At 40.6% G+C, this 72089-nt stretch overlaps 1 pseudogene; it reads right to left on the bottom strand.

Annotated features, from left to right (window-relative positions):
• Positions 1–59018: 59018 nt before the first annotated feature.
• On the bottom strand, positions 59019–59957 carry LOC122803193 (annotated as a pseudogene).
• Positions 59958–72089: the final 12132 nt, after the last annotated feature.

Below are 72089 nucleotides of genomic sequence, written 5' to 3'. Positions count from 1 at the left end.
TGCAATTTCTAGGAAGCGTATAACAAGAAGATGGAATACAAACACAATACCAACTTTGGAAGACTTCTACAGCCTACTGAAGACCATAGCATTATTGGAAATTAAAATTAAAGAACTAAGAATTTATCCAAAGTCATTTATTAACAGCCCTTGGGGAAAAGTTTTATCATTGATTTACACTATACAATAATTGATCAGACACTCTGATAATGGATTGGGCATACTTATAAAGTAACTGTATACATTAAGATCTGTTATAGTGTCAGGCAAATGTAAATAGTGTACACAGTTATTTTAGATGTTATGTATAAATACTATGGAATTCATTCAAATCTATTTGAAAAGTAAAATAAAATTTGAGAAAAAAAGCTAGGAATGTATCACTGCCTGATGTCAATTACTACCTGCAGCCAAAGATTCAGTTAAGTAGTAGGTGTATGCAGTGGCAGTGAAGTCTGCAATTTTTTTTTCAGTGTGTAAAATATACCTGCTACTCAACTTCCTCTGTAAGACCATCTGTTAATGCATTGATCCAACCTTGTTTTGGTTCAGATGGTACTGGGTTCAAATACGGGTGTATGTAACAGTTTCACATACTTTTAAGTGTAAATAAAAATTATAAATTGGGATACTTATGAATTTGTGTCATCATTTTTGTGGAACATGGTAATAATTTCAAATACATGTTCATATTATACCTATAATTGCTTTTACCGCAGGCGTGTCATTGGGCGATGTGCACCATCAAGCACCACTGCACACAGATTCTCTAAAGAAAAGAAATGGAAATTACATAAAAGTGGTGAAATGGAGAGCAGGCAGGGGGGAAAATGAAGTGAAACGAGGGCAAGGATGTGCAGGAATGGTGTAGGAAAGAACTATAGTTATCCATTTCCCTAACAGCAAAACATGACAATATATGAATAATATTAGATGAATATGGACTATCACCTTGAGAGAGAGAGATGTGACCACAACACAATCATGTTGTATGGAAAAAAATGAAGGCGGTTGTGAATATATATGTGTGTGAAATGGAGAGTTATGTATGGGACAATATTTTTTTGGGATGGGTGCACTTTTTTTCTTTTTGGCAGAGAGAGAGAGGAATGTTGGGGTAGGGACTTAAGTGTTTGTGGGTAAGGTAAGATGGGTAGGTGAGGAAGCAATGGCAGACAGACAGGACATACAAGATGAGACAGAGATGGTGAAGTATACAAGAGGGGGTGAACATCATGGCTTGGGAGAGGAGGGAATCAAGTCCCCATGTATGTCAAGTTTGGAGACAGTGAGAATCGAGTGCCTATCCAGTGGACTGTCATCACTGTCACCTCACTGTGCCGATGGCTGCAGTGTATGATGTCTGTGTCTTCTTGCATTATTCAGAGTAATGATGGAGAGCAGTGTCTCCAACAAGCATAGGAGTACACCAACTGTGTGGTGCAAAATCCTATGCATCAACTCTGACAGTTAATTGTGGATGATAAAATCACCATCTCTGCCACTGCTCCCAAAGGGAACTACTGGATTATCCTCCAGGGCAGAATCATCTGAGGACCCAGGTATTGGAAGGGCAGCAGAGGGGGTGCTATCAGGTTGTGTCCCTGACATGCTGGGAAATGGTGCCATAGCCAGTGGAGTGGGGGCAGATAGCTCCCATTGGACTGTCCTACCCTGCTGTCCTGTGCAAACAAGGAAAAAAAATGAGCATAAGGGGTGGTCAGACAGGAAAAAAGGAAGAACATTAGCAGCATCATAAGGGACATGCAAACCAGTGATGCAATTATTTCACTCTATTATGTCACCTTTACTTTAAACAGTACAAACTGCAAACACTTTTTATAACATTTCTGAATATCCAGTTAATAACAGATGAACACTATAGTACATATTTCAGCCAGCAATCCTTGATATGCTTGTATATGTCCATATGCAGGGTCCAATTATACTAATTACATTTTCCAGCAGGTCTTTTTTTCCACTCCTAAAGAGGTCTGCAGTTACAGTGCAATAATGATGAAAACATAACAGTACTTGTTCATTTGGTGATTGTGGTGTTTGAACCCACAACTGCTGACTACTCTCTACTACCATAGTGTCCTGTATTCCTACAGAGTACTGCATGCATACTTTTCTTTTACAGTTGTGAGATGTATGCTCTACTTTACAGTACTGTATTCATAGGCCTCAAACTCTTACAACAATAAATGTGGACAATGTCATATGTAATAGAGGGCCAAACTCTGAAAAATAGGGATGAATCTTACATACTTCATTTTACAAATGTATTAAGGTGATACAGTAACAGATTTTGTACTTACATGACTTTTCATAAGGGTCTGAAGTCTGAATCTCACATGTCTGACATTACTTGGTAATGTCAGTCCTCAAACCTTATGCAATTATTTGAATAAAAACCACAATTATATCTGTAACTATATGAAGACTGGACATTCTGTGGAGATCTGTACATTTGACAGGTATCACTGCATTACATAACAACTAAGCCCATATCTCACAACCTCTTACAACCAAAAATATGGACCAAACAATAAATATTGGGGGTACAAAGTGCCCAAATAGCAACACATTTTATATAAGCTTCTACAAACCTAGACAAATGATACAACAAGCTTTGTATTATAAGAGATATTATGAAAGATATGAAGTATGAGACACAGATGCCATTTTCTGACTGCAGTCCTCAGTGCTTTGCTTAAGATTTGCCAGACAAATACAATTTATGGGAAGGAAACCAAAGTTATGAGGTAGCAATCTGAGCATTCTGCAAAACACATACAGGTGAGAAATATTACAAAGCAGTCTTTAACTCTTAATGCTACAATAGCAGAACTGTTGTGATGCATACATACCACATGCTGCTTGCATCCATGCCAATCTTTTTTCATGGGCTCTTACATTCAGATCACAATCCAAATTAGTTGTGGAAAAAAATAGAACAGAACAGAATACCCTTAAGCCTGACTATATGTAGCTTTAAACTATTACAAGTAATGTCTAAAATTCATACTTACACATCTGTGTGGTGTCACCAGTCTCACATTTCTCGATTCAAAGAATGAGGGTATCCCTCCTCTTCATCCTGAGATCTCAGTAGTGGTTCCTACACTGTTCAACAGTGCAGGGGATACCAGTAGCACTGTTCACTGCCCAGGCCAGACTATTCCATTCCTCTATCCTTGATTGTGAGCCATGATAGTGCCTCTTCAGGAGCTGGTGCCCATGGTAATTCACTAGGAGTCCAACAAACAATTTGGACTCCTGGAAACCCCACCTTTGAGCCCTAAATCTCAAACCCTCTTCAAGAATATCTTCCATGTCTGTCACAGAGCAAGACCAATGTAGAATGATATTTTTTTGCCAGTTGCATGTATCACATTTACACAGAGGGTGCTCTTTGTGATGTAGAAACAAGTGCAAACAGGGTTCAAAGGGTGCAACATGTTTGTGAGATGGTAAGCAATGCAGAAGTTTGGTAACTAATGCAATTTCTATGTTACCTGGGATAGAGGAAATTCTGTAACTGTGTTGATCCAATGAAAAATACATGCCAATCCACATAGCAGGAATATACTTGCAAGAACATAGTACACATTATACAGACAGTCATACCTTTGTTATTAACTAGACAATACATAGATTAATAAATAATTACATAACTGACAACATTACTGTGTCAGTCATAAGTCACATAAATATTATACAGTATAAGCTACGCTAGGTCAACTGCTATAAGTAAGAGTCACTATAATGTGATTTGGAACAACATTAAAATTGTATGGCATATGCTGTATTCAAACCCTAGACTATATGGATGTTAGCCCTGCACTTACAGCTATTGCCACAGGAAGGTAAGGAAGTCCCTTATCTGTTGTTAAGTTCTCACTGTTAACCACAGTTAAACAGCACTTAGCGATTTTGAACAATGCAGAATTACATTAATAGAAAGCTTTCAGTTTCTATCTGAGGCTGTCTGAGTCCTGTCTGCAACCTTGGGGGTCCAGTCATCCAGTCTGCTACCTGGGTGGTCCAGTCATCCAGTTTGCACAGTGTTGGTCTACATGCAAAACTGATTAGCATAGTTAAACTTGTTTGTGCTAAATGGCGCTCACACAAACAATTCCCACCCAATCACCCACTAAAGTAATACTGAAGGAGAAAGGAAAAAAGGGGAAATGTAGTTTGTTACTACACAGGAAGTTTGTCTGCAGAAGTCTATAATTCAAGTCTCACTCCATTACTCCTTCAGAAAACAAGATGGGTGCCTTATCTCTCTTTGCCACACAAACAGACTGGCAGCAAACAGTTTTATGTTATCCGTCATACAACAATCTTCCATAATGTATTTTAACTGATATCAAGCCATCAACTGTAATCTTTACATGAATTATATTTATTTTATTTTTTTTTACATTTGTTTACCGGGAAAGTCCGACTGGACACAGGTCCATTTTCAGCGGGGGCCCAGGGAGAAAAGATCCAGTTAGATACTTAGTGTTTGCATAAGAATCACATTAATATTACATAAAAACATCTCATAAAATTGCAATAGTACATAGAATAAAAATAGATGGCCAGAGTACATAATATGATGTAAATTGTGCAATCAGTTTAAAAGAAATCAAAATACAAGTTCATAGGTTCATAGATTGATACTAGGCTATCTGACCTAGGGCATTTATAAGCCTAGCCAGAGTGTGTTTGGCTTTCACCACCCTTTTAGATTAGTTGACTGTGCCTCTGTATAGTAGGTTACAGAAGATAGCCCTTTTAAGGTTAGTTTACTGTGCCTCTGTCTAGTAGGGACACAGAAGACATCCCAGGGGTAAACCTATGATCTCCCATCCACTCATCAAGATTTCTCTTAAAGAGGGTCATTGAGGGGCTCTGCCTAACATGGATTGGGATTTTGTTCCAGAGAGAGGGGAGCCTCTGGGATATGAATCTGTCCCTCCAGCATGTCCTATTTATTTCTGTGCTGAGGTTTAAGTCCCTGGAGCGTGTGGCTCTAAGGGATTTGGATTTCCTGAGGTGGAGCATGTCCATTAATTCTGGTTTGGACATGGCTTTATACATCAGGCACAGATCGCCTCTGAGTAGGCGGTTAGCAACTGAGTAGAGCTGGAGTTTCTTTAGCCTAACTGCTTAGGGCATCTGTTTGAGTCCCTTGATCCTCTCGGTGAGGTACTTTTGGGATCTTTCCAGTTGCTGCAAGTGTCGGGTAAGGTACATCCCAAATGGGGCATTGTATTCAATTATGGGCCTGATGAGTAGAGGGGCACAATGACCTCTCTTGATCTAGATGTGAACCCTTTCGTGATAAGGTGGACTATATAGAAGGTAATTCTGACCACTTTGGCAATGTGATTGTCAAAGGAGAGATTGCTATCTACTTGGGTCCCCAAATCCCTAATTACTTCTTCTGTACTTAATGGATTAACACCTATGTGGTAATTTGTGGGCACTTTGTTTTTCCCAAAGGGGATGACTATGCACTTTTTGGCATTTAGCTTTAGGCCATGGCACTGGCACCAGTTATCCGTCTTTGTGAGATCCTTTTGGAGGATGCTTGTGTCAGTCAGTGAGTCGATTATGGCACCGAGTTTGCAGTCATCTGCGAACTTGGTCAGCCATAGTCCTCCCGTGTTAGCCTGTACCTCAGAGAAATATATACCGAACAAGAGAGATCCCAGGACTGAGCCCTGTGGGAAGCCACTTGTAACTGGTTTAGAGTCTGACATGGCACCTGCAATTCTGACCATGTGGGTTCTATCCCTGAGCCAGTTTGCAACCCATCTTGTGACATAGGGGTTGATATTTAAGCTGGTGAGCTTATTTATGATACCCGAGTGGGGTAGTGTGTCGAAGGCATTTGCGAGGTCCAGGTAGGCTGTGTGGACTACCTTCCCTTCATCTATGGCCTTGGTGACTGTTTCAAAGAAGTCGAACAGGTTCAAGAGGCAAGATCTTCCCTTAACAAAGCCAAATTGGGTAGGATCCAGTGTTTGGAGGTTCCCAATGTCTTTGTTTATGAGTTCCATGATGATACGCTCCATAGCTTTGCAGACCAGGCTAGTCAGGCTTATAGGGCGATAGTTTCCAGGGTCCGTTGTGGCACCACCTTTGTGGAGTGGGACCACTGTTGCTGTACACCATTCCTTGGGTACATATCCTGTATTAAGGCTGAGAATGAACAGTGACTTTATGTGAGGGTTCAGTTCTTCTTGGAGCTCGTGTAAGACGCAACCCAGGACACCGTCCGGTCCCATTGATGCTGTGTTTTTTGCTTTGGAGAGGGCAGCTCTCACCTGTGCATCTGTGATGTCAGGAAGGCTACACTCTGTTGGGATAGACATTTGCTCTTTTGGGGGGGAGAAGTTTGCACTGAACCTGTCTGCCAGGATGTTGGCAATGTCTGTGGGTTCAGTGTATTTTTTGTCATTTTGCACTAACTCAGAGCATATCTGGGAGTTGCCACCCAGGTTCCTGACATAACTAAAGAAGGCCTTGTGATTATCTTTAGCGTCTTGTGCAATATTTCTTTCGAAGCTGGCCTTAGATGATTTTATGAGGGATCGTAGTTTCTTGCTAGTACTGATCAGAGATGCCTTTCCCTTTTTGGGATTTTGCTCTATCATGTAGTAGCTTCCTCCTTCTGTTGTATAGCTTATTTATGGCTGGAGTCCACCAGACAGGTCTCCTGCCTTTGGAGGAGTGAGTCTTGGTTTTATTTGGGAAAGCACGATCCATGCATTCCTGTAGGTGTCCATAGAATGTGTTTGTAAAGGATTTTGCGGTTTGGGCCGTATTTTCCACTGGCCCGGGGGCTTTGAAGGAATCCACTTTGGTTTTGAGAAGTGTGAAGTTTGCTTTTGAGAAGTTCTTCACAGTGGTTTCCTTGGCTGGGGGTGGGAACAGGATATGGATGTCCAGTGAGATTAATTTATGAGCAGATATTACCAATGATGGGTATACCTCTGTTATGGAACATAGAGACCCCATGTTGGTGATGATCAGGTCCAATATGTTTTCCCCTCTTGTGGGAGTGGTGACTAGTTATTCCATAGCATTTGAGTTTATAAATTCTAGGAACCGTTGGGCGAGGGTGTTGGGGCTTGAGTAGTGCTCCCAGTCTATGTTTGAGTAGTTGAAGTCACCCAATATGATGGTGTTTGGAAAGACCTTCATAATCTCCAGTGTTCTCAGGAAAGATGAGTGGGTTTCCTGAGTTTGGGAGGGTGGTCTGTAGCAGGCTACAAACTGAAAGGCAGTTTTGCCCACTGTTAGTTGCACATGGATGGTCTCCGATGCTTTGTGCAGTGCCACTAACCTGGAGGTGTGGGTATCTTTGATGAATATGGATTCTCCCCCTCCTTTTGTGGTTCGGTCCGAGTTGTGGGACCGAAAAGCATGGTATGAGGTATAACCTGGTAGTGCTGAGGTGCTCTCGGGAGCCTTGAACCAGGTTTCTGTTACTGCACAGATATTGATATTCTCCATACTGAGGAGAGCCTCTAGTGCATGCATCTTGAGGTTTGGACTTCTGGCATTGAGCAGCATTACCCTTAGTTTCTTTTTCCTTGTGTTGTCTATGGAGGTGGATTTGTCTTTTGAGCCTTGCCTAAAAAAAGGCACTATGGGGGTGGCAAGAGCGTTAGCCAATATTCGAAAGCCCAGGGGTGACAGGTGCAAGCTGTCCCTAGCGAAGCAACGTGGCTTGTCGAGCATGTCATCCCAGGCTGACAGACACTGGATCCCCTTTGAATGACACCAATAATTTAGCCAATTGTTAAAATTGATCATTTTGTCTTTATACTGTGGCATCATTCTTGGTGAGGGTAAGATGCTACTCAAGGTCAGGGTCATACCAGCCTGGGTTACATGATCAGAGAGCTCCTCTATGTCTCTTTTCATGTAGTCCAGGGAGGTACATCTCAGGTCATGCACATCAGCATGGACAATGACGGAGTCATATTTGTACTTGCTTTGGAGTGACCTGAGTGCTTGTGTTAAGTGGTGGATCCTGGCACCCGACAGGCAGCTTATAGTGACCTTCTCCTTGCTCAGCCTGGTGAGTGGGATGTCAGTGTGTCTGACAATAGAGTCACCTATTACAAGTGTATTAGGTGTGTTGTTTAGCCTTAAGGGCTGTGACTGTGTGGCACACTGACTTTGGAACTATGTGATACATGGGTATTGTTGTGGGGTAGCAGTTGCTTGGAAGTCTGCTTTGGAGGTCTCTGCTGCTTGGGCAGATTTTTATTTATTTAGAGCCTCCGAGTATGTTTTTGTGTGTTTATGTGTTTGGTTTGCTGTTGCGATAGGTCTGTGTGTGACTGGATTCGTGGTGTGTGTGGTTACCTTCTCCTCCTGACTGACTGCACCAGTACTGGGTTGAGAGAGCTCAGCCTCCAGTTTGCCTATATAGTTACATCTCTCACATGTATTTGAGCTTGTTGGGAGGAGGAGAGGGTGGTCTGTGTACATAAGGCATTTGTAACATTGCCTCAAGATTCCCATGTTCACCAGCTGGACTTGAGATCAAACCTGAAACTGACTTTTGGACATGCCAGAATAGTATAAGGAACTACTTTTTGACTGATCAAAAAGGACCAATAGGGAGCCAAGTACTTAAAGGGAGTATACGAGGGTGTAGTGATTTAGTTTATTAGTGCTTACTTATAAGATTACTTATACGAGCAACTGCAGGGCTTTAGAATGAAAATAGAGTGCTTACTTTGAGATTCAGAACAGTTCTAAGGGGAAAAGTGAAGAGCAGACTTCATGGAGCCGGGAATAGTTTAAACCTGTTTACGCGGCGCTGCCCAATGCTGCGCTATGCGCAAAATCGTGCAAAACCATGCAAATGCGGGTTTTAAAGCAGGGAAACTGAAAGAGATAGGAATTGACCCAAAATGGCCAGTGAGCTACTAGTTTCTTTTTTTTTTTCAGGAAACAGCAGAAAAACACACAGGAAACACTGTAAATGCTATAAACAGGCTAGCGCACCTTAGTGTGTAGCCTACAACAGTTATACAATACAAAAATGACTTAAATTGATATAAAACAAGTGCAAAAACTGTAAAAAGCAGAATGCAAATGCAATTTAAACTTTTTAAAGCACAGACCAGTTAGAAATCTGCTTTTTAGGTGGGAAAAGGCAGTCGGAGCAAAAAAACAGAGGAAAAAATACTTAAATCTGTAAAAGTCTCTCTTGGGTCTCTCTGTTGCCTGTATCACTCTGCAGGACACCATGAGGAGCTGTGCAGAGTTGTATACAATAACAAACTTTTTAAATCACAGATTCATTAAAAAAACTGGCGTTTTAGGCGGAATTAGTTAAGACAGCAAGAAAAGTAGAAAAGTGATACTTAATCACTCCAAAGTCACTCTTTTGTCTCTCTGCTGCTGTAGACTCTGCAGAACACATGGAAGGCATTTGCACTTTTACAAGCGTAAAAACTGTGCAAATGAGGTTTTTATAGCAGGGAAGTGAAAGAGATAGAAATTAGCCCAAAATGGCCAATAAACTACTAACTTCTGGGCTGAAACCACTCCTCCAGGGACAGATAGGCTGCTCAAAGCTCCCCCCTCTCACATTTGAACAGAGAAACTTCCCTTTATCCAAGTAAGGTAATGGCAACACAGTAACTTGTACACAGCCCTGGATTCAGCAATAACCTGAAACCTGGACTATATTAGTTCAGAAAGGCGGGAAACAAGTATATCATTTTTTTTTTCCAAAAAATAGAGCAGATAGAATCAAAATTAGCCCAAAACGGCCAATAAACTACTAACTTCTCCTCCAGGGACAGATAGCCTGCTCAAAGCTCCCCTCTCTCACAGGTGAACAGAGAAACTTCCTTCTATCCAAGTAAGTTATGGCAACACAGAAACTTGTAACATAGCCCTGGATTCAGCAATAACATGAAAACTGGACTATACTAGTTCAGAAAGGAGTCATGTAAAGTACAGTAGTACATAAAAGGGTACTGTAAGATTGAGAGATCAGTTTGTATGTTAAGTAGTAGATGCAATATGAAATATATGAAATAGATATGGATGCACTGCACTTAGTGATCTCCCAGCCTGTAAGGACTATTGCTTGAAATTATACCAATCTGTGTTGCTTGTCCATTCAGCAGTTATCTGATCAGTATTCAGAGATATGCAGTGTGAAATCCAGTCTACCTCATTTACCTTACATTGTGTGTGTATATTAATTGGGAATAGTATGATATGAATTGGGAACAGGATGATATGCAATTGTCAGCAAATGAAGACCAGGATGGGTGACATAAAAAAGCATACACCGCTCTTTTGGTGGTGGGAGCAAAGGTGAATTCCTGTTATAGCACATGCAAGGGTACACTGTTATTTTGAAGGGGTGGGAGCAAAGCTGAGATCATGTTATGTTACAACTTCTCTATGTAAATGTATTCCATTACAAATATATGATACTAAACTGAGACCATGCAATGATCACCAGTACTTTGGAGAGTTACGAACGTGTGAATGTGGCATGACTGAAGGCTGCTTCTTTCTAATGGACACATACAAGTGAAATAACTCTCTGCTGTTACATGTTATTTGACTTTTTGTACACATCCCCCACCTTTTACCTGCTTACTGTATCACATGATGAAATACAAGTGCAATGCCAAAATAGTATTATACATTACAGTACATATTCAGGACTTAACTTGTAAATGCTGTGTCTGTACTCCACACTTTGTGAAATCCTTAGGGAAAGCCAGCATGGAGTCTGCATGGATGCTTTATATCTTGCTGAATAGTTTCACAAGACTGGTTGATTAGCATGCAGTTCTTATGCAATAATTTGCATCTCTGGAGCACAGAGTAAGACAAATGCAATCCATAATGTACTCCATTATAAAAAGGAAAATGTGTAGCTAGCCAAATTGATGTTGAGGAGAATTGGTGCATTGTTCAAATCACTAAGACAACCATATTTCTTCACAGTATATCATTACAGAGGAGTATTGCACTCCAGCAGGTATGTTCCCATTTTGTTACCTACATAATCCATATGCTGGAATGCAGTTAAGAATAAATGTGAAATAATGGCTTTCACGTTTTAATCGGTATGCATTACTTTGATAACATGGCCTTGGTTGTCAAGCCATTTCACAGTTGCACAACATTGACAATACCTGAAAAGGGAATGCTGTGTTATAAATATGTACACATGTTACATGGACAGGTCCTTTGATAGCACTTTTACCATTTCAAAGATGTCTTGTTAGCACAATGGGTCCTTAGGCTGTCATTTTGTTTGGGGGGGGGAGCAAAGATGAGTTAATGCTGCTAAGGCACTAACTAGACTGGGCTGTTATTTTGTGTGGGTAAGCATATTATACTTACTGCTACAGCACAAACAAAGATATGTTTCTCATGTTAGTCTCCTTGTTTTGTATTGTCCATCTTGTTATTTTTTGAAATATGCAGACCCTTTCATGTTTACTAAGGGGGTAATATTGACAGCCTTCCTTTGCTACTTTATCTGCTACTTTATCTGTAAACATTTAATTTATAGTTATGTGATCCTCATATGTATTATCATTCTTTCATCTTGTAGGACACAATATGTCTGCTTGTTATAGGCTCCCATTTACAGATGCAGAGAATAATCTGATAATTGATGCCTTAACTCATTCCCTCCAGTAGAGCTCTTTTGAGTGTGTACCTTTAACTCCCAGTGGGTGTGGCTTCAGCCTTTAAAAATGAAGTTATCACCTTACAGTTTAAACAAATACTTATTGACAGAGGTCCTATATCAATACAGTTGTGTTTGCCATCATATATGCTTCAAGATAAAATATTCAGATGCCTTGTGCATAACATGATTTTGGAATTATGAATGCAAATATGAACAGGCAATATTTGACACCTAGAGGAGCAGTAGGAGGTAACTGCAGAAACACCTATAGACATCACTCGGCTGTAATGAGTTAAGGCAACATGCTACTCTGCTGCTGTCCAGGGGATGGGCCAATATGGCTGAGTGTACAGACCTCTGGGATGAATTAGTGGCCAACATTAACACCATTGGGTGACACAGTCCCACATATGAGCAGGTGGATTACAGAGCCACACACAAGGTAACTGCTGCACATAGGCATGCAGCTGCAGTGGCACATGATCATGAAGTCACAGGTGAAGGTCCTGCTGCAGAATTTCATCTCACTGCCACTGAGGAATTCCTGGCAAACATTGCCACCCAAGACAGCTCCCAACAATCTATGGCACAGTATGTTCTGGATGTGGGCACAACTCCTGCATCCTAAGATGAGCTTCCAGATATGTATTGTTAGATGATAATTAGAATACTGTGGCACACTGCAATAATTTCAATAATGTATATGTCTGTGTCAGTTGTTTGTTGGGTATGAGGATTTAGGATTTCTACAGTTATAAGCTGAATTTGAAGTTGTCAGCAACATTCTCATTGGCATTTGCGGTACTGCAGATATAGAGATGTAAATGTATTATCCCATGTTTAATGTTAAATGTGATGCTGTTGCCAGTATCTCTTGCTTTACTTATTTGAGAACCATCAGGAATACAGAGATGCAGACCTCCTGCAGATGGTAAGCACTGTAGATAAATTTCAAGATATGGCATAAAGTATCCTGTCAAGCCTGGTATTTGTATTGTTGTACTGTCTGTAATAGTGACAGCAGTGTACATTTTTAGCATATATTACAGCATAGTAGTGCAGGTGGTAATGTATTCCTGTGTATCACAGGTGAGCATGACAGTGGGAGTGTGAGGACTCTGACACCTGATCTCAGTGTCTCAATAGATGATGGTGGCCAAAATGAGGCACAGTAGGGGGATGCAGAGGTTGAATCTAGTACAGAGGTTGATATCCAGCTACACCATTCATCTTCCCCAGACACAGCCAGTAGGACTACACCTACCCAGTCCACTGAGATCAGATATATTGGACAGGTTGAGGACAACGACATTGATCAGGGGAGTGTGACTACTGCAGCTTTAATGTATGTTGAATCTGTCAGTAGCCAAAGTGCTGGCTATGTGTCACACAGGAAGGTCAATGGGGTGCTCAGAGGAGGCCTGCTGTCCCTCCTTCACCTCGTGGAGGCGTCCCTTCCCATGTCACTCAATGCATGTTTAGGGCCATCATGGAGGCACAGGCATGTTCTGAAAGGCGCTCCCTACAAATGCTCAGGGTTCTTTATGTGACACAGTCTGAAATCCATGACTGCCTCCACTGTATAGCCAATTCAGTGGATTGGTTGAATGACATATTGGAACATGGAGTGTCTGTGATGGAACAAGGAGTTTAAATCATGGACCATTCATTGTCTGTGATGACATGTCTGCTGGGAGGGGGATGTCATCCATGTGGGCGTAGGTCAGCCACACCATCTGGTTCCAATCAACATGGCCATGCCCAATCATGCTCCCATAGTGGCAGTACTTCCTCTGATACATCAGGGAGTGTGCTGTCCACACTTAGTCATGGCAGGCCATGGGGTCATGGGCCTGGAGATGCCTGTGAAGGGAGCACATCCAGCAGACAACAATCACATTCAGGTAATAGCACTGCATCGGATCTTGGGTGTTGAGGTGTCAGTCATCTCCTTGAAGACCCAGGTCTGGTGGTTGGGGGCAGCAACAAATAACTGACAACTGTACCATGCACAGCTCAAATCTGTCTAACATACCAAGATGTAGAGCTAATACTGAAATTTGCTGTGTTCATGCACACTGTCACACACAACTTTCAAATGGAGGCCTCCTACAGACACACAGGCAACAGTTGCATTGGTCATTTTGTCTGTTTCCCCATTCTTACTCACACACACTCAACAACCTTTTTTGTCAGCTTAGGCCTCCTGCTCCCTGCTCCTCACACCCACAACACCCTGTGCAACTGATGATAACTGTGCCATATCCCTGACTTCTCTCTTCTGAATTCAAGAAAACTAAAGTTCTGTGTCTGGTGCAGAGGGTGCTTAGCTACATTAATGCTTAGTATATATACATTTGTGTTGTTTAAATGATAATGGTACCTGTGAATTATACTTGCCTTCCAAGTTGTACAGTGGATAGCATCATCATTTCACTACTTTATAGTGTATTTTCTTGTAAGAATTGTGAAGTCATTAACTGCAGTGTGTCTCATTACTTTCTATACATTCCCTTTGTTGATTATCCAGTCCAAACATATGGTGCACATTCATAAGGTAGGGTACCACTATAGGAACTCTGTACCAGTCAGTGGCTATGTTCCTGCACATCTCCTGGCTAACTATACTGCCATCCTCTTTCCTACCCACGCTAACCTCCCATGCCCATATGTAGCTCCCCTACCCAGCTACTACAGCAGGGCCACTCCCATACTACATATGTTATTACTTTTGTTGTGGCAACATATTGAATTTGTAAAAACATAAATACCAAATGTATTTGTTTTTTTCCCCTCACTATTATATATGCTTCTTTCTCTCACTACTTGTAACTATGCTAATCTTTTCTTTCTTTAACCTATAGGATGGCCTAATGGCTCAGCTGTTTGCCTTACAAACACAAGGTACAGGGTTTGAATCTCACAGGGGATAATTGGCTAGGCTTAAAATGGCTCACAAGGGCAGTTAGCCTAGTACTAACCTATGAACCTATACATACATACTTTTATAACACCAATGTAGTTCCCATACACATTTCTTATAGCTATGATACTGCCATACATCTCATGTTGGGACTTCATTCTGAATTTGTTAAAATGTAATTTTACAATGTTTATGCTTTTTTGCTATTTTGTTGTTTCCTATCAAGTATGTTAACAGATCATACAGCTATATGGACATTCTTAATAATGTTATTCTTCTGTATTCAATTACTGTACTATGGAGCTTTTCTCCCTGGATCGCCTCTGAAAATGGGCTTCTGGCCCAGTTGGATACTACCCAGTAATCAAATGTAAAATAAATAAGTCAGGTCATCACATTCAGATATTTGGATTCCATAACAACATTGTAATATAATCTCATCAGAACAGTATGGTATTGTACTTTCTGTTGCTTGTATCTCACCAGAAACATGCATCTGCAGGACACCCCACAGGGCTTTCTCATCAAGCTAACAGAACCTACAAGCCATGCCATGATATATGTGCACAGATTAAAACACATGTCACTTTAATCTGTCTTGTATTACATGATGTGATGTCTGTCTGACATCCAGGCCATTGTCTGATCATGCCCCGGTGAGATACATGCATATACAATACTCTGACATAATCAATGACATCAGTATTTTCTGTTAAGCATATGGGAATGACAGTGTTCCACCTGATGGTGTAAAATGTCTGTAATATCAAGTTACAGTTGACTCACACACAGTTGACTGTAGTGAGAATAGAACCCTTACCAATCTAAGTACACAGACTACAGATCACTGAACATAACATACATGCCACAGCACAAGTCTGAATTGCATTGTGTCCGACAACCCTTTATAGCTGATGACAGCAGTAGTGTCTGTTGAGGACAAGATATGTGTTCTACCTGCTGGTGTAAAATGCTTCTGTGTGTCTTTCTGTCTCTCTCTCTCTCACACACACACACACACACACACACACACACACACACACACACACACACACAGTTGACTGCAGTGAGAATCGAACCCCTATGTGTCTAAGTGCACAGACTACAGATTACTAAATTCAACAAACACACCATGGCACAAGTCTGACTTATAAAGATGTGCAGGTGAACTTACAGTAGATTACATCAGCTGGCCCTATGGGAGACCAGTATGGAATGAATGTGTAGGGATGAGTAGCTATAAAAAATGGCCAGCCATGCCATTAGAGACTTAACTTTATGATACTGCTTATACTCTGCTGCCTAGAGTCACACTCACCCCCAGTTGACTGCAGTGATGTTAAAACCTCTACCTATCTAAGTAGACAGGCTACAGAATACAGTATTTAATGCATGGATGATGGCACAAGTCTGAATTATCCAGGTGTGCAGTTGAACTTATAGCAGATGGCATCAACAGGCCCCGTGAGAGACAACAGCTTGGGAGGCCAGTATGGAATGAATGTGTAGGGATGAGCAGGTATAAAAAAAAATGGCCAACCATACCATTGGAGGAATAACTGCAGTACAACACTTCTATTATGCTAATTAGAGATACATACAGTCAACTGAAGTGGAAACAGAACTCCTACCTATCTAAATGCACAGATCACAGAACACAGTACTTAATGCACATACCACAGCACACATCTTACTTATATACAGTAGGAGTGCAGGTGAACTTATAGTGCATGATATGAGCAGGCCATGTGAGGAACAACAGTTTTGGAAGGCCTACATAGGCACATAGATTCATTGTGTCACATGATGCTAACTGCCTAATAGTACTAGGCTGCTTAGAAGCTTAGCTGTATATCAACACAAGTACCCTTACTAAGCATATTTGGATTTTTTAATTTAACAGAGCAAGGTTGTGAGCACTACCAGCTGGCACTGTCTCTGAGGGTGCACACAACATTATAAATTACACTTTGCCATGTGGTTGATATATGTGTTGAAAAAAAATAAATTGAGACCCCAGGGTTCTAATACTTGTGGGCCAACATATGGATAGAAATCAGACAGCATCATATATACATTTCTGTAGCACATTGAGCCATACCTCTCAAGCTTTTGCAGCAAGAAATCTGGACAAAGCCATACATACTGGGTTGAAAAAGGACCAAACATAGGGACACATTTTACTGCTCTTACAAACATATACAGTTGCTAGAATAACATGGTTTGCATACATATGAGTTGTCTGAAGGACAGGAGTTTTGAAATTCAAATGATTGTCATTGATTTCTGGCTTCAGTACTATAGTATTTTCATTGCCAAAAAACAACCTTTTCTGAGGAGCAGGGCAAAATTTGATGCAAAAATCAGGGCATTATACAAAAGTCTAAACAGTTTTAAAGTATGCAATTTGTGCTATGGTTAACTAAGTGCACACATATGAGAGATACAGCTGTTTGCACACAGGTAAGCAGTGAGCAATTGCGAGCCGCATTGTTAATGTGTGACCGTTACTTCACGCCAAGTTTTTGCCATGGTCAAAAGCATTTAATGAATACATCCAGTTTCTATGTCTGCCTGTCTGCTTCCTAGGTGGTCCATTTTCAGCAATTCTGCACTTTGCATAAGCCACATAAGCACAGCTAAACCTGCAGTTATTTGTTTGCATAATGCGGTGCATAGCAAAACCAATGGAATAAAAAAAAGGTTGGAAAGTCAATAGAAAGGGAGACATACGTGAACTGAGCAAGAGCAAGGTATGACATATCACATTATAAAATGATACTACATATCAGATATACTTCTACATAGTTTAGGATTTGAACTTTCACACCAAAGCAGATTCAGAAAATAAGATGGATGCCTTAGCCATCTTTGCCATACAAACAGCTTTGCAGCAAAGAACTGAAATAATTGTTCACACAAACAAATACATCATAATGTCCACTGCTATGAGATCTTCAGCTGTGACCTATACTTTTAATCCTGTTTATTACATTTGTATGCATTTGATCACATAGCCTGTTAGGATTCTACTTGAAAATATACAGCTTTGTCTTATTTGTCTGTTTTTCATGGTACTTCATCAGTTATCTGACCAGCACTGTGAGACATTAGAGTGTGTAAGGCATTCAATATCCTTGGCCATAAAATGTGTGTACATTTGCCAGCAAGTGAAGGCCATGTTAGATGGCACAAAAAGCCATATATTGTTCTTTTGGGGGGACCATTGCTGAGTTCCTCTTATAGCACAAGCAAGGCTACACTGCTCTCGGTGGGGGGGGGGGGGGGGTTCATGTGCTGTTATGTCACAAACCAGCATAGCTTGTTCTTTTGTGGAAAGCAAAGTTATTACTGCTATGGCACAAACAAGGATATGATGCCCCTGTTATTCTCCTTGTTATGCTTCTTGCCTGTTTGATCTTGGGAAGGGGTGTACAGTCAGAAACTGCCTATGTCTGCTGCAGGCATAGCAGTTGGTGGTTCCCCCTCTGAGCCCTCCTCTGACTGTGGTTGTGTTGACCTAGATGTTGGTGGGGGATGGCTGTCCCTTCCCCTAGTTGATTTTGCTGCAGCTGTTTCTGCAAGATGAAATTGTGTAGCATAGCACATACTGTGAAGACTTGTGCATATGTCTTCAACAGCCCAAACACATGCTCTATGACATTTCTGGTTTGAGCGTATGTCCCATTATGGCATTCTTCTGTGGCTGTGTGTGCACTTCTGATGGGTGTCATCATCCATGGTTCCAGTGCATAGCCAACACCCCCCAGTAAATGCAGTGGCGGCTGGTGACTTCAAATTAAAGGGGAGCTGCAGGAAACAGCTGAATGGGTGGGGCCAATGGGAAAGGGTGAGACCAACTAGAAAGGGGTGGAGCTATGCTCAAAACCACAACTACTGGAACTTTAATTAAATTCACTGCCCTGGGTGCCAAACTATCATTACAAGAGTTCAATCAGGACAAAATGAAGTGTAGAAGAAAAAATATTTCAATGCATTGGCTACATGACAGCTTACTTAATATCTAGATGGAAACACAAAGGTTGTGAGGCATGAAAAAATAAATTAATTTTTAAATACATTACTGGAATGCAAGTCAAAATCAAGTATACAAAAACAAGCAGCACTCAACTCAAACCACTTATCCTTGCACTGCAGTTCTAATTATAATTTATATTCAGCTTTATGAAATTACAAAGTAACATGCTGAAAGGAGCAATCTCTGTAATACCCCCACTTGCAGAAATGTTTCCTATCCAAAAAAGACCTACTGCCTGACAACTATCTACTTGTTTCATGGAGAAGACATGAGCAAAGTAAAAAAATGAACAGCAAACAAGAAACAAGCTCAAGATAAATTGCTTAAATGATTACTGCACAAGTTATGGACCACACATGATAGATTGGTATTCTGTTTAGTTAATGGGTAAAGCTTGTAAAGAGGACTGCAAGTCTTCAACAAATGTAATGAGCTTCTGAAAATACTGTAATCCTGTCCTTTATTACAAATACTGTCATATGCATTCCAATACCTAAGGCTTATACGTTATCTAGTTATGTAAATATTTTCTGCATGGCAACATCAAAAAGGCTTTCAATGTTGGTAATTCTTTAACAGTATGCTTATTAAAGCTTGCTTGCATCTTACAATCTCCAACAAGCTTACCTGATGGTCATTAAAGCATTGCTACTTAAACACACAGCAACAGGGCACTGTGACATCATGCATTTTCTGAATAATAAGAAGCATAAATCAACAGTATAAAAATATGACAGAAAACCAGAACATTTTGCAAAATCAAGGACAGATGAAATGCCACTTTCGTACTTGTGTCTTCCTTGGATGGGGGAATAATCTGCACACTTACACTGCATAACTGCTCCTTGCCTTGCTTGGACATATCCAAAGTCACTACATGGGGGAGCAGTGTGCAACAAGTATGTCACAATTTGAAATGTCTCTGGCTGACTGTGATGGCTCTGACTCTCATACCTCTCAACATCAGAGCAAGAAATCTGGACAAAGCCATACATAGAAGTGGGACACAGACCCAAAAATAAGGGCAATTTTTAAATATTGCTCTTATAAACTTAGAAAGATAATAGAATAGTAGTAGGTATTGCATTAGTATGAATTTTCTGAATATGAAATCTGAAACTCAAATGCCTGCCATTATTTTCTAACTTCAATCTTTAATGATTTGCCACTAATTTTCCAGAAAAAAACACAATTTTATGAAAAATGGACCTAAAATGTGATGCAAAAATATAAAAGTGCCACACAATACAGCTGGGAACCTGTCAAAGAAAGGACACATTTTTAATATTAGTACTGTTAACTTGAACAGCTGACAAAATAAGAGAATCTACATGCATTTCTGAAATAAAAGTAATCTATAACTCTGATGATTACAGTTATTTATAATTGCAAACCCTCCACATTTTCTTCCAAAATTGCCATTTTGCGAAGGGATTATTAGGGGAGAGCAACATTTTGAGCCAAAACTGGGGACAGTTGAGAGGTTTGGATATTCCCAATTCTATAAAGCAATTTATTTGCATGTGCCTCTCAACCTCTTAATGCAGGAAATCTGGACAAGGCCAAATATATTGGGCGAACATACAAACAGTACTAAAAATTGCTCTTGTATAAACTTAAGACAGTTGATAGAATAACAGGTCTTGCTTTAGCATGCATTTTTCTGAAGGTTATGATGTTTGAAACTCAATGTCTGTCATTATTTAGTGACTTAATTCCTAAATGATTTGCCAGAAAACCATAAATTTTAGGAGGAACAAACCAAAAAATAAGAAGCAAAAATCGATTCATTCTGCAAAAATCTGGACAGTTGAGAGGTATAGTTCCACCGGGGCTGTCTGAGTTTGCTGCCCTTCCCTCCTCACAAAATCATGGTCAAATGGAGCCGCCCCCCAGCAGCCTTTCCAATGTCCCATTCCTTGGTTATTTTACCACATTTACCATAAATACTGTAATGTCCATACTACTTTACTTCTGCAATGGTTTGGATTTCATTTGAAAGTTTTATTTTGCATTTTACAGCACAAACACTAATAGATATCTGCTAAACAAAGCAATGCAGTCTCACAATGAAAATAGACTTAGCATTAAAACTTCTCTGCCCTTGAAACTCACATTCATTGAAACAGCATTGAAACCCACAGACAAAGAAAATACATTTTGCCAGTGGTAGATAAAGATTATCTTTGGGCTGTTTTCAAATCATAGGCCCCTTGCACACTAAACATACACATGCTATTTGATACATCTTCCTGACTGCATTGAATTATATTCCTTGTACAATACAGTACAGTTGACAGAGGACATTTTAAATGCATTGTTTTGAACATTTTTCCAGTAAACAATGAAACAAAATGCATGCACCAATAATGACAAAACTACCCAATTCAGAACATTTCCATCATAAACGTCTACTCAAACTTCTACAGTCCACCAGTATCAGTAAATATGCACAATTTCTGAAGTAAAAGTCATCTGAATAATTCCACATTAAAGAAATCAGTAACTAATGAAGAGGTTGCTGCTAGCAAACAACTATATATTTCATTGTCTCATCTACAAATAAAGTGCCTGTTGCCCTTGAGGAATAAAGTGCCTATGTTGCATTAAAAAGTGATAAGCTAGTAATATTGCAATAGGGAATGGATGGCAAACTGATAACAGGTTCATAGTTACTAGGTGTTTTTGCCAAGAAGGGCTGCAGCATCCACCCCCTTTACAACACAGTACAGTATCAGTTATGCATCTATTTACTGTGGGCATACCTCTCAACCTGGAAACATCAAAAATATGGACGAGGGGCATGAAAAATAGGTACAAATCTGTACGCTGATTAACATATAATTTGCATACATACTTATGCAACCCCGCCCACTCCAATGGAACTGTGGGATACCAACGTTCGAACACAAACTGAAGAACAGACAACCAAAATATGGCACCAGAGTCCCCTTGCAGCCATTCCAATGTCCCATTACCTGGCTATTTTGCCCCATTTACCATAAACACTAATGTGTGCATACTGCTTTACTTCTACAATGATTATTTGGATTTTATTTTTGCATTTTGCAGCACATCAATGCACAAACACTAACAGACATCTGATAAACAAAGCAATACTGTCTCACAATGAAAATAGACTTGGCATTAAAATTTCTCTGCCCTTGAAACACACATTCAATGAAACATTGAAACCTACACCACATCCAAAGAAAATGCATCTGGCCAGTGGTGGATAAAGATTACCTTTGGGCTATTTTCAAATCATTGGCCCCTTGCACACAAAACAAGAAACATACACGTGCTCTTTTCTTTGATACACCTTCCTGACTTTATTAAGTTATATTCCTTGTATAATATAGCATACTTGTTAGAACACATTTTCTTTATTAAGTTATATTCCTTGTATAATATAGCATAATTGTTAGACAGAGCACATTTTAAATTTATTGTTTGAACATTTTTCCAGTAGGCTGTACTGTAGGCAATGAAAGAAAATGCATGACCCAATAATTACAAAACTGTCCAATTCAAAACATTTTGATCATAAAAGTCTACTTCGACACCCAAACTATAAACAGAATGACAGTAGTGTAAGCCATAGGCATCTTGCACAGCTTCTCACACTTATTTTCAATTTCAGATTTTTTTTTTTTGGGGGGGGGGCAAAAGGTAAAAAACCAGGAACACATTTTAAACATTGCTTGTATAATTTTGGAGAGTTGTTAGAATAAAATGTTGGTTTACCACCATGCAAGTTACTGGTAAGTCTTGAACCCAGAACACTATACACTACAGTCAGTGCAACATACCACTATGCTATGTTTTACCACCATGCAAGTTATTGGCAAGTCTTGAACCCAGAACACTATACACTATGGTCAGTGCAACATACCACTATGCTAAATCAGCAGTTTAAAGCAACAGGAACTGGCCAGCTATTCCACTATAATAGAGCACAGTGCCTAGAAGAGGTATATTTGTTGTTCCCAAGCCACTGAGGGAAGCTGTAGGGCAATGTTTGTGTGTAGGAGCATGTATGTCCAGTGGAGGAGGTAGATTGTCCCCAAAATGATGCAGTTGCTGACTTCAACCACTAGGAGATGATGTTAAGGCCATAATAATTACAATTCATCCACCGCTGCCACTCAGAATGAAGTGAACTGTTGACTGGAGAGGCAGGGATTACTTAGTTTTGTTGAGGGACAGAGACTGGTCACAATTAGCCATCTTCTGGGTTGGTGAGCCACACTTTCCTACATGGTTCAAGAATTCTTCTCTCTAGATAGAGTAATAGAGGAGTTATGAGCAGGTCTCATAACTATCTGAATGATGACCCATGCATCTGGCTCTCACCCCAGTGGATATGCCAGACCCCTAGCATAAGGGAATATGTGTGGGATCAGACAGAACAGAACATAAAAAATAACCAAAAGTAGCACAGACACAGAAGCAGCTATGTTGATTTACTTTAATTTCTGTAATGCAAGCACTTAATACACATTAGTATTAATGCACTGTCCATGGCAAAGAAAAACACTCAGTGTTCTATCAACTTAACAACCAAGGTCCCAAATTACAGCTGCAACCAAACTTTATTATGTGCCTTAGTGCAAAGGAGCAATGGTTCTCAGTGTCACATTTCTGCTAACACACAACTGGTTACACTATATTATCACAATTATATAATTACTGTATTCACAGTTCTTATTAATAAAGGCAGATTAATCACATCAGAAATAGAGAACAAATTGTCAAGAAAAGTCAGAAATAGATGTTGTAAGAACATTATTATCTCACACTCTGCCTGACATCTTTATACCTCTACTGAGAGTGGGCATTTCAGAACATTGGTTTTAACAAGCCAGTCTTTTCAGTCAAGAATATAGCACCTTGCTACACTTTGGAAAGCATATTATGCAAATGAAATGTCTGTTTCACAGGCACTTTTCTCCATTATGGCATCATGGCACATGTGTGCACTATATAAGTGTGCTGCTTAATCCTTAAGCACAATATTCTAATGCTCATTTCTTCATGTTATTCATTTCCTTTTCATGACTAAATGTGGCCATTTTGGAATCATAATCCTAGCCTGACGGACACTGTAGTGTGATTAATCTTACGAGGACCTAGACCTGTTAAATGTCTGGAAGCGTGTTTCTCCATCAGCATAAATGACTTTTTAGGTGACTTAGCGTCTCTGTAATCAAGCCAATGTTTCGATGTGCACTTTTCTTACAACAGGCAGACTTCCACATTTTATTAAAATGTTAAACTGAAACAAAGTGTTCATTTTAGTACTTAATTTAATTTTACAAAAAGTAATGAAGCAGTATTTTTATAATAATAACTACACCAAAAGGTATTACATTTATAGAGCTATTAAGTTCCTAGAAATATCATTGAAATCAAAAGTAATATAAAAACAGTACTCCTGCCAATGAATAAAAAAATAAGTATTTAAAGACCCTTTAAAACAAGCAGGTTCTGTTATCTTATTCAGAACATTATGTCAGCTGTACTTACTAGATCTAGCTTTTTTTAAGCAAACAATTGACATCTATTTAGTTTAGTCTGAAGATGCCCGATAGATTTATTTGCATCAACCAAAAAATCTGCATCAACCAAAAGTGAAACATGCTATGTACAGCCTCACTTTCAATGAAAAACAGTCTTAAAAACATGTACCACAAGAACATTTTTTTCTTCCCCCAATTAGAGCAACAACTAATTCATTTTATGATGCATAATTTATGCATTTCAGGCTCACAGGAAAACTGGAGCCTATTCCAGCAATCAGTTGGTGTAAAGCAGAGAAACTAATCTTAAGATGACACTGTCTTGCATGATAGAGTAGACACACAAATACACACACATGTATGCAAACACACATGCATACAGATATATGCACATGCACCTGCACTCGCACATATACACACACATGCTCAATGTACGTACACGTACATACATACACACACACACACACACACACACACACACACACACACACACACACACACACACACACACACACACACCTTACCTAAGGCAAAGTCCCGACGCGAACTTGGATTTAAACTTGACTTCCAAACAGCAAAGCAGTATTTGTCCCTACTTCCGAAACGGCAGCAAAGTGCAAAGCTGTCCGCAAAGCAGTTTATGTCTGAGCCAGTGAGCCAGCATTCTTAATCCCAAGTCCCTTGTAAATGCCCTCATAACGGCAACAAAAAGTGTAATTAAAGCCAAACGGCAAAGCAGTTCCCTTGTAAAACGTCCGAATTTGGAAACAGCATTTTTCCTTCAAATTCACTTCCTGCCTGCTCCCAGCCAGCCGGAAATGATGACGTGAGCTCCTTGAGGCTTGAGCTCAATTCCAACTGGCTGGTAGTGCTGACAGAGCTGACGTCATCACGCACATGATGACATCAGCTCTGACAGCGCAAAAATTAAAAAATAAAAAAAAAACAAAAGCACAGAAATCGGAAATGAAGGGGTGCCACTCGGGAATCGTGTCACCCCTTCATTTTCACACCAAAACTCAGTAAAAACCGAGTACATCGGGACGGTTGGGAGGTCTGACTGTGGGAATAGAACCCGCAGCCTTCTGCATCAAAAGCAAGTACACTATCTGTTGTGTATTAACAATGCAAGCAGACTCACCATAAGCAGCACTAAACTTTTGTTCCCCTGCAGCTCTCAGCTCCCTGTAAAATCTACACGACACTCAGCTGTATCTCTGAACTTTGCAGCATAAGAAATCTGGAAAAAGCCAAAATTTATTGTGGGGGGGGGGGCAAAAACCAAGGACACATTTTAAACACTGTTCGTATAATGTTGGAAAGTTGCTAGAATACAATTCTGTGTTACCACCATACAGTTAACTGCCAAGTCTTGAACCCAGAACCCTGTGCAAAACAGTCAAAGCAACATGCCACTATGCCAGATCAACTGTTTTGTGAAAGAGGGGAAGTCTGAAACTTAAATAGTTACCATTTAGTGAATTCAGTTTTCACCATAGCTGTCAACCTCTTAGCAAAAAAAAAAAAAAACACATGGACAAAGCCAGTAATGGTGGAATATAGCCCCTAAACATATTCAGTGAATTCAGTTCTCACCATACCTCTCAACCTCTTAGCAAAAAAAAAAAAAACACATGGACAAAGCCAGTAATGGGGGAATATAGCCCCTAAACATATTCAGTGAATTCAGTTCTCACCATACCTCTCAACCTTAGCAGAAAAAACCTGAATGAAGCCAATAATGGGGGAATACAGTCCCAAAAATAAGGACACATTTCAAATATCCATCTTATAAACTTAGAAAATTGCTAGAATAAAAGGTTTTGTGTTACCATGTACTTTCTGAAGAATATGAAGTCTGAAATTCAAATGCCTGTTATTTTTATTTATTTAACATTAACTAGGAAAGTCTGTCTTGGAACAAAAGCCAATTTTACATTTGTTAAACAGGAAAGTCTGACTTGGAACAAAAGCCAATTTTCAGCAGAGGCCCAGGGAGAAAAACTCCAGACACATGTCTTCATAAGATGGGAAGACATGCAGACTCCACACAGAAGGCACCCCAGCCAAGAATCAAACCAGAGAACCTATAGCTGTTAAGCAACAATGCTACCATTGCACTACTGACTGTGTAAGGCAGCAAAAATTCACAAACCACAGATTTTATGAGGAACAGAAAAGAAAAAATATGAGGCAAAAATCTTCAGATTTTTTACAAATGATGGTGGGTAGGGAATTAAGGCCCTTGCCCACCTGCACCCAAGGTATTCTCTACCCACCCCCATGTGTTCTCTCTAGCCACCAGTATATAGCAACTGGGGCATTTTACACACACACACACACACACACACACACACACACACACACACACACACACACACACACACACACACACACACACACACATACACACACACCCTTCTCAGTCCCATTCAAAGCTAACAGTACCTGAATTCACAGTTCCATTCTGTGCAAGCTAATGGCTGGTTGGTTTCCCTTCCTTTTCCTGTCAGGCGCAAGCTTGTTCTCAGTGTTTCAGTCTCCTCAGTACCATTCGTAGCCCCTTTCCCCATGAGAGTAGGCTCCAGCCAGCAGACGATGCAGTCTGGAGTTCTTCCATTCTATGGGGTCGTCACCGCACACTTTCTCGCGAGAGTAGGCTCCAGCCTGCAGATGATGCAGTCCGGAGTTCTTCAGTTTGATGCGGTCATCACCATACAAACCTCTGGGCATCTGCAGAGCAGAGATGCCTTTCCCCCTATCCGGACTGCCTGACACAGCAGTCTGGAGTTCTGTGAGTTCCACGAACTCCAAGCAGACATGCGCGGCATTCTGGGACTTCGCAATTTGTTTTTTTTTTTCGTTTTCTTTTTTTTTCTTTCTTTCTACAGGAGTTCTGGGACTTTGTTTTGTTTCCTTTCTTTCTACAGGTGGGGAGACTGCAGTCCTGCAGTCCTATAGCACGAGCTACCCCTGAGTAAATGTCCCTGTGGCATGATCCCCCTAATAAACATCTGATACAGCTGTGATGTGTGCCAGACATGGGAGTCATGATAACTACCAGGATTGCCAGCACACACATTCAAGATTATTCCCTGGGCATTGCACGTGGCTTAGCAGTTGATGGAGTGGTATCCCTTGCATTTCATGTAGATTCTACTCTGCTCAACAGGTGGTGCCTAGCTGTGTACATGAGTGCAATCTATTGGCATCCAGTACATCAGGGTAGTGTGCTACAGGGTAGAACTATTGCATATTGCTCATAACTACTGGGAAAACATATGTGCTCACTTGCATGTACGAGCATAGCATCCAGGAATTGGTAGAGGATCCTGGATACTAATGCTTGTGACACACTCACCATGTCCCCAGCTGGTCTTTGAAAAGTACCTGTAGCTAATATTCTAAGGGCTACACATACCTAGTTTCCACAAGGATGGGTTTCCCTCAATTGGTTCTGGCTCTGAGTTGAGGGCACCAGAGCTCACAGAGTTCTTGCAACTTATCTCTGTCCAGCCTGTAGAGCTCTGCAATCTCCAGGTCATGTAACATCTGATCATTTAGCACTCTTCTCCTTCTTAGCCTAGGCTTATTGTCATCAGCACCAGTAACGTTGACTTCAGCCTCTAGCACATGCATATGTAGAATAGCTGTGGCAGCCCCTAGCACTGTGTCAGTTACAATTTCCTTGTCTCTACTTCAATGGTATTGAAGTATTTAGGAAAAACAAGAATAGAGGTTACATGGATGCTTTATAGCATGTTGAATAGTGCACCATGTTGGATTGGTTCATGAAAATTGAGTTCACTGTTTATACTGTAATTAGCATCTATTTATTGTACACACATGCTGCTTGCTCATCAGTTCACTAGGCACACCCCCGCTCACCCCTGCACACCCCTGTGTACCTCCGCACAGCTATGCGTAAATAAAGTAAGTAGTGCAAAATTGTAACTACTTTCCTCCATTCCCATGATATTGCACAAACATTGAGTATAAAAAGGAAAGCTTGCCTACCATGCACTTGAAACTAAGACCATGTGCACTCTAGATCTACACAGACAAGTGGTGCCATGCACAACAAAATCTGCCATTCATTCCTCCATGTCACGTGGGTGTGCTATGCATACCATCGCGCAAATGAGGACATAGAAAATGTACAAATATTTGAAATGGACAGAGAAGATACATTTTACAACAACATTCCTAGTATGATCTGTACATAGCTTGCATGCACTTTCACCCTCCGCAGACCGATCATTACTACTTTGAAAGTGTGATCTGACACAACCCTCTGATGTCACCACTCACTGCTGACATCCATTGAAAACAAAAATACCATGAAAGTTCCTACACAAAGTGAACATCCATACAGGGTTAGTCTTTTTTGGGATTCAGCAATTCAATGAGATTTTACATAATCTTCATCTTCACCATGCTGACAGCCTGGAATCTACATGGTTAGTAAGCGTGTCAGCAGAGAAACTGCATGGTAGCACAATGTTGTAAACACAAGGGAGGCTACTACTATACCCATATATCTGCTACATTCTATATATGTTTACAGTACAATATAATACTCTGTTTCAGGATGTTTAAACATTTTAGCAGCCTGCATCATGTACAATTACATTTTCTTTTGGGGGAGGGGGAGCAAAGGTACATTTATGTCATGGCCCTTAAAAACTTATTTTTTTATTTTGTAACTCTGATATTCTAGCATCCACAGTGTGTAATCAGGTCATAATATGTGTGGGTTTACATGCTGAGGTCAGCTCTATACACATTTTAAGAGGTCTTACTCACTCTTGTTTCTGTGCAGACTCGTTCCAGTGGCTGTATTTGAAAGATTTCCAAATATACAGCCAACACGAACACAGAATCTACACGGTCACTTTAGATGTTGTTGAATCTGTCCAATGTGCTGATTTGCTTCATTAGCATAAAATTCAGTCACTTATGCTGTAATTTGCATGGTACGAAAGTTTCCATATCTGTGCATAAGTGCACCCAGCTGCGCACTACTACGAGGAGTTTACTGAATCTAAAATTTTCCGTGCCCATGTGTGCATCACAGCATGAAAATAATGTTGCAGTCTTTCGTGAACTCCCCCAGTGACTTTTAAACCTGAAATAAACAAATTGGAAAGACAAAGTAAATATAGCATGAAAACAATCTATAAAAACTGAAGAAAATATAATGGTCTTGTGCATAATTGGAAACAATTTTATCAATTTGCAAGATGCGGTAGGAGTAGCATAGAATCATCAGTCAACCTGTACATGAAATTATATAGTAATGAGAGATATTCATATTGTTTCTTTAAACTAGTAGATTTCCTGAATAGACTACCACATCATATTCTACTAATTTAGATATTTTTGTTTTAGGTCTATTGGCAGGCTAGAAGGGCATTATTGCCTGAGAAAGATATATATATATATATATATATATATATATATATATATATATATATATACATACTTGTGTTTGTTGTGTGTGTATATGTGTGCACACACATCTATGTATGTGTGTGTGTGTGTGTGTGTGTGTGTCTGTGTGTATATATATATATATATATATATATATATATATATATATATATATATATATCAAATATATGTTGAAAGAGAGAGAAAGATACACACACATATGCAAATGTATGTCATTTCATCTATAAATAGGAAATACCTAAACACAACTGATTTAAGCACAGCTTATGTAAATGTACTTTGTCTAACCCAGCATAACTCAAAGAACATAAAAAAACATTCACACTCCTATCTTATATATAAAATCTCCATGGTCACACAACAGTAGAAGAAAGGGAAAAAAACATAGAAGTGCACTACTAGCCCTTACAAATCCAACACACTGTGATAAAGCAAACTACAATGTAGTTATAAATTTATAAGAAAAATAACACCATCCAAAAAACTCCTTTCTTTATTATTTCAGTTATAACTGGCAAATATATACTCTATAATATGATTAAATCAACTGTGATTATATCAGCTTTTAGACAATTTTATTAGATAAAATGATATACTCCATACACACATATATATGTATGTATATGTGTGTGTGTGTGTGTGTGTGTGTGTGTGTGTGTGTGTGTGTGTGTGTGTGTGTGTGTGTGTGTGTGTGTGTGTGTGTGTATATATATATATATATATATACACGTGTGTGTGTACATAAAATATAAATATATATATTTTATATATATTTTATATATATATATATATATATATATATAGAGAGAGAGAGAGAGAGAGAGAGAGTAGATAGATAGATATGAATGTGTGAAAACTCCTTGTACTGACAAGGACACTTTGCAGTAGTCAAATTCAGCATAATGATACATAGAAATTCAGTAAAATGGCAGTCTAGACATACTCAGTACCTCAGTGCAGAAAGCTATGTCAAAAGCATTTAAATGGAAATTGAAATGCTGCCTTTCATACAAAAGCAGTCACAGTCATTTCACAATCTGGCATCTAGCATTATACTTGGTTTACATTAGCAGTGGGTGCATGACTTATTTTCATAGGTGGGAGTAAAAAAACTTTTCAGAACATAACTTTCTTTTTTTTTTAAACACCTTTATTGATTTATCACTTGTGACCTAGGCAAATTTACATTTATACAAAAGTAATCAAGCTGTGTTCACATATATTGCTATATATCATATAGCCTAAGCAACATTACATAAATTAATCAACTCTTGCCCCCCCCCCCTTTTTAAACAAGAAACATCTTTGTTAAACCATCAGTTCCTTTAGTTTTATACACAGGTCAGACATATTTTTATCAAGTAGAAGAGAAGTTGTGGATCCAATTAATAAGGACTTTATCCGGGAGGGGAAGACAACAAGAGTCAAGTGTGAAAAGTTGATTCTTCCAGTAGAACAGGATGGATTGGGATTACCCAATTTGAAGGAGTATTCCAGAGCTACACAGTTAAGGCTCTTCTTGACCTACCATTCCAGCAAAAATAATAATCATGCATAACTTTCCAGTAAAATCACATTTTAAGCTCCTGAATTAGGGGATAAATAAAGCTCTGTGTGCTGAGGGGACAATGTGGTGCAGTCAGTCTCAGCAGTTACAGATTCATTTTATATCTGAGAATCTAATTGCAATTCTTTAATTGAGCTGTCAGCATTACAGCAGGATTACAGGTGTATCTTATAGAGGATACCCCTGTTCTGGATAAGACTTCCCATCAACATAAAACAAAGTTCATCCCTATCCATATTCAACTTAACTTAGATCTATAGATGGAAAACAGAAAATTTGCCACAATAATGTTCTCTGTACTACTAATGGACAGAGGCAGTTCCTATATATTTTATCCCATGCATGGGTCTTGTCAAATTATCTATGGTATGATTAGGTGTAATATATAAACATCAACCATAGAATGGGTAAATCCAATCTATAACTAAGTGGAATAGATTATTTTGAGCACAAAAGGGAAAACTGGATAGGCTTAAAATGGCCCACAAGGGCAGCTAGCCTAGTAGTTACCTATCCACATATGAAGGAGATGAAAAAAATGCCTTTTAGATATAGGTATGTGCAATTATTCAAGTATCACACTTTTGACATATTGTATTACATTTGATTTACATTGGACATGGCTCTATAACTTTGATTCTACTAGGGTAACAAGCATTCAGATTTTTGCCTCATATTCTTGGTCCATTTTTCATAAAAATGTGGTTTTCTGGTGAATTAGTGGCAAATCATTAAAGACTGAAGTTAGAAAATAATGACACACTTTTGAGTTTCAGAATTCATATCCTTCAGAAAATTCATGCTAATGCAAAGCCTTCCATCAAATTTCTAAGTTTGTATGAGCAATATTTAAAAATTGTACCTATTTTTGGGCTTTTGTTCAGAATATATTGTTAATAAGTTGTCATTTCTTCTCTCAAAACCATGGGCTGGATTCATGAAGGCTTGCATGGAGTCTAAGAGTAGAGTAAGACTCCAGCAAGCCAACATGTCCACCCAGCGATCCAGGAACAGCCGGTAGGGGCGTGCAACGGAGTTCTCCAAACTACTCCTACATGGACAAGGCTGAGATATGCAAATTACCTCAATTGCAGGTGAAAGCCATGCAAGTGAGGTAAATTTGTGATCCAGGAAACCCGAACCTGTCCGAGTAGGAGTAGTGTTATTTGCAGAAATGTACTCAGTTGATAACTGAGTACGGTTCTGCAAATAGCAAAATGGAGCCGTGTCAGCTGTAAAAAAAAGCATGCATTCTCAGGAGGAAGCATGCCAATGGCCAAAAATATGGCCATTGGCAATGGGAAGTGATGCAAATTAAAAATAAAATAACTTTTTTTTATTCCGCTCTTCAGGGTTTAACCGTAGAGCAGCTCCGCGCAAACGCGCTGCACCCTAAATAGCAGAAAATAAATAATTAAGATCCACAAATGTGGATTTCATAGCTAAAATGATTTTACAATGCAAGGGAATGGCAGGCTGAAGACAACATGGCCACTGAGTAGAGGTTGCTAAGGGGGGAAGCTCAGTCTAAGAGATGTAACTAAGCATTAGTAGGCAATCCTATGCAAATAAGAGTTATGATAGTGAATTGCAAGTTTACATAGCAAATGAGCACAATCACTGGAGTGTAGGAGTAGGGTAAGGGGAGTAACCGAGTAGAAGATAGGTGACATCACGAGGGGGTTATGTATGAAAGAAGTGCAGCTCATTGGAGCAGAGTGACATGTGTCAGCTTACATTTACATAATAGTGAAAGAGGTGCATCAACAGGTAGGCCAGGTTAAGTCAAGAAATTGAAGGTGTATGCTGTGGATAAAACCAAAGTTTCATGCTGAGCATGCATGCGCGCGTGTGCATGCCAGTAAACCCGAGTAAGACAGTGTGTGCGTGTGTAAGTGTGTGTGCGCGCATGTAGGTTTGAGTAAACATATGTAAGGCTGTGTAAACAGTTGTAAATGCATTTGCACCGGTGTGCACGCATTATAACAAGAATAAGCAAGTTTTAGTCCGTGTAAGCATGTGTGCGCATGTGAGCTGGTGTGCACGTGTTTCCGCTTGTTTGCGTGGCGCTGCCCCTTGAGGAAACAGAAAGGGAAAAGGAAGCACAGCAAATAGTAGGAAGTTAACCAGGGAGTACTAGCAGAGCTAGCAGGTGAAAACAATCAGAATCACCCAATTACACAGGCAGTACACTAGCCCAGCCCAGCACTTAAAACTCAGCAAAAAAATTCCAGTATGTTTTTCTCAGACACACTGCAACACTGCAGTAAGCTAATAGAAGTGAAAACTGAAAAAGCTTTACTGAGACAAAGAAATGTTAGGGGCTGCCATTGCTGTCATAAGGCGACATATGCAACATGCTGAGGGTGGTGACAATGCAAATGATGCTGAGCAACCCACAGTGAGGAGACGGAGAAGAGTGTACAGGCCTAGGGTAACCTACCAGGGGCTACATGAGCTGGAGATAGTGGAGCGCTATAGAGTGGATAGAAACCTCATGCAGCAAATTGTTGAGCTGTGCAGGCCACACCTCACACACAGAACCAACAGAGGGGAACCCATCCCAGAGGAAACCAAGGTATGCGTTGGCCTAAAAATATTAGCAACAGGTACCTTCCAGAGAACCACTGGCGATATGATGGGGATTTCACAGGCATCAGCATCCAGGGTACTGCACCAGTTCCTGAATGCCATGGCAGCACATGTCGGTGATCATGTATATTTCCCCAATTCCCGTGAGGTATTGGCCAGCAATATGCTTTTCTTCCAGCAAATAGTGGAATACCCTGAGGTAGTGGGTGCAATAGACTGCACGCACATTCGCATCAAAGCACCAGCTGGTGAGCGGGGTAGGGACTACTATAACCGCAACTGCCAGGTCATGTGTGATGCCCAGGGCATAATAATGAATGTGTGTACTGGCTGCCCTGGAAGCTACCATGACTCCCATATCTGGCATCTGACACAGCTGTACCAGACATTTGCCAATGGGGACATCCCTCATGGTAATCTAGTGGGGGATGCTGGATATGCACTCGAGCCGTGGCTGATGACACCCATCAGAAATGCACACACACTTGAACAGGAACGCCATAATGAGGCACACGCACAAACACGAAATGTAATCGAGCATGTGTTTGGGCTGCTCAAGTCATGGTTCCAGTGCCTGGACACATCTGGTGGAGCCTTGCAGTACTCACCAACTGCATGTACCCAAATAGTCATGATATGTGCTATGCTATACAATATGATCCTGCGAAAACAGCTGCAGCAGGAGCAGCATAGGGCCGGGCACAACAGCCCCCACCATTGCCAAGGCCATCACAGGCAGAGCGTGACTTGGAGGAGGAACAATCTGAGCCTGCCCCAATAGGCAGAAGGAGGCATGCCCAGTATGCTTTGGCTTTGGCAAAGAGGCAATGCATAGCATATACACTGGCTCAGTAGGAACCCTGTAAATGATACCTCTCTCTGACTCACACATATAGTAAAAGCGATGCCTAACTTGACACTACCTGATAACAAACATGTATAGGGAGTGTAAAATGTGCATCCGACATAGGCAGCCCTGCAGCACCACCTGAGGCATGATTGCTATGTGTTAAGCAATATAAAGCACTGCTAAACAGCTCTCAGCACTATTTTGTACATGTAAACAAAATTGCATACACTAAGTAGCACAACTACAGGCAATGTTCATCAATATTGTGCACTGTCCAGCAATGTTGGGCAACAGTGAGCAATGTTGTGCAAGTCTGGTCAAATGTGGGTATAGTTCATCAAAAGCAGGTGAACAAGTTCATATTCGCTTCACTTCTCTTGAAGCAGTCTGTTCTGGCATGTATGAAAATATGAAGCAGTGACAGTCCTCAAAACCAGGATATAGTGCACTATAGTCAGAGTACAGAACCACTAAACCATGACAGTATGTCAATGGTCAGCTTGTATGAAAAAACATTGATAAGTCAATGCTAAGTATCTCATGGAAACCTTGCAGGCATAGCATAGTCCCTGTTGAGTTAAGACACAAAGGTGAGGCCTGTAGTAATAATAGAACCTGATATTCAACACACATATAGTATAAATGTTAATATTGGTAATGTTCATACACAACAACAAATGTAGTGGACCTCAGACAACAACATACTGCAAGGTCACACTGGGCATGCTCACACACTTGAAAATATGAGAAAAATGTCAGGCAACAAAACACTGAAAGTCTGAACTGGGCATGCTCACACACTTAGGGCAAGTTTGACTACAGCAGTGGGCCACACGTATCCCTCAGTTGCATGTGTCAACCCAGGAATGTCGCACTATTCACCAATCCACCATGTGCACACAGTGATATGACAACAGACACAATATAATATAGTGAAATCCTGTCACAATCAAATATGTTATGCAGAAACCTAGGTTGTTCATAGGAAATGGTAAAGCAAAGAAGAAACAAAACCTGCAATCAGTACCATCACAGAACAATGTGCATCCCGAACATTAACATAGGTTCAGAGGTTGACACTAGGCTATCTGGCCTAGGTATGTAAAAGCCTAGCCACAGTGTGTTTGTATTTTGCAACCCCGCTAGATCAGTAGACTGTGCCTGTTAATAGTAGGTCACACAAGATATTCCACATGTTCATTTAATTCTGCCTCTGTCTAGCAAGGACCCATAACATATCCCAGGGCTAAACATACGATCACCCATCCACCTGTGAAGATGTCACCTGTAGGTGGTCAGCGTAGGTCTGTGCATATGTGGGACTGCGATCACATTCTCGAGTGAGTGGAGCCTCTGTGATGGTAATATACCCCTCCAGCATGTCCTGTTAACATTATTGCTCCCATACCTGTCCCTGGAGCACGTAGCTGTAAGGGACTTTGATATCCTCATGTGGAGCCTGTCCATCAATGCTATGATGGACATGGCTTCAAACAAAAGGCACAAACTGTATTCAAGTAGGCAGTAAGCAACTGAGGAGAGCTGGGGTCACCATAGCCAAACTGTGCATACCATCTGTGTGAGTCCCTAGATCCACTTGGTTGATGTAAATCTGTGTACATTCCAGTTGCTGCAGGTGTTGGGTAAGGTACATCCGTAATGGGGCATTATATCCAAGCATGTGCCTGATGATTATAGGGTCACAATGACCCCATCTGATCTGGATGTAAAACTGTATGGGATAAGGTTGGCTAAATAGAAGGTGTGTCCAACATTGGCAACGTGAATGTCAAAAGCGAGAGTACTAAGTATTCATGTCCCCAAATCGTAAATCACACACACTGTACATGATGTATCATCACCTATGTGGTAATTTGTGTGCACGATGTTACTACCAAAGGTGATGACTATGCATCTAAAAGAAGGTAGGTGTAGGCCATGGCTCTGGCACCAGTCATCCATCTCTGTGAGACACTTTCTGAGGATGCTTGTGCCAGCTGTGGAGTCAATAATGGCACACAGTTTGCAGTCATCTGCAAACATGGTCATTCATATTCCTCCTGTGTTAGCCAGTATGTATCAGAAATATATACAGAACAAGAGAGGTCCCAGGACTGAGCCCTGTCAGATGCCACGTGTAACTGGTGTATAGTCAGACATGGCATCTGCAATACTGACCATGTGTGTGCTATCCATGATCCAGTTAGCAAACCATCTTGTGACATTTGTGTAGATATTGAATCCGGTGATCTAATGTGTAAAGGCCAAGGATAGTTAGGCATATATTGGGATAATGTCCAGGGTCCCTTGTGGCACCAGCACTGTGGAGCGGGTACACCATAGCTGTATGCCATTCCATGGGTACACATCCTGTAGTAACTGTGATATTGAACAGTGACATAATGTGAGTGTGAAGTTTGTCATGAATCCTGTTTATGCCACAGTCTGGGACACCATCTGGTCCCACTGATGCTGTGTTGTCTGCTATGGAGATGGCAGCACACACATGTTCATCCCTGATGTCAGGGAGGCTACACCCTGTTGTGATGGACATGTGCAGTGCAGGGGGGATGGTGGGGAAACATTCCCACTGAACCTGTTGTCCAGGATGTTTGCAATGTTAGTGGGTTCACTGTATCATTTGTAATTATGCAGTAACTCACAGCATATCTGTGAGTTCCCACCCAGGTCCCTGACATAACTAAATAAGGCCTTGTGATTGTCCATAGTGTCTGTTGCAAGTGTCCATTAGAAGTGGGCCTTAGATGAATCAACAAGTGATCGTAGCTATACCACAGTACTGGTCAGATATGCCTTCCTGATTGTGATTGTGCATTATAATGTAGTAGCCTCCTCCTGTCCCTGTATAGCTCAGTAATGGCTGTGGTCCAGTAGACAGGTCCCCTGCCTTTGGAGGAGTGAGTCTTGTAGTTCTCTGGGATAGCATGATCCATGCATTCCAGTAGTTGTCCATAGAATGTGCTTGTAAAGTATGAAGTGGTCTGAGCCATAATTAACACTATCCCAGAGTCATTGAGGGATACCACCTCAGTTTGTACAAGTGTGACATTTGCTCATGAGAAGTATGTCACTGAGATCACATAGGATGTGTGTGTGTATGGGATATGTATGTCTAGTGAGATGAATGTATGTTCCAACCTTAACAATGACAGGTATACCTCTGTTGTGGAACATAGAGTCCCCATGTGGGTGATGATCAGGTCCCACATCTTTTAACCCCCTGTGGGTGTGGTGACCAGGTCTGCCATAGCATTTGAGTGCAACAATCCTAGCAACTGTTGTGCGAGGGTGTCAGTGCTTGAGTAGTATACCAGTCAATGTTTGTGTATTTGAAGTCACACAATATAATGGTGTTTGGTGAGACCTTCACATTCCCCAGTGTTCCCAGGAATAACGAGTGTTGTGCCCAAGTATGGGAGTGTGGTCTGTAACAGTCTACAAACTGAAATGCAGTTTTGCCCACTCTCAGTTGCACATGTACTTTCCCCAATGCTTTGTGCACTGCTACCAACCTGGAGGTGTGTGTATGAATGATGTATATGGATACCCCCCCTATTGTTGTTGTCCATTCCGAGTCTTGTGTCTGAAAACCATGGTATAACATAAAACCTGTTAGTGCTGCTGTGCTTTAGTGAGCCTGAACCAGGTGTTTGTTACTGCACATATATCAACAGATTCCATACTGATGTGAGTCCTGAGTGCATGCATTCTGAGGGTTAGACATCAGTTGTTGAGCACCATCACTCTCTGTTACCTGTACCCTGTAACATCTATGGCTGTGGTTATGTCTTCTGACCATCACTTCAAGCAGCCACTATGTGTGTGTCAAGAGCCTAAGGCAGTCTGTGAAAGCCTAGGGGTGACAGCTGCATGGTGCCCATTGCAAATGTACATAGCATGTTGAGCATGTAATCCCAGTATGACAGACTCTGGATCCCCTGTGAATGACAACAATATGTTAGGCAACTGTTAAAAGTGATCATTTCATCTGTATACTGTGACATAGTACTTGGTGAGGGTAAGATGCTACACAAGGTCAAGGTCATACCGGCCTGGGCTACATGATCAGAAAGCTCCTCTATGTCTGTTGTCATGTAGTCTAGGGAGAAACGTCTGAGGGTTTACACACCAGAATGGTCAATGATGGAGCCATATTTGTACTTGCAGTGGACTTACAACAGTGCATGTGTCATGTGGCATATCCTGGCACCCGACACACAGCACAAAGTGACCTTCACCTTGTTCAGCCTGGTGAGTGGGATGTCAGTGTGACCGACAATTACAGTCACCTAATACAAGTGTATGAGTGTGTTGTGTAGGCCTAAGCGCAGTGACTGTGTGACACAATGACTTTGTGAAGTATGTGATATATGTGCATGGTTGTGTGTTAGCAGTTGTTTGTGTGTCTGCTTTGTATGTCTCTGCTGCTTAGGCAGAGTATATTTAGATGCTCCAAGTATGTCATTGTGTGCCAATGTATATGGTTTGCTTTTGTCATAGGTCCATGTGCGACTATTTGTGGTGTTTGTGGTTACCTTCACCACCTGATAGACTGTGCCAGTCATGGCATGGGAGAGCTCAACCTCCTGTCTGTCCATACAGTTGTACCTCTCACATATATCTGAGTTTGTTGGTAGGAGGACAGTGTTCCCTGTATACATAAGGCAGTTGTAACAATGTGTCAAAATTCAAATATGCACCAGCTGGACTGGAGAGTACTCAAGAAACTGACCTTTGGACATGCCAGGATATAATGATGACATACACTGTCGATTGATCACAAAGGATCAGTAGTGTGTCAAGTGTGTGAAAGAGTATAACAGGGTTTAGTGCTCAGGTTTGTTGTTGCTGTGGAAAGATAATCTGCAGAGGAGTACAGATGGAAACATTACACCCCCTTCAGCTATGTCAGAAATATTGATGTACAGTCATATATGTCCTGAGTCAGGGTCAACTGTACCTGACTGACAATATCAACATCCTGTCAGACAGGCTCATACATACATACCCACCTCCCAGTGACAAAAGGCCCAAGCATCATACCAGGAGATATCACATGTAGAATGGGTAAACTGGTCCTCCCAATGCCAAATGAATCCCATCACATGGATAACATTGTTTCCCCTTAAGTGAACAACAGGACAAACAGACACTGCACCCGAACAGTCTGTTGAGCCTCACACTCTCTACAGGATCTTACACCGTTGAATGTGTTACAGCAACATGTGGCACACCCCACAAGTGTTGGTGCACAGCACACCTTGAGAACTATATACCTATAAGCCTACGAAGTCCAAAATGCTAGTCCATGGCATCCATCATGATTGCAGTCAGGAACAGTGATATTGTAAACTGACAAACACACAACCCAAACGTCTGTGGTATGTTAATGGGCACATCATGTTCCCCAAACCTGCTAGATATCTTGCAAGCAGCCAACCAGGACATACATTACTGACAGGAGCAACACAGGTCCCATATAGACTTTGAATAGCCCTGTACCAACATCACAGACACATGTTGTATCCACATAACCTACAATCTGTGCATGAATATGTATTGTCATATGAAGGAATGGTACTTGTCCACAGATAGATCACACAAGCTATGAATTATGTATTCCTGTTCAAGATGTTCACACCTGCTGACCCATAAGGTTCATTCCTGAGATTGAATAACACTAAGTGCACACACATTACCATGTCCAGTCTGATAATATCAGCAACCTACAAATATAGCATGTGAATCAAAACCACATAGTAAAGCATATAGCACTTTGTATTAATGGGTATCTCACTAGTATCATAACATAGTTAGGTAGGTGTTTGAATCCTGCACACACATTACCATGTCCAGTCTGATAATATCAGCAACCTACAAATATAGCATGTGAATCGAAACCACATAGTAAAGCATATAGCACGTTGTATTAATGGGTATCTCACTAGTATCATAACATAGTTAGGTAGGTGTTTGAATCCTGCAATTGCTGAGTGTATGTGTGTGTGACATTGGCTTTAAGGGGAGTGGCCTTTTTGTAGACTGTGGAAACACATTATGAGTGGTGAATACCTCTTTGCCAAGTGTGATGATGTCAGCATCTTACAAATAGAGCTTTGGAAATAAATGCCCCCAGTAAAACAAATAGTGTGTTGTTTTAATGCGTATCTCGCCAGTGTCATAACATAGTTCGGTAGAGGTTTGAATCCTGCAACTGCTGAGTGTGAATGTGCGTGTGTGAGAGATTGCCTTTGAGAGGAGTGGCCTTTTTGGAGACTGTGGAAACACATTATGAGTGGTGAATACCCCTTTGCCAAGTGTGATGATGTCAGCATCCTACAAATAGAGCTTTGGAAATGAATGCTCCCAATAAAGCAAATAGCATGTTGTGTTAATGTGTATCTCGCCAGTGTCATAACATAGAGAGGGGTTTGAGTCCTACAACTGCTGAGTATGAATGTGTGTGTGAAAAATTGCCTTTGAGAAGCGTGGCCTTTTTGGAGACTGGGGAAACACATTATGACTGGTGAATACCCCTTTGCCAAGTGTGATGATGTCAGCATCCTACAAATAGGGCTTTGGAAATGAATACTCCCAGTAAAGCAAATAGTGTTCCGTGTTCATGCGTATATCACTAGTGTCATAATATAGTTAAGTAGGGGTTTGTGTCCTGCAAACCCCAAGTGTGTGTGTGGGGGGTGTATGTGTGTGATTTCCTTTGAGAGGAGTAGCCTTTTTGGAGACTGAGAAAACAGATGAAAAGAGGTACATACCTCTTCGGAAAGTCTGATGATGTCAGCATCCTACAAATATTCAAGGAGAACAGACACCACCCAGTAATGCATATAGGGGGCTGTGTTAATGTGTATCTCTCTAGTATCATAACATCGTTAGGTAGGGGTTTTAGTCCTGCAAATGCTGAGTGTGTGTGTGTGTGTGTGTGTGTGTGTGTGTGTGTGTGTGTGTGTGTGTGTGTGTGTGTGTGTGTGTGTGTGTGTGTGTGTGTGTGTGTGTGCGTGCCACAGGTCGGCAATGCAGTGTGTGTTTTGCTTTTACTACGGTATGACATATGTTTCAAACAGTATGTGCATTGCACACATCGGGTATCTGGGTGTCAAATATATTTGTGTACATGTGACCTCAATCAGTACATAGGTGTGAAGCCTGCATACTACATGAATACATTTGTAACCTTCGACAGATTGTGCCGCTGCTTCTCAGATCATAGGTCACATATGTATGTATGTGTCATGACTGGCCAATGTAGTGATCTGTGGCCAAGGACATCCCTGCCACACACACACACACACACATGACACATACTATGGAGTACTGTGAGTGAGGGTAATTGCCGGGGTATATGTCAGACATGTTCATACACAACAACAACTGGCAATAATGGAAAGTCATTATAGGTGTGCACCAGCCCTGTGGATATGCATGCAGGCCCCTAAAGTGTTATGTGAAACACTGAGGGACCCCACAATACCTATGGATATATAGATACCAAGGGACAGATGACATAACATGTGTCTGTCTGTACACATTGGTACCCAACATACATGTTCAGGACTTCCACCTATGTGGTACTGTCAGGATAGTATGTATAGTAAATGTGGATGACTATGCCATAGATGGTGTACTGCTATACAGCATGTATTGGACAACAGGTATCTGTCTGATACCCTTGTGTAGGATATGCGTCCCATCCGGGGAATGCAGTGTAGGCCAATGCATGCATTTCCAGATGTGGATGGACATATCCCTAGTATGTTTGCATGTACCTAAGAGGGCTATATGCCACACAGGTGTGTTTCCAGGAATGTGTGGCAGTCAATACCACTGGTTACTGTTATAGTATAGTACTGGAAGGATCCAACTGTTACTGAGTTCCCTACAACTGTGAGTCATTTGTCAGGACATCATCTAATGATTGGTTATAGTCATGCTGTTGAGGTGGTGTATACTGCCAGACTGCAGATCATTGACAGATATCAACGGTATCACCCACAGCATAGTGCCAACCCATGTCATATACACGTGTACCCATGTTAGTACATATCTGTAGTAGAATGCATACTGGCTATCGAAAGATACCATGAGATGTTAACAATGTATAGAACAGGGTATGTTGCACATCCCACGTGTCCACTATGCAAGTACATGCAGACAGTGCGCACACACCATGTTCACAGATGTACACCCACTAATTTGTAATGCACACATCACACACATACTGTCCACTCACAAACACATGCTGGCAACTCTGTACACCTCAGCCAAGTGGCACATGGATGGACAATACATACTCAGACCTAACACTGGTGTAAACAATGCTACAATGGCTATCAGAGCTGTTATGCATTATGCCTGCTCAGATATACCTACAAGGATATCAGTACACCTTCCTGTTGGCAACTTGCTACTATTGCTACACTGCTATAATGTCACCCTGTGCATCAGAACCATGTTAGCCTATTCCTCCATCAATATGACAAATGACAGGAGGTGGCGCAGGTGTCATCATATGCACAGGATGTGTTTTAGGTTTGCCAGACCTTACATTGACCCATCCAATCAGCATGTGTGTGTGTGTGTGTGTGTGTGTGTGTGTGTGTGTGTGTGTGTGTGTGTGTGTGTGTGAGGGACAACAGTACTGCATGGGCCAATGTTGATGTAATGTGTGTGTGTATGTGTGAGCCTTAGTTGTATGGTAAATGTGTGTGTGTGTCTGCATGCACACAACTCCACCATGTGGCTGCCATATACGGGTGGTTGTGGGACAGCCACAGACTGTACCTGCTAGGCCGTACAGATCACTGTCTCCGGCCACGGACACAGTACCTGTGCCTAGCAGGGGTGCTATGGGCAGTATCAGGTACCAACCCTGACTGGGTGCTATCATCAGAGGCAGAGATATGATGACTGCACCCATGTCCCTGCTGGGACTGGCCAGCGCCACAAGCATGTGGTCTAGTAGGATGGTCAATGGACAGGCCAGCCCCAGCATTGCTGGGGCTGGTACTGCCACTACGGGAGTGGCTGTGATCCATGGTCCGTCCGCAACGACTGCCAGCTGATGCTGTTGCTGGCATGCGTCTGCATCGGCTTCTCATCTGTCCCGCATGGTCCTGGCTCATGGCTAACACATTGTGGAGGGCATCTAATGTCTCCCTCCAATGGCTATCAATGACCCCGGTGTAATTCCGGATGGCACCAGCAAGGTCACGGATGCTGTCATTGATAGCAGTGTAATGGGCCCTCTGCGCCCTTAGACCCTGTCGGGTGTACCATTCCATACGTGCCTGTGCCTGCATTACAGCCTGGAACATACTGGAGGTTGTTATACCTCCAGGGGCACATCTGCCAGGGGCAATATGACCAGTGGTGCTCCACCAAGAACCCCTGGACATCTGCCTATGTGGTACTGTTCCGGTAATCCGGCTATGGCTGCTGTGAGGGGATGCACGTGCCATGGGTACCACACTCTCCTGGTCAATGCCAACTGTATGCTGTCCCTCAGCTATGGCCATTGGTGACGAGGGATGCATTTGCAGTATGAGTGTGCACATAGATGGGGTTGACTGCTGTGTACTGTCGATTGGTGGACCAACGGCAGACCCTGTCAGACCTTCCTGTGCCACAATACATGTCTCATCATCTCCACTATTAGTGGTGGTAACACCAGGTTCCCTGCTGCATTCAGCCACCCCTAACTCAGCACCTGTGAAAGGAAGACAGTAAATGCACTTTACAATCTGTACATGATGTTAGCACTCATGCACACATGCACACATGAACACATGAACACATGAATACATGCACACATGCACACATGAACACATGAACACATGAGCACATGAACACATGCACACATGAGCAAATGAACACATGCACAGATGCACACATGAACACATGAACACATGCACACATGCACACATGCACAGAAATACACTGCTCACCACAGCACATACACACACACACCAGCAATCCAACACATACACAATAGTGGGTGATGGTGGGTGGCAGTATCACAAGGCAAACAGTCACCACACATGTCAGCAGGCAGACCATGTGTTTCTCAACACCATGCAGTGCAAGTGTAGACAGCCCTATCTAATGACATTATACATGGCTTTGATGCATGTGTGTAGTTGTTCAGTGATTGGCTACACCCTGGAACACAATGTGTACATGGACACAACATTGCTGTGCAAGTTTTATCTGCTCTGCAATGTCATGTGCACCATCACTCAATGGTATACATACCATGGCTGCATGTGTTAACTGAGTGACACATAGATTGCCATGTCTGATGACAGTGTCTGTGTCCATAGCACATAATAGTGGGCACAGGTGTAGCAAATGCATGCAATGTACAGAGATGGGATGAGTGGTGCATGTAGACGTGAAGGAATCCCAATGCATGACATGGACATTGCACAGTGGTTATGGTGCATGTGGGACATATTGCAGATATGTTGGTGCCAGCCATGACATGCCATGCTACATGACTGCAACATTAAACACCACACATACCCAATGTGTGTCATGTGACCTATTCACCCATTAGCATTCCAGGACATATATGTGACTCTTTGTACAGATGGCGACTGTTGTGCAAAATGTGTATACTACCATATCTAAGCACACACACAACATGCTATGCATGGTGTGTATAGGTGCATATATTTGCACACACAGAACAATGAGGTGCACAGCAAAGACTGCTATGTGTAGTACTGTGGTCACTGTAACCGGATGGGGTGTAGTACCATGTGCCATCATCATCATCATGCATCTTGTGGGCACTCACGGCTACTACCACTGCCTAGCATGCTGTACCTGAACTACAGTGCCGTGGATACGTTCAGTATTACACAGCCACTTTGTACATGGGTGTATAAGGTGCCCAGTAGGGAGCATTGCCTAATGTGACTGTGTTATGTGTTGCAGAGTGTTGCACAGCCCCATGATAGGCCCCTACCCCTGAGGTACATCATGTGTGTGTGAATGACATGTGGGATACTGAAGTGTGACCTTACAGTGGGTGTGTGGTTATGCCATATGTAGCATGACTTTGTGTACTGCATGTGATAAATGTCATATGTTGTGTAAAAGTGTTGCAACTATGTCTATCCAATGTGCAGTACGGGGTTGCCACAACTGTGGGTCATGCTCTGTGTATTGCATGCCATTGAGGCAGCTACTGACATTACTGAGCTGTGCAACATCTCACAGCAAACATGCACGGCATGCATTATGCGTAGGTGTGTTACGTGTACATGGCCTACACCTCACCTATGACATGCATATTTCATTACCAACATTGCAGGTATAACACACTCACCAGCATGTATCGGCTGCCCTGCTGTCACAACAGAGGGACCTACGAGAATATGAGAGGGTTCGTCAGTGGCCACAACTGTGGCATTGCTACAGTGGGTATGCTAAACTGCAGTACAACAACAGTCAACAGTCACAGGTGTAGGGATATTGTTCTAACTATTTGTATTGCACAACACTAGGCAGCAGAACTGCTAAACACACAGTACACATCTCACGTACACATAATCTAACAATACAGTTAACTGTAGTCTACAGATAGGGCATGTTACCTGCTTGCTTCAGGTGGATGTGCTGGGTGGCTCCAGCCTCTATTACAACACATGTCAGAGGTTGATGTAGCTGTTGTCCAGGAGCCAGCACGCTTAGGAGCAGCTCCTCCGCTCTGGTGAGGGGGGGGATGAATGGCCACCCCACCACCTGTGGCAAGCTGCTGTCTTTGGATATCAGACACATGCCACCAGACTTGTCTAATTAAATCACTGCAGTGATGGCGTACCTGCTCATATGTCCGGTTATACATGCCTATGTCATTTACCTGACTAACAAGTTCCTGCCACAGTGCAGTCCGCTCCTGCTAGTGCTGGCTGCTTCTGGAGAAGAGCATTGTGTACCGCTGCAATAGGCTGTCGAGTATCACCTCTTCCTCATCCGCTGTGTACGCTGGGTTGTATTGGTGGGCCATCTGGCTGAAAAAGATATGAACAATATATGTGAGAGTGTCCTGTGGCACACGTTACACCTTTACCCACAGATATCACTTTACTGACATATATACCATCCTCTTGTCTGTCAGAGTTTACACACGTTCAATACCACTTATTGGTTCTCAGGCCACAACTAACTAACACTGCCTGGCAGATTCTATATATCACACCACTATACAACAGTACCCAACACACTGTTTGTGACACATTGCACAACCTCAAGACAGGGGTGTATATCACACCAATGCACCAACAGAGATGTCATCCATTGCAATGGATGCAAAGTACAGGTACAGTAGTACCAATCAACCACCCTAGTCATTGATGCCCTAGCCCTGCCTAACAGATGTGTCCAGTTGTTACTATAGGTGTCATACTACTGTAACAGACTATATATGTTGCTGGATACACACGTTAACCCTGTAACACAGTTATGATTGCAGCCATTGTACAGGCATAATCACACACACATCAGGCTAACATACAACGCAACACTGTATGCCAACACAGATGAGCATTACCTGTGTACCATACGGTACTGTGTGCCACTACTTACACACCCTTATGCCTGCATTCTGTCCTCTGTGCAGACTACAGGAAACACACATGACAGTGTTTCCAAGCAATGTGAATGCACACCATACTGTGCTGTGTAGGCCTACAGCTTCAGGTAGTACTACAGTTCATATTGGTGATGAATTCACCGGCAGTACCACTCACTAAGCATACATGTATTGCTTTAGCCTACAATGAGACACCATATTCGTCAATGGAGAACTACATCACATCATATGCTGTACTACTTTGTCTGCCTAACAGTACATTACACATCAGTTGCTGTCCTCACAGGTAGGATAGGCACTACCATGTCAGATACAACATCACACTAAGCTGTCACACCTTTACAGACCTTGCACACATTCAGCGTTACACCTATTCATCCTCACATAGCAGCTATTGCATTAAGTGCATGTGTGAGTGCATAGTGTCATAGGTAGGTAATATGCTATTGGCCCTAGGGCCTATGGCAGCCTAGACATATGTTACCCTGGCCTTTGACACACATGCACTTTGATTTCACTTGCCCCTGCCAACCTGAAACACAGAGGTGTTTCCTGGGGTGTATTACCAATCTCCCACACAATCATCAGGGGTATTTATAACAACTGCTAAGGAGGAGCCTTGTTTGCTATTGCTATGTGGTTTATTCTGGTGTATGGCATTTCTCTGAGATGGGAACCTATCCCTGTTTAGTGAGCTGACAAGGTTTAGGGCCCTAGAGCGTGTATCCCTGAAGGATTGTGATATGTTGCCATGGTGGTTGTCACCCAGCTATGGGTGTGACATACCTCTGTATGTCCGGCATAGGTCACCTGTGTGTGGCCAGTATGCAATACAGTGTAGTTGTGGTTTTGTGACTCAGTCTGCATAGGGCATCTGTTTTCAGACAGTATTACACTTTGGGAGGTCTGTCTGTGGCCTGTTCACCTGGTGTAGTTGTCATGTGAAGTACATACCACACAGGGCATTGTGATGAGCAGAGGGGAACTCTACCCTATACTTCCATAGATGACACACCTGTTGTCATCAAACATACCACACAGACAGATTACAGGTGTAGTGTGGCACTGTCTTCATCAAAGTGGAGCCTACTGTCCACCTGTGTCCCATGTTCCCTTATCACACCTTCAATGTTAGGTACAACTTTACCTATGTGGTAGTTAATGGGTACACCATTTTGGGAAGGTGGAATGGCACTGCAGTATCAACACTTGTCTACAGTCCATGCCTTTGTCACCACACACCTGTTGTGGTACATATGACCCCGTGTCTCTCTGTCTCTCTCTCTCACTCTATATGTGTGTATATATATATATATATATATATATATATATATATATATATATATATATGCATATCTATACACTTACATGTACACATCCATTGCTGTATACATGTATGTACATATAGGCACATGTACAATCCACCTTTCATGGTGGGGATATCACTTATGCGACAGTTGTGGGATGTACAGGTATGTGATTAAATTGCACAGTGTTGTGCAGACTGCATGTGGGTGTCCTCAGCCCTTGTAGCATTAGCAGGCCTCACTGTATGTAACACAGCAGATCTGAAAAAGCTGTCCCACAGCATTTAACCAACAAATGACATATATCAACACTACCATAGCTGGCCTTAGGCATAGGCCTACTGGGTGGCCGCCTAGGCCGCCGCTCTGGCAGGGATGCTTTTCCACTATTTATGTGGTGTAGTTAGACAAGGATGGGGGCACCAGGAAGTGTGGTAGGGGGTGGCATGGAGCCCTTTTGCCTGGGCAACAGTTGACCTTAGGCCACTCCTGCACACTGCATGCTGTCTTCTAGGCCACACACTATGACCTACATGGATATATGCACATTTCAACCTTCACTGACAGATATCTGTCCACCTTTCACTAACAGTTGCAGTATGTCCCTTGCCCTATGCACATGTGCAGATACAGATAGATACATACTGCTGCCACACATGGATGATTTGCAGTGTGTAGAGTACTCTTCAGGAACATCTACAACATGCCAACACATACATGTTAATTACATACCTTACCTTTGTATTTCCCTGCTCAGTGTGGTACGGTGTAGTAGTTTTTCATTTTTTTAATGGGTGGTTTGTTTTTGGTTTCCGCCCTCTATTTAACTTTTGGTCTCAGTTCCTCACTCTGTTCTGTCTCAGTCTCTGTCTCAGTCTGTGTCTGTGTCCGTGTCTCTCTCTCTCTCACTCTCTATCTCACAGCACCTGCAATGATATAATTGCATGTGTGGACTGCAGGTGCAGCCTGCTTTTCTAGGTATCTGCACTTGTGCATGTGACAGCCTCTGCACCATTTGCTGCCCACCATTCAGTAATTGCATGCAGCCTGCTGTTTGGTGATTGCATTACTCACTGTGATTTCAGCCCACTGCTATAAAATGCTAGGTTAGGTAGGCGTAGCCCTTTCAGATTTCCAAAGTGGGGCCCATGCTTGTTTGCTCTGGACACCGTTGTGTCAGTCTGAAGGTTGGTATATGTCTCTTATCTGATGCTAGGGTTATAGCCAGTTATATGCATGTTGTACTCAAGCCTGAATGTTGCTGCTTCCAGTACACACATCTCAGTATAGACATGTATGCACCCCTCCAAATGCTAACACAGGATACATGGAAGTATGTACTTTTTTCTTACTTACACAATTAACTGCCATACAAATGTGGTTATTGTCTGTATTCCTGTGGCCAGTATTTATCCTGGTCTTGATACTGTGTGGTGTTTGTAGGGTGCTACTGTAACATTATTCCCTGCTAGAATGGCTGGTTCTCCTTTCACAGTCATGTAATGCAATTCCACAACCACTGTTGGTAAAGACCCACAGAAAAGGGTTTGTGGTATACCATTCCTAATTTATATTTACATTCCCTGATTGTAATGCATGATATATTTATTTCAGAACCAAGTTATTTGTATATCTGCTGTGGCTTAGTGGTAATTTGTGCAGTCTGTTGTGTCAATGGTCTGGAGTTCGAGACTGGCAGAGGTTTTTTCTTTTGCTGCTAAGCAGAACAAGGGCCCTGCCATAGACTGACTAAGGCATTTTAAGCAGGTGTAAGCAGGTTTGCACAATGCTTAGCTATGCTTAGCTAAGTGCACACATGCGCACACTCGCTTAATCCCACTTACTACTGCTTAAAAGTGCTTACTCCCGCTAACTACCGCGCTAATTTCTTTGAAAGAAAAGAAAATGGGAAGATAGGAAAGTGGTGAAAAAGGGGACACAAAGAGGGAAAGACAGTAGGAAAACAAGCTCGGGATGTGCAGGATGAGTGTAGGGAAGGTCCATAGCTGCCTATTTCTTTACCAGCAACAGCTGTGCATATGTTGGAAATTTGGAGTGAAATCTGAAACCTTCCACCCCTGAGAGAGGGGTGAGGACAATATAGTTTGTTGTACTGCCAATTCGAATTATCAGTGCACATGTCAAATGGACATGTGTGTGAAATGGGTAGCTATGTATGGAGCGTAATTTTTTTTGGGGTACAGATTGCCCTTTTTGTTTTTTTTTTTTGTTTTTTTTCAGGGGAGAGTGGAAAGTGGGGTAGAGGAAGTAGGTATATTTGGGGAGGTAGGTTGGGTAGGTAAACAGACAAGACAAACAAGATGCATACAGGGGTGGAGTATGACACATGGGGTGGGTGAACACAATTGACGGGGGCGGATGTTTGGAAATCGCAAACCCATGAGCCCACAGATGGTAACACTGGGACTGAGATCCCCATCCATGGGCAGTCACCACTGGACCTTCACATACCCGAGGGTCACTGTGCTGGGGGCTGCGTAGGAGGTGCAGGCTCACCCGTGAGTCGCGCCACTCTCGCCTCAAGCTGCAGTAGGGGATCAATGACTAAATGCTGGATCTCCCTACGCACCACAACCCAGACACATCGGAGGGTGACAAGAGGCCCTTCTCCGCCCACGCTTGCAGGGGGGGTGAGCCCCATCCCCTGCAGCACTTCCACCCAAAGGTGGCACAGAACCAACAGAGGAGGGTGGCCCGGGCTGGGCACCAGACCTGCTGGTGCCAGGTGCAACTGCCAGCTGAGGAGGGACAGGTGGGTCCGCTGGGACTGGCCTTCCCATACATTCTGTGATTAGGTGTGTTTAATTACAACATAGACAACAGCATTCCAAGTTAGTTGTAACAGCATGCAGTAATATTCACATTAACACAACACACCAGGGTTACAACAGCTGAACAGCAAGCATAACACATGCATGTATTGAATGACAGTGGGCATTCCAACAGCATGCAGGGATGATTGGTGGCAACAGGCCACCAAAATTGTGGTGTTTTAACAAGGGACATGCATCAAAGTAAGTGCAGATTTTATATAACTATAGGACATATGTTCCAACAAATGTTATCAGATTAGACATACCCACTGAGGTGTGGAATTGCATTGTTTATGCACATGGAGTAGGGTGTAAAAAGAAACCTCCATTAACATCTTATTACTACTTTAACTGTACACTACATTCCTATTGACTGCAGGTGTATATCCCCCACATGTATTCTTACACTAGGCAACATGCATTTGATTGTGTTATGGGTTTTGCTACTTCATGATATACTTGTCCTATATCTGACATGGTAACTGTCCAGGATGCAGATGTTACTGCTACATACTTGTATTTAATTGACTTGTTTATGTATCTGCACATCTGAATGTGTTCACCTGGCTTTTTTACTTGTTTTCTACACAACACTACTTTTCAGGTAGCACACTAACATTTCTGGGGTACACCTTGACAGGCTACTCATGTGCCAGATTTACCTATGCATGTCAGCCATTTCACAACTGTTTAGGACTGTTACATACTTCACAGCTAATGGCACTTCCTTCATCCACTTTATATGGGACTGCACTACTGGGGGGTTGTCAGCACTTACAACAACAGAGTAACATTTCTTCACTACAAGGGTACAGCAACATTTCTGAGTAACTGGCACATACACTCTGCAAGTATTATACCTTTCTTATTTACATTAAAACTCTTCTCTATGGGCTCTCTCCTGTATTTCACATTGCACTGCATACAGTAGACATATTCAGGACATGTTATACCTTTATTGATATGTTACGTGACTGTTTTGCAGGCTCACTCACTTTTTATCTATGACAGTGCATGCAGAGATAATATTCCAGACATGTTTTTGCTTTATTCATGGGTTACTACACTCTATTCCTGGCTATCTGACTTATGATATGTAACAGTACATGCAGGGATTTATTTAGGGAATTAATGTTTTATACTTCACAGCTACTGCCACTTCCTTCATCCACTTCCTATGGGACTGCAGAAGTGTGGGTCGACAGCACCTAATACAACAGTACTATTTTTTATTGCAAGGGTACAACATTTCAAAGTAAGTGACACAGACACACTCCAGGTTTTATACCTTTATTAATTACATTGAACACTTTTTTCTACAGGCTCTCTCCTTTACTTGTTATTACAGTGCATACGGAAGACATATTCAGGAGATATTATACCTTTCTTGATAGGTTACAGCACTCTTTTTCAGGCCTGCTCACTTATATGTTATGACAGTACATGCAGGGATAGTATTCCAGAATTATTTTACCTTGATTGGTGGGTTAGTACACTCTATTTCTGGATCACTGACATTTGTTATATAACAGTACATGCAGAGGATTTAATCAGGACATTTTATTGTTATATTATTGGGCTTAAACACTTTTCTCATGCTCACTCACATATATTATGTAACAATACATGCATAATATTTACTAACCTGCCTGGTGGTGCAGCCTTAGCAGCCTATCTGCATAGGCTTGCTGATTCATAGCATGAGCACCTGCAGCTGTGGAGTAAATAAAGGGATATTGAGACATACCTATCCATTATTTAGACTATATTAGCTTATCTTACATACTGCATTCCATGGCTACCTACTTAGTAGTGGGGCATCCCGCATTTGACGGGCCTCCTGGATCCACTGGTTCAGAAGGTCCTGCTTCTGCCTCTTCAGGTCTGCGTGGTGGCGATGGACCTGCTCACCAGTCCGAGGGATGCCTGTGGCCCTGGTGAGTTCATGAGCCAACTGATTCCAAGCCTCCACCTTATACTCCGTTCCTTGGAACTGGCCCTGCAGGAGTCAGGTCTCATGCCGATGGACTAGGAGGCATACCATATATCTTGACTCCTTGATACCCCAGCATTGCGCTCTAAAGCGTGTTGCCTCCCCAGCACCAGACATTCTAACTACAGATGGGAGCTACAATCAGTTGTGGCGAGTATTCCTGCCTATGTGGCTTAAATATGCTGCATTTCCCCCACTTTTCTGTGATTGGCCATTTTTGAATATTCTCTGCTGACTGCAGACCTGCTTAGCAATGGTTAATCAAACATTTATTACTATATATATGTTAACAATGGATGTTTATCCTAAGTTGTCGTGGCTTAGTGGTTGTGTACTTTGACTAGGGTGTACAGTGTCCAGGGTTCAAACCTTATCATTGCATTTTATTTTACTACTGTCCAGACAAGTTAGGATTGTGGCTGTGTTTAAGCAACTTTGCTCTACGTTGCTCCACCTTGCCCGACGGTGCACTGGTTGGCACAGCGCACACCTCCTCACAAACCGATTGCGCTGGGTAAAGCACTATTTAGCTTTGGGCAACTATTTTGCGCTGGGTAAAGAGCTATTTAGCTATGGGCAACTACATTGCACTGGGTAAAATGCAATTTAGCTATGGGCAACTACATTGCGCTGGGTGAAGCGCGATTTAGCTATGGGCAACTACATTGCGCTGGGTAAAGCGCGAGTTAGCTAGGGGCAACTATATTGCGCTGGGTGAAGCGCTGCTTAACTGCAGGCAATTTTATATTGGGATCCTTTAACATATTTATTTTATTCACTGATACATTGGCTATTTCACTGCTTTTTACTTATGTTTAAACATATATGTTGGGTATTATTCCATATACTGATTTAAAAAATAAATACGAAAGGGAGTGGTGGGACTCAAACCATGAATGCCTCTTCTTTGTGGGAACGCTCTACCAGTACGCTATTGCTATTTGGTGTGATTTGCATAAACATTGTTTCTTATGCTCTTCCATGTCAGTAATGCTAACTGTAGCTAAGCAATGGGCACACCCGCGCACACACGTGCAGACACGCGCAAATACGGGCAGCTATTTTGGGAGTTTAAACAACATTTTAATGTTATTCATTTTAGAAGTGTGATGGGGGTTTACAATATCAGACACTGGGGTGTTGGGTGCAGGGACATTTGAGCGGACTCGCTCTAGTTTATTTACTTGTCAACACTTGCAGGGATGTGAACGTTTAGACTGCTCGGCAGTCGGACACGCCCCCTGCTTTCTTACACAGTCCATGTAAGACTTACGGTTGAGTCAGCATGCCCTCACGCATATTCATGGCACGCTGATGTCATACCATTCCATTGCAGCCTCCGAGAAAGACTTATTTAGTCTTACATGGAGGATTTGTGAATCCGGGGGCATATCTTTCACAGGACAAAACACAATTCTTGTCATTTCAAACACAGCATAATCAAAACTTCTTGTGATCATTGGAGAGTAACATGGTACTGTCAGATCCTGTACTGGGGCAAACCATAACTCTTAACCTTTAAGCACTAGAAATCTGGACAAAGTCAAAGTAATGGGTGGAGGGAAAGGTCCAAAAATCAGGAATAGATTTTAAATATTGTTATTGTGAACACAGAAAGTTGCTAAAATAACAAGATTTGCATTGCCATACATATTCTGAAGCATATGAAGTTTGGAACTCAATGACGCATACTTATTTAGTGACTTCAATTCTCAGTGATTTTCCAGAAAAACACAAAATTTATGAAGAGCAGACTGAAAGTATGAGGCAAAATTCTGAACATTTTATGAATATCTCAACATTTGAAAGATGTGATTCACAATTAACTGTATAATGACAATATGATCATAACAGACACATGGTTTACTTGGCTGCGTAAGGATAATTCTGAAAATGTTGTCAGAAGTTTCAAAGGAAGGCTGTGATACTGCCTGTTAGTAATGCACAGGCACAGTCATTTATACTGTGACTGTCTAGTGTGCTGCAGTATTCTGATGGTATTTGTTACTAGTGGTTAGATGGGAATGAAATGCATGACCAGATTAAAATAAATCATTTGCATTTGCTCATGCCATGCACAACATTCCCTCTGCTGAGTGATGACAGTGTCAGCACTGAAATGAACTGAAACATCTAGGTGAAGACATTTTCAGCCAATATATGTGCATTTTTTATCTGTGTGGCCATGAACAATTCACTGAAGTTTTTTTTTCTCAGTAACTGTTATAGACTTTGATTTCTGACATGTTAACTTACATTCCGTATATATTAAGGTTTAGTAATGCAGTATGTTTTCTGGATATATGTTTACAGAGTTTTCATTACTCCAAAACTAAAACCATATTTAATTAGACAAAATAAGGTTTCTGTAACACTATGACTTGTCAATAGGCTGTTTCTTGCAGTCCATGGTTTTTACACCCCCTGGCCTCCATTTATCTACTGTTTGACTCTCACCAAGTCACTTAAGCAGGTAATGTTTCCTGGCTGAGTCTAGAAAAAGATCATTTTGGGTTAGTGCATTACTCCAGTTATCATATGTAAACAAACAAACAAAACAAGCAACCAAAGAGACACATCATGACTAAAGATCTCATTCCAAACTCAACAGCATTGAAATTACTAAGGTACAATAGCAGTCTTGTGTTCCTGAATTTCTAAGGATAAGTTTCTGAAACCTTTATATAGAACTCTTGATGGGTCTGAAATATAAGTTCATAGATATTGGCATCCCCAATCATTTCCATACCATAGTCAGACATACTGCATTATACCCAATTTTCATTGAGAAGTGAATGTGACTTAAAATCAGAGTAAGTAATGATGCACAACCAAAATATTTCAGTACTGGATAACTGTTATATAAAATCATGTGTATCTCTCCAGAAGATGTTATTGGTTTTGTCACTGAATGCTTGCCATTTTCAAAACTGTCTGTGTGACAATGAAGATAAGGTAAGGTCATGCTCAGCAACAAGATGGCCTGATACTGCTATGGGTGAATTTATATTCAGTGGTACATATGAGAATCCCTAATTCTAAGGTTGTTTTATTATTACAATTATTAAAGAACAAAAGGGACATTCACAAACTGTGGGCAGTATGGAGGGATCAAACTTCTATCACAATACATGAAACTTCTGGAGAGGGTGACTGATAAATGAATATGCAGAGTAGTAGAAAGTAAAATGGGAGATGAGCAGTTCAGATTCACATCAGGATACAGCACAACCAACTCAAATGTTTTCAGTGAGACAGAAACCTTAGAAGAAGCTAAACATGAGGAAACAGTAAAACTGGGTATTCTGAGACTTTATCTAAGAACTTGTATTTCAATTATCATCCCGTATTCAACGTTTCTCTTGAACAAAATGCAATCTGTTTTGAAGGCCTCCTACTTAGACTTATTCTTGTGTTCTATTTCTCCTGCCTTCACCCACTATTCTGCCCCACCACTCAGCTTCCACCTATCCAAACACACAGTCATTAGAATACAGAGAAATACTCTGCCTTAACTGCTATTGCCAGCTGTAGTTATGCAAGTTTCCCCTGCATCTCTCCTCTACTATGGTTTTATTCTCCATCAGTGTAAACCACCCTCTTCTTTCATCAATTATACCTCCTGCCCTAATGCAGTCTGATAAACCTATCCCTCCCATCCATAAGATATATCACACATGATTTTATCATCAGTTAAAATTAAATCTGTTTTGCTGGATTGGGTCCTGCCCTGCCAAAACAAGTCCTTTTTCCCCCCAAGTCTTTTTTTTAATTTGATTCCTTTGCATCATAAAGGTCCATCTTCACAGCTCCATCTTTCAAACATGGTATACAGCTGAAATAGCCTGCCCCTTGAAATTTATATCTTCTCATATATAGCTATAATGTCTCTGTTTTACTTTTTGTTTGCAGGATATGTGCTCATTCATGGCATCCCTGACCACACCTATTAGTGCATTTTTGAGCACCAGCATTGCAAGAGTTGACTTTTAGAATGTTATCTTCCATTGTCCTCCCTTTCTCTACAAGAATCCCATTTTTTTTGTTCCCTCAATATTGTCTATCATTAGCCTGTCCCTCAGGCTTTTGCCCTCTTTTTCCTTCTGTTTATTCACCCAACCCACTTCCCTGCCCCACCTCTCACACTTGCTGGTTATATGTCCGAGGTTGCATGAGCCACTGAACAAATGAGTGTCAAACTGAGCTGCGGTCAGTGAATTTTCCCTCTAGGCCACTGGTGTCTTTCTACAAAAATCCTAATTTTTAACTATGTTAATTGAGCCTTTAAGAAGCTCACACATGGGCATCAATTCTGCCATCCTTAGGAGCCCCCATACTTCAGTACCCTGCTAGATGACACACAGCCATGATTGTCCATCCATAAGTTGGGTAATCAATAGAAACAATAGTTTACAATTATTTCATCACTTCTTGTTTAGAATAAAATCATGTCTTTGCCTTCCATTTGGAAGATTTGACATCCCTGTGTTTTGAATAAAGTGGTAAAACATGAGAGATGCCTTAAGTCAGACATCCTCTGATTTTAACCCTTACATCTACTTTTACAATCCTTAGACATTCTTCCTGACCTAATCTATGCTGCTGGCACATTCAAAACCTTTATGGCTCTAGCTCATAACCTTGCACCCTCCAAATTAATTAATGATTATTTATGCATTAAAAACAAACAAAAATATACAAGACTTTACTATCACCTCACCTCACTTCACTGACCTTTATAAGGCCAGCACTATCTCCTGGTTTGGTATCAGAGGCATTTACATAATTTGCACCTTTCTGGAATACAAAAAAAATGTATCCCTTTTTAAATTAGTGGCTCCCTTATCATAAATCCAATATAGTCTTCATTTTATTCTAACACTAACAAGTGCTGTTAGGATCTTTATTGTGGAAGTGATTGAAATAAGTTTACATTCTTATTTATACCAGATGCCTGTGCACATCTAGGCATGAGAATCCATGATAATCTTCAACATTGCTCCTATCCTAAATGTAACCCTAAGGTTCATGGTTTGGCCTGGCAGTTAGGAAGGCATATGAGCAAAGCCAGTACCTTCATTCACAAGTCCTTTTTCCCCTAAGTCTAATTCAGTCAACTATCCATCTTTAGTCAAATGACTATAATAGCCCAATATATTTTGTGTTCATGGTAGTGTTGTGCTTAGAGAAAAAAAATATCTGCAAATATTCATGCTGCTAAAACATTGTTTCTAGTCTCATTTTCCTAGTAACTCTTAACCTTTTGCCTTGACCTTGTTTGTTTTTTTACATATATGAATAAGGTTCACACTGGCAGGAAGTATTAATGGTACATAATACATATTAACTAGTTACATATGCACACGTGTATTTGTCAGCTACAGTTCTTATACTTTTTCACAAAGTAGTGTTAACTGACTGTTAGAAATATAGAAATCATTCTAATGTGCATTATATGCCAAATACAATTAACCTAAATTGTTCACATATTCTAGGAATGTTTGCAAAATTAAATCATTTAATCTTTCACATAAAGTATGTCTATACAAAAATATGTGTAGCCATGCATTGGCACATCTGTCTTTTACTTTGTGTGTAGCTACTTCATATCTGTCCATTTCACTTTTGCTTTTACTGCAAACTTTTTAATTGCTACTTTGACTTCCTTGTTCCTCAAAGAATAAATGATGGGATTTAGAGCTGGTGATAAAACAGCATGCAGAACATAAGCAGTGCCATGAAATTCATCTAAGCTTCCTATATTGCCATATGATGCATACCCAGTAATGATTGATAAGTTAAACATGGTCACCACTAAAAGGTGAGAGCTGCATGTAGAGAAAGCTTTCTTCCGTCCCTCTGCAGTATTAATCTTTATCACAGACTTAAGGATTTTACAATATGAAAACAGCACCAAAGTAAAAGGTATGCATATACTTACTTAGGCACTTGTGAGATTGTTGTATGTAATAAATGTAGTATCCATACAGATCAATCTTACTATAAAATAGTGATCACAAAAAAAGTTCTCAATTTTATTTTGTCCACAAAATGGGCTGGTGGCAGTTAAAACAGATCCTGATGTTATTATTATACAAGAGAGGGCAAAGCTACCCATGATTAGTTGAATACAAAATCTTTCGGTGATCACAGATGCATAGTGCAGCAGATAACATATCGCCATGTATCTATCATATGCCATCAGTACAAGCAGAAAAGATTCAGAGACACCAATAACATAATAAAGAAACATTTGGACAAAACACCCAGCAAATGAAATAGCATTGGATTTAATGAGAAATATTGACAACATCTTTGGAATTGTCACAGTAGTTGTCAGAATATCTAAAACAGACAGTACTGAAATATGTGTGTACATGGGTTTGTGCAGCTCCTTATCTGTTATTATAGCAACCAGCAAAGAAGAGTTCCCAAGAAGTACTATTATGTAAAGAAGCAGAAAAACAAAAAAATGATTCAGTATGGTATTCTTGAAGGTATGGAAATCCAAGTAGTGTAAATTCCATGAGTTGGCCATCACTGACATTAATAGTTGCCATGGTCGAGTTTTGCTGTGCTTGAGTTAGAAAAAAAGTTAAAAATGTCATTTAAAGGATTTAATACAATCTGGCATTTTTAAGAAATCTGAATGTATGCTTTGTCACCAGGCATTGTGCTAAGACTACACATACAATAAAAGAAATTAAACCAAAAGCATCCCTGTGTTTGAAGAAATAACATGAACTGACAAAAGACATTGAATACAAACTAAATTTAATCATACAACATTAAGACGTTCTTATGGTTTATAAAACAAGAAAATGATTCATCAGACCAGCATCACCTCAAAGTATGTATGCTTTGTCACCAGGCATTGTACTAAGACTACTCATACAATAAAAGAAATTAAACCAAAAGCATCCCTGTGTTTGAAGAAATAACATGAACTGACAAAAGACATTGAATACAAACTAAATTTAATCATACAACATTAAGACGTTCTTATGGTTTATAAAACAAGAAAATGATTCATCAGACCAGCATCACCTCAAAGTACTTTAGAGTCACATGTTTATACCATTTAAACAGTTTGTCATTTATTGCCTTAAGACCATACATTTTTACAAGGATTATAAACTAATCACCACAGCAAAGTTTCAGACCACTACCTTAGTTAAAATAGTCTTGACACTTACACCATCTTTATGATAGGCTTTATTAGCTTATTATGGTATAATAAATCATAATATATTATTATGTTTTATGAAAAAGCAAACTAGTGCTTCGTTTGTTGTTAAAAATTGAATTGAAAGAGTCAATTGAAACTAATTGAGGGTGATTTTTTTAATTGGTATATGTTCAATTGTAACTAGATTTTATCAGTCTCAGTGGTGTGATTGCGAAATAGGCTTCCATTGATTATACATCAATCTAGCTCTCTACAATTGTTTAAAAATCATCTCGCTATCTAGGTGTGCTCTAAAGCCTTTTCATTTGTTTTGGAGTCTGCTTTTTAATTTGCTTCAGCTCTAACACAGTTTCTTTAAATTATTGAATTATTGAACTATATTTTAGAAATTGTAATGTTAACTTAAGAGAATGGAGACCTGGCTAACCTAATGAAATGAGCTGAATTGCAGTACAGAATATTTTTCCATTAAGAAATATTCATCTGACAGGAAAACAACTATGATTGTATTCATCTGACTGGAAAACAACTATGATTGTAAATATAATACATTGAATTTTGTTAACAGTGTGATAAAACCAATTTGAGGAAAAGATATCTTAATGAATGCAATGTTATGAATTCCTTGAATGTTTTAATTTATGTAAGGAATGTATTCCATTGTCACGCACCCTGAATTCATGTTTATGAGGTTAGACTAAAGGGTTACATTTAACTGCAACTTACTAAAATATAACTCCATAACCAGGTAAAAAGACTCGTATCCAAGGATAAAAAAGACTATTATTTAAAGCTACAAACAAATAATAAGCACAACCCCAAGAATTCTGGACTTCAGTTGCATCTCTTCTATATTCTGGCACAAAAAATAACCCATGCCCATTCCCAGACAAAACACCCGAACAAATTGCCAGTCTCTTCCACTCACGCTTTATAAACTCCATAGTCAATCTTTTTCTTTCGATTCGTCCTGATTAGGTGTCACCACAGTGGAATAATGATCTGCAGAATGATAGGCAGTGCAGTTTTACAGTGTCAAGCTGCCAACCCAGCACCCAACCTTCCAAAGAAGGCCCACACATGCAAACACTCACACCTAGGGCCAATTTATTAGTGTGTCCAATCCACCTACAGCATGTCTTTGGGATGTGTGTGGAAACTGGTGCACCTGGATGAAACCCACATGGCCACATGGAGGACAAGCAGACTCCACACCAGCCAAGAATTGAACCAGATAACCTCTTGCTGTAAGGTGGCAATGCTAACCACTGCACCATCCATAAATTCCATAGTCAATATCACTGTTAATTTTTCACTACACAATTCATCTACAGGTTTAACTACATTATTACATATACCCCAGTTCCACTCCTCCTCAGCCTCTCGCTGCATAGAAGATGGGTTTTAATTTAAGTAGTAGTCTCTTTATAGTAGAAGTTGAGACTGAAGTGAGTGAGAATGAGAGTAAGGCATCTACTATAATGAGACTATTACTTAAATTAAAGCTCATCTTCTATGCAGTGGACATGATACCACCGGATACCTAAAACTCTCTGCTGAAACCATTGTCTACCCTGTTAGTATACTCATTAACAGATCCATCAAAGAATTTTACATCCCAAGGCTCTGGAAACAAGCCTTTATTCTACCCCTCTGCAAAGGTGGTAGCTCAACTGACATCTCAAACTTCTGCCCTAAAGCTATCTTATGTCCTATCTCCAAACTTTTTGAAAAATGCATTCATATGCAACTTCTGCACTTCCTTCTTGATAACCAGATCCTATCCCCAGCTCAACATGGTTTCAGACCAGGCCGCAGTATCATAACAGCCTTAATAGCCTTTTTGGACATTGTCAACAAAGCCTGCAACTCTGGTAAAATTGTATCCTCTCTATTCCTTGACTTATCCAAAGCCTTTGATACTATCTCTCATTCCTATCTTCTTGCCCAACTCTCATGTATTAGTCTATTGACTTCCTCTCCTAACTGATTTTCAAGTTACTTATCAGAAAGGGAACAAGCAGTTAAATGGCAAAATTGTCTATCACCATATCTTACAAATTTCACCAGTGCTCCCCAAGGCTCCATCTTAGGATCACTTCTTTTCAGTGTATTATTAAAAATCTTCAGTCTTCCTTTACCCAAGGGTCACTCATCCAATATGCAAATGACTCCACGATCATATGCTCAGCAGACACTACATCAGATCTTCTAAAAATCACACAAGCTGCATTTCAGTCTGTAGAGTCCTGGCTACACACTAGCCACTTGTCTCTAAATCCCAGCAAAACCAAGCTCATTCTTTTCACCCTGAAAAAGTACCTCTATCAACAAATCACACTTCACCATACTGCCCAAAAGCTAGACTGACTGAAATTGTCAGCCACACCAAACTGCTCCATGGAATAACTGAAGATAACCTAAAATTCAACCTACACATACAGAGCAATATTAAGAAAACACACCAAAAAATGGGTGCTCTCTACAGGTATAAACATTTCTTTTCCCCTACCACCAAACATATACTTGCCTCCACCTATCTGCTTCACTCTCTTTTCTATGGGGCCCCTCTATTTACCAACCTGCTATCATCCCTAAAAACAAAACCTGAAATATGCTATAATAAAATTGCCAAGTTTGCCACAAACTCAAGGCACTGTACACACCACCGCACATCCCTAGTCCCTCTAAACTGGCTTGAACTCCCCCACTACCTCATCTATCTGCAACTGACCACTGCCCACAAAATAATTTTCAAGCCTTTACTTTGTCCAGCCCTAAACTCAGTTTTCACCCACTATCTTCCCAACAAGTCCCTCAGATATGAAAACCAACACCTCTTAAAAACTCATAAGCCCAATTTAACTGCTGGCCAACTACTTTACTCTTGTGTTGTTGCCAAAATACCCTTCCCCTTGCAATTTGGACCACTCATAATCATGATTCATTCAAAACATCACTGAATGGATACCTTACTGCCAACTGGATCGACAATTGTACCAAGTCTCTCCCTTCCATAACCTAACATCTTTCTCTCACACCCACCCTGTCACTTTCATTCTTACTCCCATAAGAGAGAGCCTCCTCTAATCTGCTATCTATACTATCTATACATAACTACTGCTCCTATTTTCCTCTTCTGTTCCTAATTTACTCAACATCCTTAACATCTAATCTTTACCTACTCTCTTTGCTTATTCCCTTCTCTATTTCTAACCTTTTCCTATCCTTTCTGCTTGGGTCTATATCACACCATCAAAGACGCATTACTTGGAATGCGTCTTCATCGAACCCATAAAAACAAAAATTGAAAACAGGGAAACTACATATGAGCGATTTCTTTCCCTGGGAAAGAAATCGCTTGTCCAAAAAAAAATATATATCACTACACACAAAACAAAGTGGGGGGCTTCGTCCCCCACCCCCCCAATGTGGGGGGCTGTACCCCCCACACACCCCCTAACTAAATATACCAACTCTGAGATCGCACTACAGTTTACAAAAACAGCAAACTACTGGAGGCGGGCAAGCAATTTCTTTCCCAGGGAAAGAAATTGCTCATATGCCCCTTCGCTGTTTTCAGTTTTCGTTATTTTAAGTTAGGCGAAGATGCATTCGAAATTATGCATCTTTGATGATCTAATAGGAACCCTTTCTGCTTATATCACTCTTTAATATGTCTTTAGTCTACCATGTTTAATTGATTCTTACGTGTCTAAACTTAATTTTTTTCTCTAATAAGATTGCTGTGTAAATGTTCGCTTGTTGTTGTATTTGCTATTGCTATTTGTTACTGTGTCTTATGTGTGGAGCTTTTCTCCCCAGACATCCACTGAAAATGGGCCCCTTCAGCCCAGTGGACCTAAATGCTTCTACTGCACCAAGTCCATGTTTTTATGAGGGGTATGTAGTCCATCTCATCAAACAAATATGATTGTGATGTTCTGGTATCATATGCAGGTGTGAATGACTTGCTATCAACATAAGGGACATGCAAAGAGAGGTGTTGTATCTTATATATATATATATATATATATATATATATATATATATATATATATATATATGTCAAATGCAGGCAAGACCGTGGTTCTGGGGGGAATGTTACATTCACCCAGATGATGCATAAATACAAAGAAAAGTCCAATGGCATCAATACTTGATAAAATGGTTGGTGCCATTATAGGGAGATCCAGTATGTGTCAGCTTAGGATGAGATAGTTGACAGTGCAACTTGCTTTGCAAAGAATGGCCAACACCTCTTATTCTATGGCATCCATCTACTGGCTAAAGCCTTGCCTGACACCCCTAGTGCCTATTTTAGGCAGAGTCTGACTGCTGAAAATACAAACTTAACAGAGAAAAATATAACAAGTTCAAGCTGTGAATCTTACTCTATCAAGATAGCAGTTTTCAGTGTCAGGTCTTCATAACAAATTGCTGTATCTTGAAGCTCTCCAGCAAACAGAAGACATCTGTTTATTTGATATAACTGAAATTTTGTTTCACTGTAAAGATAGCACTCTCTCCATACTTGTGTTTTGTGAATACCATGCATTCAGATCTAAGGAAGACTGTCGGGGTGTTTCCATATTTGTCAGAGGGCACACCACCATTATGCAGACTCCTAGGTACTCACAAACTGAATTCACTGAGCTCTGGGTTACCATGAACAAAACAAATTTACAGTTTATAGGCTGTTATATAGCACTGTACATCTCCACATAAGATCAGGAATGATTCTTAAATGTACTCACTGAACTATCTATAATGAAAACCTGCTTTGTGATGAACAATTTCAATTATTCATCAATAGACTGATGCACCATACCTCTTAAGTTGAGCACATTCTGAAAGCATGGAGCACTACTGTCATGATGCCTCTTCACAAGGGTGGTCCTACCTCAGACACCAGAAAATAAAGACCCATTAGACTGACTGATTAGTCTAATTTGTGAGTCTATGGACCATATCTTATTTGAGTTCATAAATGAAATATTAAAAACCTTGTTCAGCTTGAACCCTAGCTGCTTGGCTTAGGATAGATCTTGCCTATTAATTTAGTAAACTTGTTTAAGCAGGTCACAGAAGCTGTGTTACTGTCTCCATACAGACTATCGAGATCTGGCCATGGCATTTGACAACTTCCATCATGCTGGTATTGTAAATAAGCTAGGAGTCCTAATCGCTAGCCCTTACATGTTAAGGTGGATAGCAAACTCATTGAAACACAGAACCTGTGGGGTTATGTTGTCAACTGCTTCATCTTACAATAAAAAGTAAACTGAAAAAAGTAAACTTGTGTTGTATTGGGTTTATATCACAACATCGAACGACAACAATCTCAAAGCATATAACATCGAACACTAAACATCGAATGCGAAGAACCTCGAAAGCACAAAATTATGAAAACTAAACCTGCAAATAACAACACTTGGCCATCTGCTCACCTGTGCAACCTGACACTTCACCGTAGCAAACTAAACCACACCTCTTCAATCTACACAACGCCATCCAGCAAAGCAGCACACAACCATTCTTCCAGTACACAACACAAAACACACACTCACACTACAAACTATTCCTTATGTGGGGGGCTTTGTCCCCCCAACACCCCCTACATATATATATATATATATATATATATATATATATATATATATACCAACTCCGAGATCTCACCACAGTCGAGGTCAGAGTGTGTGAGTTCACGAAGGCCAACTATGACAGTCCGGGGTGTTTCTGTTTTTGCAGTTGTACGCTTTCGAGGTTCTTAGCATTCGATGGTATGTGTTCGATGTTATGTGCTTCAAGATTGTTGTCGTTCGATGTAATGATATAAATCTGTTGTATCTCAGGACTCTGATATGGGACTCACCCCTATGACATATATGTCTCCATCCTCCAGACAGACACAGATGTGTCTGCAAGCTGAGTGCTACTGTCAAACAGCCCTTAGATACAATTTTATTACAACAATAACTATTATCGTTTAGTGTATATAGATAATGGGTCAAAATTAAATGCAAGGAAGTCCAGTGGTGTCTCATTTGGTAATCAAATATCTTCAACTAATGGAATAGCTAATGCCCACTAAAAGCTGACAAAAGATTTAGGCATCTTCAATCCTGGGTCAGTAAGTTCCTGTTGTTTGACTGCCATGTAACATCAGTATCAGTATGACTAATGTTAAGGTATGCAGCAACCCGATGAAGGCACATTATCATCCCAATGTACATAGCAGAATGTGCTCTTTGGCATGCATCAGTCCAGAAGCATCAAGCATGGAAGGTACCAGAGGTTTCTGTTTAAAGATATTACTTACCGGTATACCCTGGATCTAAAACCAGGATAGGATTGGGGCTAAATCATTAAACTCCATCTCTAATAGTCTGTTACATGGAGCTCTGTGTTTGGCATGCTGTCATATTAGGAACCCAGCTCTCCTTAATCTTTTGTATCTTCACAAGACCAGTGGCTCCAAAAATAGTAGAACCAAGGATTTAAATCTCCATCAACATATAAACACATTAGTGTGGCAGATTTATCAGCCAAAGCTTGCACCATCTCTAGAATAAATTACCCCTGCATGTTAACCAAAGTGACACTCTTGGATTCTCCAGATAAAGCCTTGCTTATTGAATGGATATACACAACTATATACCTGCCTTTCTCTTCTAGACATGGGATTAAAATATGAGTGTATGTAGTGGCAAGGTGCACTTGGTATGCATTGGCAAGGAGCAAATGGTCTCTGGACTTGTGAGCCTTGTCCTTTCCATGATTCTATGAGTCCTTGTTTCATTCATCTTTGGATTCCCTGATGTATCTACTTTATCTAGTTTAGAATAACAGGGAAGATAGATCAGTGTTAGCACATCTTCAGGATATGGTAGGAAACTGGAACATCAAGCAAAAGCTCATGCATACATAGAGAGGATAATGAAACTCCTGAATCTATTTAAAATTAACGGGGAGAATAACATACAATGAAAGAGCAGTCCTAACCCATATGCCACTAAATATAGCTATCCAAAATATATAATCCATTCAGCATTTTTGGGATATGAAATATGTCTTCTACAGGGCTATTGCACTTTTTATTTGATACCAGTAAGTATCATCAAACAGTTTGGGGTTAGGTTATAAACAGTTAGTTCCATTAACATGTGCCTCAAACTGTCTGCTCTTGGAATAAGTTTCATCAGTTGTACCTTGGAAACATTACTGGATGATCACATCATCCTGTGCTTCAGAGCAATGCCATGGGGAATCTTAAGGAATCCTTACTTCAGTCAATATCACCTGTGTATAATGGTTTAAATAAAATGTCCAGCTAACCAGGCATCTGGCTCTTCCTACTGCTCCACACATAAGATGCTGTACTGAATGTTCTTGAAAAATAAACTTAAATTCACTTAAAACATATTTGCAACCATAATAATACATGAAAACAAATGTACAGACCTGAACAACCTTATATCCTTGTACTGTTCTTTGCCGGATGTCTGCATGTCTATTTGTCATATAATTATGACTTGATTCATAAACATGATGCATGACTGCATTGAACAACTGGACAACAAAAGCCACATAGCAGTACCCTACATGATTCATAAAAGTACTCAATGTCTATGGCTCTGTGTATTCAACTGCATAAACATGGGGGCCAGGAAAACAATAGTTATACAGCAGAGGTTCTATCAATGTGGTGGATAAAGCATACCTTGGGCCCTAGACAGTTTTCACATGATACACCTCCACAATTGTCTTTTTTTTTAAGCACCATGTATAAATATGTGTTATTTTGTGCTAACCTTCCTGACTGTTTTAAATGTACACTTACTATCTAGATATCTGTAAATTATAGTTATGTACTAGATAATGTATTATTTACTAAAACATTTGTTTTAATGTTTTCTAAATATGTAGTCTTAAAATGTTTCCATCAGGAAGTAAAGTAGAATTTACTGATTTTGACTGTAATAACTTTAAAAAAAATTTGAAATGTTGCAATTTTAATCCACAAATGTCAGCATCTATCAACTGCAGACACTTTGACTGTGTACACCTTACATCTCTGATTGTGATAAGAAATGTAGAAAATTAAGTATTGCAAAATACTTTATACAAATGCACGTGTCCTGTAAATTCAGATTAATAACTGTTTAATGTGATCATGACCACAAGGTCAGCCATTTTCACCTGTAAATAGCTCATGTCCACTGCAGTTATAGCCACATTGTAGATAGTGTGCAACTCAGATGTCTAACTCTGGAAACAATAATAATGGTTTTGCCCTCATGATCAAACCATGCTAACTGTGGGTAAAATCCTAATATATCCACACCCTGTCATGGATCATTGCTTGACTATATCCCCTACATATTCCAGTCTTAATGCCTGCAACTAAGTTTCAGGAAATACATTTCACCTGATTCAGGACAAATGCGTTTTCAAAGAAAAAAGTAGTATTTTGCCCAAAGTGTGTTTCAGTCCCTTCCTAGTGATACGTCAAATTGTTGCTTTTGCTGGCCTATTCATGTGTCAGTACAGGATATAGTATATCAAAATATTTTACCAGCTGAGTAGTACTAAGCATGAGAACACATTCATGACATGCAAGCTGCTGAAAAATGGGCACAGCTAGATGCAGGTGCATTTGTTCCACTCTGCAAAATTATTCAAGTTTGCACACTGATAAAACCCGTAGATCACAGATCTTCCTGATTTTGCAGGATACCACAGAATGTGGTCAGGATTTTTGTTTTCTCTGTCATAAAGTTTGTGATGCCCTAGCAAATCTCTGAAGATTGCAGTAAATGAAGCATAACAGATTTCAATTCTAGAATTGTTTTTCAGAAACAAATGCATGCCATAGAAAATTATGTTATGCATTTTCTGTGTCATTATTGTTATTGTCATGGCTGTATTAACTTTGACTCTTGAGATAAGAGTTTTGAGAGCTACAGCAGAACAATATATTAGGTATTACATATATCAATACAGTGTTCAATCACCCCCCAACCACAATCCTAGTTTAGTTACATTTCAGTATGCCTGCAAAGCGGTCCAATGTGATATCTGTCTGTCAGGAGTCTAACAATAACATAAAAAAGTACCCTACACAACTACAGCTGCCACTCTTTTGACAGTTGTGACCTTCACTTTCTTGTTTAATATTAAATGGTTTTCTTCTTTGGTAAGGAGACAAAAGTCCATGAATGAATAGATTAAGTATACCAACCTCCCCACGAGGCAATGAAGTTGTGGTTATTTTTAATAGTGTCTCCACTATTACTCTTTCTTTGTAAGTAAAGAATCATGGTGTTTATTTACTTAAAAAATTAATTATGTAGAAAAGACAGCTCACATTACCCTTATTCAAAGCAGCTACAGTATTATACAACTGCATCTCCAAAAATAGCTCCTCAGATTGCTTCATTTTAATATACTAAAAAAAGCTGGTAACCAATGTGGAAACACTAAAACAAACTAAAGAATGCAAGTCCTGAAGTCCAAAGTAGGAAACGTACTGAATTTAATATAAAATTGAAGCGCTTTTCATCACTGTAAATACAGTAACTTCCTCAGAAATGATGTTACAACATACAAAAAATGTTATAACAGCATTTCTGAGGAAGTTACTGTACGAAAAGCGCTTCAGTTTTATATTAAATTCTGTAAGTTTCCTACTTTGGGCTTCAGGACTTGCATTCTTTAGGTTCTTTAGTTCATTCTAATATACCACTGAGTGCTACACCATTATCTACAAATGTTCAGGTTATTACATCTTTTGTCCATGAACAGCTTTCTAAACACAACTCACTCATATAAATCTTTCACTGCAGCTCTCAGCAACTACCTTCCAATAGGCATCATACCATCAACTACTACATCTCTGTCAAACTACCAACCTTTCAGCATTCTCATAATTAGCCAATGTTTTGTAAAAATGTAAACATCTTGCAGAGTTCAGGCAATACTCACCTACTTTTTTTTTTTTTGGGGGGGGGGGATAAACCAAAATGTGAAATCATGAATGCAGAAAAAGGGGAAGAAACCAACAATCTTAGCACTCTGCCAGCACACACATCTTTGTCTAACAAAGCCTGAACAATATTCTATTTGCGCTTCACAGACTAAGTTATTTCATATTCAGTCACTGCCCCAGACTACTGAATTAATAGAAAACTCCTGTGTAAAATCACTTATTAATTCTTAAGCTGCTAATTTAATGGGGTAATATTACAACCAGACCTTAAATAACTCAACCTTGATAAGACAATGCAATGGCCAGAATACCTGATCATCTCCATGAAAGGAAAACTGCCCTTGGACATCTAAAACTACCCTTCCCTCTTACACAGATATCTCATACTGGTCTCTCCCTAGTAGAGTCTGGCAGCTCTAGGGGCCCATGGCCCCCTTGTCCTACTTCCTTCCTATGTGTGCCACTGGAAACCAGAGAGCCACTCAGATCTACATGCTGGCCAATTACATCTGCCAATATTGAAATCCCAATATGCTTTTGAATTGTTGTCTCCTTCATCTTGCCCTGTTTTCAGCATACCAGCAACCCTATCTGTCATAGTATGCAGCTATGTATTTGCATGCCTACACTCCAAAAGGAGGGACTTATCCACTGCCTTCAACTTTCTAAAACCCTGGTCATACCATAACCAAACATTCTCTCCCTTAAAAGACTGCACTTCCCTTAAAATCAAGAAATAGGCCAATAAGGGAAGATGCTGTTTTTATCCTTTAAGGATTACAGCCATCATATACACAAAGCCTAGTACCTAGTTATCTCAGGATGTAGTCCTAAACTTAACCAGTCTACTTTCTGTCAAGGCAGACATGGCTGTTGTCAGGTTCTTGGATCCAAAAGCCTCTACTCTAGTGATTTGCTAAACCCCATCCACATCTACCAACTCAAAAACATCTACAAATTCCATAAGCTAAATCTTTTCTTTTACTGTAATAGGAGCATGTGGCATGGTAAATACACCTTTTCTACCTACCAGGAAGAATCGTGCACACTGATGATTCAGGGCCATAATTCTCACCCCTAACAGCCTATCAACTGACAAACATCTGCCAAACCTATTTGTTCAAAGGGCAACTGTGGAAAGCTAGACTCTACCCATGTGGTTTCCAAGTTGCTATAAAATTCCTCTTGATCACTGCCTTGCAAACATGCCCTCCATGTTTAATCCTGTTGTGTAATCCCCACTCTCAACAATCGCTTCCACCTCAAGCTCAGACTACCTTCTCCATCTAGCCCTTGTACAAACCTACCATATATTCATTAGCATCATGACAATCTTGAGGCTCCCCTTAAGTATTCAAATTCTAGTTGTTACCTGTTCTGTGCTGCAGGTCCTCTAGTGGTGACTATCCTGTATCGCTTATATTTTTATAGATCCTTCTTCTTGGCCACTTCAGTCTCGCTGCCTCTGCAAGCCCCACCTGCTCTGT

Source organism: Protopterus annectens, chromosome 5.part1 (assembly GCF_019279795.1).
Source record: "Protopterus annectens isolate FY-2018-M chromosome 5.part1, PAN1.0, whole genome shotgun sequence".
NCBI classification, from domain to species: Eukaryota; Metazoa; Chordata; order Ceratodontiformes; family Protopteridae; genus Protopterus; species Protopterus annectens.
Note: the sequence above shows the minus strand (reverse complement) of the source record. Positions and strands in the feature narration are given on the sequence as shown.